We start from the raw sequence: 72,089 nt of genomic DNA on the forward strand, positions 1-72,089 counted from the left end.
AGATTCCTTCCAGCAGTGGTCACCAGCATGGTTGAACATAAGGATCCCTTTTCAATATTAAAAAAATTTCGTGGACTTTCCCCCAACCCCGAATGTTAGAAAGTGTACTTGAGTATCCTCTGATGCAGAAAATACAAAGTGATGGAATGTGACTATGAATATCAATTAGATTTTTAAATAATGATAATGATTAACATATGTCACAAGTACTTTAATGTTAGCAGACCACTTTATATATAGTAATTTATTTGAATCTCACCACAACCATGGGAAACATGTAATACAGGTAGTGTTCCTTATATATAAGGAAATTGAAGTTCAAGGAGAATACATGCTTTACTCTTGGTCAGGCAGCTAGTAAGAATTAGCAGTAGGTTGTGAACCCATGTATACATGTGTGTATATGAAGTATACACACATATACAGATATATACATGATTATATATGTTATAAATGAGTTTTAGTGTACTCAGAGTATTTATGGTAGTAAACAAATGAGTTAATAATATGTTGATTCACACTCTTTTCTCATCAGCTAGTAATAATAATAGTAATAGTAACAATAATACTTTAAAGTGCTAAGTTTGGATACTGAGGTCAAATATTAATTCTGACCCTTAGGGGCTGGCTCTTGGCCGGACACTTAAGTCCTATCTTGTATCTTGGGAAACTATAGGATTGATCTACTTGGTTGTTATTTACCAAAGTTGCATAATGGATAGAGAACACTGGGCGTAGAATGAGGAAGACCTGAATTCAAATATGCCTTCAGATAGTTTCTAGTTGTGTGATTCTGTGACAAAGAAATAGATATATAATTGAAACAATTAAACAACAACACTTTGTTGTAGTGTACTTGTAGTGAGAAGGGAGTTCTCACTAAAAATTTTCCACACTTAGGAAATCAAAATTATTCTTATACTCTTTGGAATTCATTATATTTACTTCAATAATATTATATTATTTAATGATAATTTATTTAATTTATATCTTTAATAATCTATATTATTAATAATATTTAATATTATTAATTATAATATTATTTTTATTTTAGCTGAACTGAAAAGAAAGACATTCTGAAATGACTCCTCCTGGACCATTTTGAAAATGCACTTGAATTTTTGGGAAACTCATGATCTTAATGTTTCTGGCTTTTAGGAAATGAGGAACACGTTTGTTGTGTATGCGCTTTTAATGTCCTCTGTCGATCAAGAGAATGGCAACAAAAAGCAGAAGCATCATAGCTTATTACTTTCAAAATGGAAATTTCCTAGCTAATGCAGCTTCCCCAAGTAACGGGACCTATATCTCCTCGTATCCTAAAGAGTAGGATGTTGTAGGGTCATATGCTAGGTCTTGATTTGATATGAAGAATAATTGGGAAGTTTTGCAGAGGTACAAGGAAAGAAGCACTAGATATTGTGGTGTCTAGGGGCAAGTAGTAAAATCCAGCTAGAGAAAGACAGCATTGGCTTAGGATTCTGAGGATCTGAGTTCTAATCCCAGCCTTGCCACAATCTAGCTGTGTCAACTAAGTTCAATTTGAATAACTGTTTGTTGAATTGCTTAATTAATTTGAATTCTGTATAATGTTGCCAAATTACTCTTTTTTGACCAAGAATTTATAACCTTTTCTTATATCATGGATTCTTTGGCAGATGGATGAAACTTATGGACACCCTCTCTGAATAATCTTTTTAAATGTCTAAAATAAAACACAGAATTATAAAGAATTATAAAAGTACCAATTGTACTGAAATGCAGTTATCAAAATATTTTGAAAAATAATTTCTCAAAACTTAAATTGAGCTTCTCTTTTAGAAGAATGCTTTTTTTATCATACCACTTCTTTTCTCAAGAACCTTTAATGATTCCATTTTTCCTCCAGCATCAAGTTTAAACTTTTTCCTTCCTTGACACTTAGAGTTCTATATAATCAAGCTCCATATCATCCATATCGCTTTTTTCCCCACTACTTACCATCTATAACTCTTGCTTCCTTTCAGAATCACATCCTTCTTGTCCCTTCCACTGCTACGTGCATTATTCCATTCTTGTTTCATGCTATTCCTTCGATCTGAGAAGTCTGGAGGGCAGAAAGTATGTTGCTACTGCTTCTATTTTCAGTTCTAATGCTTAACGCCACGCTTGCCATATAGTAAACACTTAATAAATGCTTGGTGGCTTGACTTGACTTGATCCTTTCCTCTATGATAAATTCTAAAGTTAGTCACATTCCTCCAAGGCTCCATCCTTTTTAATCTAAAAACCAGTTTCTTCCTTGTGATAAGAGTTAAGTCTAAGACAAGAAAGTCTACTAGTCAGTTCCTTTACCTTTTCAAAGATGGAATTTTCATGAAGATCAGCCAAAATATTATTAGAGACTGAAAGAGAGAAACAGAGATAGAGAGACATTGACCCAAAGAATGAACAGAGAGAGACACAGAGAAGTGTAAAGAGACAGAGAAAAAGGTAGAGATATACACAACAGAGAAACACAGAGAGAGACAGACAAAAAGAATCCAGAGCTCTTTGGAAGATGTCTAAATGGGTTAAATATTTCATCACTAATACATCAGGCTTCTGTGCTCGGTTTGTAATATATTCCCAAGATCTCTACCCATGTAGTCTATAGTAAATCCTAATGTTTATATTTTAGTGCTATTTCTGTTTATGTCTCCATTGATCTTAAAATAAATGTTCTCTACCATGCTCCTCACTCCAACACTTTCCCCCAGGCTGTTTCCTGGATTTCTTCATATGAATAGATCCTCTCTGTCTCTGTCTATCTGTCTGTCTGTATGTTTATTTGTCTTTGTGGGGAGAGTTTCTCTCTCTAACTCTGTCTCTCTGTCTGTCTGTCTCTCTTTCCCTTCCTCCCTTCCTCCCTTTCTATCTGTCTTTGTCTCTGTCTCTCTCTATCTCCCCCTTCTCCATATATGTGTGCACATATATATATGCATATACAAAAAATACTATACATACACATTTACATGTATATGAATATACAGTGTGCACACATGTTGATACATGTGTTTACACATAAAACACATGTGTACATACATGCAAAGAATCTGCAAGTATATACATATATACACATGTGTATATACATATACATATAGATGTATGTTTTTGTATAGGTATACACACACATACACACACACACACACACACTCCTACTTTTATCTAGTAAGGCAGCATAGTAGATATAGCATCAGGCTTAGAGTCAGGTAGATCTGAGTTCAAAAACAGCCTCATATACTTATTGTGTGACCGTGGAAAAGTCATTTAACTCTGTTTGCCTTAGTTCATCATCTGTAAAATTAGCTGGAGAAGGAAATTATAAATCACTTCATAATCCTTGCCAAGAAAACCTTGAACAGGGTCACAAAGAGTCAGACCCAAATGAATAACACAACCTTTTAAACCTATCCTGTTTCTTTGGAATAAGGTATAGCTTTCCAGAACCATACTTCAATCATATACCAAGTCTCAGTGATATCTTCGAAACCAAAATCTTCTCCTGAAATAATGATCTCTAATTCACCTTGCTTATTATCAGTATTTTGTAATTTTCTGTATAAACACCTGAGTATATGAGCTTTATCAGTGGTTACTTTCTTCAGTTTTATCCCCAGGGATATTTGGAATATCTCCACTTCTGTCCTCCTTCCTAAATTGTAGCTATTGTCAATGGTATTTACCATGGTGGATACACAAAAGCAGTTTTCTATTGTTCCCATTTTTTTTTTTTTGGTGCAAAGACTAATTTTGATAAGTTTTAAAAGATTCCACATAATTCCATTCTTACCGGTCCCTGTCGGGTATATTCCATCTTTAGCCAAAGCCTGTCATTACTGTATTTTATTCTGTGGTCTACAAGTCCAGATCCTGTTCTCAGACTTTTATCTTATTTACCATCATATGTAAAAGCAAAAACTTTAGGCCTTTAGTTTCTTCATCTATAAAATAATGTTATTAAACTCGATGACCTCTAAGGCCTCCTCCAGGTCAAAAGACCTATGGGATCCCCTAGGAGAGATGCTAGGGACAAGAAGAAAGAATCGATCTCGGAATACAATAGTTAATAAATATGGAATAAAAAAATGAAAAAGACTAGATGAATGCCAGAAAGTTCCACTGAGAATTAAGCCTTGGAAACTGATACCAGAGATCATTATATTGAAAAAAACAGTCAACGTTGACAGATTCAACAGGCAGGATAAGTTCAATGAGGAGAGAATTGGCTTGTGGATTTGGCCAGAAATGTCTTTAGCAATCTTGGAGAGATCAGTTCCTGTGGCATGTTGAAAACCAAAGGAGCTAGCCAGAGTAACAACAGGAAAATTATTCTAAGAGTCTTGATCTGAAGGAAAGAAATAACATAGAGGGAAAAAAATCCTCCATGATCAAAGTTAGATCTTGGGGTAAGTGTTGTTTTGGGTGGAAACAAATCAAAAAAGAGATCAATAAAACAAAACTGCAAGGTTTATAAGTAAGTGTAGAGCAAATATTCAGTTATGCAATGGCTATGTTTGGTGATTAAGCTGTTTACCAAAAGCTGTGGTTCCCTGATTGGATGATAGGAAAAAAAGCCTTTTTGGCTTATGTGCAACTTTATTATAAAAAATAGAATTACTACTGTAGGCTAGTAAGAGTTGAAAGAACTTTGAGTGTCTAAGCTTCTCTCTATAAAGAGATTATTACCTAAACAAAGAAGATTGATAATTTTCATCTGCTTTTCCTGGATATTTCTAGGAATGGAAGTCTACAACTTCTCTCAGCAGCACATCCTAGTGTTTTATCTCTATGAACAAAAAAATCTTTTTTTAAAGTCCTGCCAAAATCTCCCTTGCTGATAGAAATTCATTTTCCTTCATAGAGAGCAACTGATCAAAATCTCCCTCAAAAACTCCTTCACATACTTGGCAAATCAAGTCACCAATTAGTCATCTCATCCATTTAATTAATTCAGTCAACATTTGTTGAGTGTCTATGACATGCAAGACACCAAGAGAGGCACTCAGGGAAACACAAAGATCAATGAGACAGTCCGTTCATTCAAGGGGCTTATCATCTAGTAGGAAAGATGACACAAATTCAAATAATTATAATAAAAATAGATCTGAAGTTCATTAGCAAGAGGCAAAGAGTACTGTACTATGGGGGTTCTTAGGAAGGAGAAATTATGTCTCCTTAGGGGTAAGGGGATTGGAGGATAATGTGTGGATCAGGGAAGCTTCATGGGGAGACAGTATTTGTTTTATGGTAGGCAGAATTTCAATAGGCAGGTTCACTTACCTTACCTTCACAACCTGGGGATTAGGGCATAGTCCAGGACATGATTAAGGGAGATGGAATACAAAGCATACAAAGGGTAATAAAGTGGAATATGAGGCAGCTAAGTGACACAGTAGTGCTAGACAGAGCATTTGATTTAGAATCAGAAAGATCTAAATTCAAATTCAGTCTTGTTAGCTTTGAGACCATGGGCAAGCCACTTAACCTCTGTCAGCCTCAAGTTCCTCATCTATAAAATAAAGATAATAATAGTAGCCTAACTTCCAGGAATGTTGTTAGGATAAAATAAGATATTATTTTGTGTGTGTTTTGCAAACCTCAAAGAACTGTATCCGTGCTAGCTATACTTCTCATTTTCTTTATCATCATCATCATCAAATGATATGTAGCTTAGAAAAAAGGTTTTTAGCAAGCCTTGGAAGCCAAACTAAAGGTAAAGTTTATTATATTGTGAAGATATGTTGTTATTGAAAGATTTTTGTGTCAACTGCCTAAAAAAATCTTCTTTTATGCATTCTCTTTATTTGAACAATAAATAAAATATAATAGCAAGAGATTTAAAGTAGAAAAGACCAATGACAGCCACTGACTGACACAATTAACAAGCATTTATGAAGCATCTATGAAATGCTATATCAGGTATACAAAGAAAGGCAAACCCAGGTGCTATTGTTGCATGTTATGAAGTGTACAAGTTAGCCTTCCTTTCAAACTCCCTGAATCCTCAAGTCTATCTTCTAAGTTGGGTACTTTGAAAGCAGATCAGATCCTCAAGTGTGATAAGATACTACATGTAAAATAGTTGTTTACTCCCAATTTTACATTTTCTGTTCTATAATATTCAAAAGCAATCATTTTCTCTTCATTCTAATGAAGGTGAGCTTGTGTTTCATTTTTTTTTCATTTTTCATTCATAGAATGGCCCATATACCATGTTCACACAAAATGGAACCTTTTTATTATGTTCTATCCAATTTGTTTGAAAATCTACATAGGAAAATGAATAAAAGTCCAAGGTATTCAGTACCAAATCACAAAGTTTACGAGTGAACCAAAATCATGTCATTTCTAAAATCTAAATCATTGTATTCCTTTTAGATAAGAAAGTCTTTGGAAATAGTATTATAGAAAATAAAAGAGATTGAATACAAATCAACATATGCTATATTTACTTCTTTTTTATTGTTTTCTCTCTCTTATGGTTTTTCCCTTTTGTTCTGATTTTTCTTCTTCAACATGACCATCAAGAAATGTGTATTTTCATAAAAGAAAATAAAAATTAAAACAAAACAAAACAACAACGCAAAAGAAAATAAAGGAGAATAACTTCAATAATCAGTTTAAGTGAAGGGCTCATATTTTCATCCATGCAAGTACTCCTTTCATCAATGTAGATAGCAACTCCTTCATATAATCTCATTTTGATTGATTCTCATCTATCTTTTCCCATAAATCTTTCACAGACAATCTATCCAACACACTAGAGGCCTTTCATTCATTCTTTCACTATCCTGTGGATATCAGTCTGACACCTGGTTTTTTCTCATTCTCATGGCATGACTAGCCCATCCTTGGTTCCCAAATACACATGCTCCATAATATCATTTATGCTTGTTATCCTTAGTGAACAGCTAAAAGAGGTACCTTTCCATTGTTCTTTAGGTTATTAATATTTTTAGTGCTTCTGAGATCATAGTTTTGGAGACTATGGCAGAAGTCATGAACTTTATTACCAGCTGAGCTCAATTAAAGAGACCTTAGTGAAGGAATCTGGGGAGAAAGGACAGCACTGAACTTCATAGTCTTTGAGAGACTCTTTTCGAACACATTTTGTGTCAGTCACCTGTTTCTTAATAGAAATCTCCTGTCTCCAAAGTTGTGCTCAAATTGTGGAGTTTGTATTTATTTGTTTGTTTGTTTGTTTATTTATTTATTTATTCGGTTTTTAACTTCTGATCCATGTTTGAAACATTGTGTTTAAAGTTTATTTCCTAGAAATATACTTTATAATTATTCATTTGCATTAATTAAATGCATGATGCATTTACATTAATTTGCAAATGTGTAATTGAGCCTCATCTGTAGAGATGGGTCTCACACCTTGTCCTTCATGCACTGTAATTGCAGCCTTCATCTGATTTTATTTAATCTGATCTAAATTAAACATTTTACTCATCGTTGAAAAAAAGGGTTACCATGTAGTCCTTAGAACATTAGTATGAAAGAAAGGCTACTATAGCGGAAACTTGAATCAACATGTACAGTTTCCCGATGCTCTACAGTCCAGATTTTTCCTTTTGCTCCATTCTGGACCCAGCTCATCGGCTTTCCTAACAGCTCTTGTCCAGGTAACATATGTAAGTGAAATAATGGGATGTACACACTTATTGGTTGTATGGCCATGGATCCAACTTTTCATTGATTACATTAGGGATAGTAGCATCAGACAAGCCATTTTAACCTTTCTTATTTTTCTCACCTGTAAAACACAGGAACTGCAGTCCATTACTTTCCTTCCAATTCTACACCTGGATCTTTTGAGTCTACCTGGATTATAGTGATCATTCATATCATATCAATCAAGTATCATATCAAATATTTAAAGTGTTATCAAATATGATAGCATGATAATATAATCAGGACACTTTAAATCACAGCCCATGTATCAACTAATATTATTTATTGTTTTCTAGAGTGGATGGTCCAAGCAATCTTTTTCATAATATTGTGGATTTCTCTGAGGAAGTTTTAGAGTCTCAGTGCAATTAGTCCTGAAGTATCTGGGAATGGAGCATTTGGAACTAGGACTTCATTAATCAAAATCTTCCTTCTGCATCTTACTGGGGACATCTTCCATGAAACTGACAAATAACTTTGGGGAGCCTCTTCTTGCATTTCCAGAGTTTGGCACACAGTGCTTGCACATAGTAGGCAGTTTATAAATGTTTATCGACTGATTTCATAAAGATGAGAAAATATGCAGATGATTTCTTGTTGGAATCCTTACAAACTGCTAACTAATTAGAGTTGATCTAATCTTACAAGAAGATGTTTTGGCCAGAACCTGAAACAAGGTACTAAGTAGAACTAATCAATACAAGACTTGTGTTCACACCTTTACTCATTGGAGTTCAATGAGTTCATACCTCCCTTGAAGCTCTTTGGGCCAGAGAGCACTATGGGAGAAAACCCATAATCCCTCTCTCTGGAAGGAGCATAAATAGGCCAATGGGCCAGTCGAGGAAGTTCTTCAGAGGAAGAAGCTACAAGTCGAGATTTCACCGGAATGACATGAAGAGCGGTGCTGGCTCTGGAGGCTGAAGAAAGCAGAAGCAGAAGCAAAGGACAAAGTGGCAAGAGCTCTTGGAACCAAGCAGAGAGATAGGCCTCTAAGCTAACCGGGCTATATTGGAGATAATAAAAGATCTGAACTTTTATCACCTGGCTGCGTTTTGAGAAGAAAAAGCTCACCACAATTTCTGTTTCTATAGATGAAGCAGGAAGAGGCAAATAGAAGAGATCTGTAGGCATTATTATAGTGATCTATTTCTCAATTTCAACAAGCACTTTTACACTTACTACATTAATATCTACCCCACCCCTCATGAATCCTAGAAAGATACAGGGAAAAGGCTCTTAAGATATGGAACCAAGGAAATCAACTGGTCTTGAACATAGAAGGAATCCATGCTGGAGCTGACAAGAGATAAATTGAGTGTCACAAAGATTGGAAGTGCCATTTGAACTTTGGTTCAAATCTTGCTTTTGACCCACTTGGGCTATATAACTCCTGGATAAGTCACTTGTTCTCAGAGTTCTAGGCAATTCTTTAATTGAAGGAGGATACAGCCAAGGTTTTAAACAACAACAGCAACACACAACACCTATTGGGCACCCTCAATAAAGGAGAAATGCCCACTGAAATGTTCTCTCTGCCATCCATTATCAACAACTTGAGTTCACCTAACTCTTTGCTATAATTTCCTTCCATGAGCTCTTTCTACTGCTTCCCTTTTCTAAAAACTGGGATACTGGATGAATTTTTTTCCTCATCAAACACCAATATGATTCACTAGTCTATTATTAAAATAACTTTCTCTGGCCTTGTCAAAACCAAATAAAAGATCTACAAACACAAAAAACACCCGATTTTGGTAGCAACTAAACTAAATTTTGAGGGCAAAGTTAAAACATAATTTTTTTTACTGGTGGGGGAGGAGGGTATGGACCTGTGATTTCATTGCTACAGGAAATTTTCTTGGCAAGGGAAACTGCCTTTACTCATGCAGATAATAATGAGAGCTAGCATTATATAAACTATTTTATTTTTTCCACTTTCTTTCATTCCTTTTTATTTTGAAAATACAAGCAAAGATAGTTTTCAACATTAACCCTTGCAAAACCTTAGGTTCCAAATTTTTCTCCCCACCCTCCTGCCCTAGACAGCAAGTAATCCAATACTATATATATATAAAAACCTAATGTTTGCAAAGTTCTTTATATATGTCATTTCATTTGATCCTCATTATAACCCTGCAAGGCAAGTTACCCTATTTTTCAGATTAAAAAAATCAACCAGAGGCTGACAAAACTTAGAATTTGAACTTAGGTCTTCTTGATTCCAAATCTAGTACATTATCCACTTCACCACCTAGCTGCCTTTGAGACCTTCAGCTTCTATGTTAGAGAATTGCAAGAGATCCACAGCTCTGTATTACAGAGATCCTTAGCTTGCTTTGTTAAAGAATTGCCTGGAATACTGAGAACAAGTGACTTATCCAGGAATTACATAGCCCATGTGTTAAAAGCAAAATTTGGACTAAAGTTCAAATGACACTCTTTCTGACACTCATTCTCAAGCCATTACTGCTATACCACCTTTAACAAATAAAGCAGAAAATGGAATTGTACCAAGTGGAGTCATTCTCCTTGCTTGATATGAAAAATGGATGGTCATCCAGCTAAGAAAACCCTGTTGGCCCAAAACCTAGGTATCATTCTTCCTAAAGTTAATACCATTATAAAGTAAAACCTTAAGATGTGCCATTTCCTTTTTAAAAATCAACTTTTTTTGAGAAGTGTAAGACTTTAGAACACTTTTTTCCTAAACAGAAGGATCAGGAAGAAGCTTGGAGAAGTCCTGCCTGGGGTAGAACACAAACAGAGGTCTTAACAGAAGTAGAAAAATCAGATTTTAGCTCCTTTCTCCATACTTTTGCCTAGGGTCAGCTCTAGAATGGCTTCATTTTTTTTTTCTTAAGTGTCCATCTTCTAGTTAATGGTTTATTTTGATTGATGTTCTTCTTACAAGATCCAATCTGTTTGGGACCTAATGTACCTCTATTTTTGATGGCACCAGATCACTAACTCTCCCTCTCAGACATTTTAATCCACAAGGTTATCTCTGCCTGTTAAAAGAAGACTCACCAATAGCAGAATACATTTGCAGATTAGTAACTCTGGCCATTAGCAAATTGGAAATTCCACTTCTCATCCCCTTCAGAGTGGGATTTCTCTTCCCTTAATATATGTGTTAGGATTGTCATTTCTGCCCATTCCTTATGATTATTTTTTTTAAAAAGCATTTCAATCTTTCCTGCTTCAGCCTTCTGGTTGGTTTCATGGATTTTAAATGGAATGGCTTATCTGAGGGACCAGAGCAAAGACTTTAAATTCAACTAATGGGAAGAGCTGATCCTTGACACAGAAACCAAATATTGATAGGGAAACAATGGTTCAGCTCAGTTTTGTTAGATGCCAGTAAATCAGAGAGTTCATAGGAGGTCACACAGTGGATACTACTGCCATCTGCAATTTGGCAACCATGAGGAGTGAAGAGATAAAGTGAGGGTTTCTAGGCATGAAAAGGGAAATAATGCATTTTGGATAGGGACCGTTTCTTTTGTCTTGCTTTGTATGCTCAGTGATTAGGAAAGTGTCTGGAACGTAAGAAATGCTTTTTGCTTCATTGGCTGAATGGTTGATACACAAATTGGTTAAATGAGCTGTTGTCCTTCATTCTTGAAGAGCACCTAAACGTTAAGTTGCAGTGTATCCAAACGTGGCTAATCAGACTGTGATCTCGGATGTTCTGCCACAAGTTGCTCACAAATAGTTCATGTGAACATTTGGGGGAGATCCTCTAAATCTGCGAATATTGCATTTCTTTTGAGGTCCTTTGCTCATAGAGCAGAGCATCTTTGATGAAGGCAAGCCATGTTGGGTAGTCTTGTGACTGTGTCTTCTAGGTTACCCAACCAATCCCAAAGTTCTAAATGAGGATAGATAGATGTCAATGACCTTGATGCTTCTCTAGTCCTTGTACGTAGGATCTGGATTACGTTTTGGAGGAAGCTGACATGTTTTCTAACCCTAAAATCTGGTGAAAGCCACTGGGCCGGTCTTAATTCATTTAATTGTTAATTCATAACAATTCAATTCATTTTAACACTAAGTGCCTGCTAAGGATGTAGAAGGGACTTTGTTGGGTCCTGGGCAGAGCTGTAACTAGAAGCTACCTGAGCCTTTGACCAAGTGTTGATATCCCAGGGGTCCACTCCCTCCCTGGAGGGGTTGGGGAACTCTATCCTCTTAGCAGAATAAAGACTATCTCTATGCTTTGTAGTGCTCTAGTAAGAAGTTTGAGGATGAAGAAAACCCTTGATTGAAGTCAGGGGGATGTGGGAAAAGAAACAGGCTACCTTTCCCTTACTACAATTATACCTATAGTTGCATTATATCTTCTGGGGCTATCCTGTCTTACCAAGCCCTGATCTGCCTGGCCCTGGCCTGAATTTGCTCCAAATAATGAGATTTCTAGCTCTAGATTTTATAGCTCTAATGCTGGGGATAAAAACCAAAACTAAATCAATTTCTCTGCCCAGAGACTATACTGAATGGACATGGCCACAGATAAATATGAAACAGGGTTGGGTGTGAAGGAAGCAAAGAAAAACTCAGTACCAAGATTATTCAGGTAGGTAGGGAGGAAACAAGGAAGGCTTCATTGACAAGGTGGGCTCTGAAACAGAACTTGAATGAAGACATGGATTTTTAGCCAAGAAGAAGATAATGAATTTTAGAAAAAGGAGAGAAAGAGATGGAGTTGATGAGAAGGCACAGAAGTGGAAAATGATATATCAAGTTTAGGAAGCCATCTAGTTTGGTGGAACATGGAACTTGAATGGGAGTAATATATAAATATAAGTGAGGAGATAGGCAGGAGCCAGATCATACAGGGCCTTAAATGCAAAGCCAATAAGTTTATGTTTTATTATAGAGATAGTAGTAAGTTTCCAGTTGCTTTTAATCATGTGAGTGAGATGGTCAGACCTTTACAACAGGATAATTCGTTTTGGCAGCGGAATTAAGGAGGTATAGAAAAGGAAGGTACTGGCAGGGGGACAACTTATGAGGCTACCACAGTAAAGCAGGTTTAGAGGCACCAATCTGGAGACTTCATTGGGATGAGAGATAAGAGAAGATCCTGAATTATGGTAGCCATGCTCCACAAAGCAAATGGAGACAAGAATTGTAGAGTAATAATCAATAGAATGTAGTAGAATCCAGATAGACTCTGAGATTTTACTAAAATAAGAGGAAAAATTAACATACTTCATGTATTTGGCAACATGTAATTTATGAGGGAAGTAGAGAACAGAATATTTGCTTTGGGATCCAGAAGACCTAGGAACAATTCCTGCTTAAAGTCTCCCATATGATTATGAGTGAGTCCCATTCAACCTTTTGAGTTACCCCAGGAACCCTTCTAAGGACAGACTTGACAAATAAGTTGCTGCTGACCTGTATCTGTGGAAAGTGTTTCTACTCTGAGAATTTCCTATACCAATAAAATCAAAGTTTTTGCACCATCCCATCCCATTCCCGTGAAGGAATATAGGAACTTCTAAGGTTAAAAATACTACCAATGTCACTGTTCAATCCCCACTCAGTTTTCTTGTCTCAATGAATCTCCTCCAGGAGCTTTGTCACACCATTCTCCCATTGGTCTCATTCTCTGCTGGTTTGACACAGTCAGTTTGATTCTCTTTCTTTAGTGCATGACTCATTGCCTCTACTTTCAAACTTATTTTCACATCCAGGATGGCAAGAGCCATGGTGAATGTCATCAAAGTCAGAAGTTTTACTATAGGAGGAGGGAGGAAGCAGATGTCTCTAATAGACTAAGGTCATTAACCTTTCTCCCATTTAGCCAGAACATAAAGATAGGGGGAGAGCCCAGGATTTTTGGCTAGCATCTGTAAATTTGTCTTTATATTATGGCTATAAATGTGAATATACTGGAAAGATAACAACCGGATAGCAAGGAGAGAACTCTGTTTTATGGGAATATAGTTCTGAAGGAATCTATCTAGTTACTTTGGTGGCTTTTTCTCTGTGTTTTTTGAGTTGTCAATGTTCCTGGGAAAATTTTATACATTAGGCTTTTCTATAAGTTGTTTGAGAGATCAGATGTAAGAAAACCAAAGAGCTGACCAATAAAAACCAAAGAGCTGACCAATGATGCATTTGTTATAAGACTAGTGACTGATCCTTTGTTAAAACCCAAGTCCTGTCCAATTTTCTTGAATGTGCAAAACAAAACAATAAAACAAAAACAGGATGAGGAAGGACTGTGAGTTCATTGCACATAAGGATTCATGGAAGGAAATGGGTGTGTTGAGCCTTGAGAAAGGAATAAGGAAAAGAAGATACCTGGGTTTAAATATTTGAAAGCTTGTCAGTTGGAGGAGGACTTGTTCTGTTTGGTCTTAACAATTGGATGAAAGTTGCAAAGAAACCAATTTAGGCATGAAGTCAGGAAAAATTCCTATTTATTAGAGCTGTCCAAAAACAGAAGGTGATACCTAGAAAGGTGATGGATTTCCTTCTCTATGGAAGTCTTCAAAAAGAGCCTAGATAATCACTTGTTGATTATATCACAGTGGAGATCCCTTTGTGTTTGGAAAATCAAAACTTCTTAAACTGTGGGTTATAACCCCCATATCAGGGTATGTATTTGAATGTGGGGAATAACACAATTGTGATTTATTATCAGTAAAAGTTTGATTTGTATACCTATTTTATATGCTTACATATCTAGAGTCACGTAAAAATTTCTCAGATGAAAAAGGATTATGAGTGGGAAAAGTTTAAGAAGCCCTGGACTAGATGACTATGGAAGTTCCTTTCTTCTCTCAAAATCTGTGATTCCATGATTTTGAAACACTCAAAAGTACTGGGATCTTAACCGAGAACAAAATTTTATCTTGTAAATACTCACCCTTTAAGAAAATGTATATGCTCATTTTCTTAAGAAGAGGAATTCCCTATTAGTCCTTCTGTCCTAATTCTAAGTGAATGGATATGATAAAGAAAGAGAGTAGGAGTGGATTAGGGATGAAGAAGAAGAAAAGGAGGAAAGGAAAAGATGAAGAGAAGAGGGAAAAGGAAGGAAGAACGAAAAAGAGACAATGCAAAAAGAAATAGAAGAGAAAGAGGGAGGAGAGGAAAATATTGACTCTAGCCTTAGTTAGAATGATCCATGTCTCCTTCCCAATCTAGTTGTCTTTCTAAGCTTTCTTAGGGAAGTGAGTTTTCCTTCCCTCAAGGACTCTATTCCAGGCTCCCAGAGGCTCGGTTAGTTCTCAGTTCTCTCCTATGAAGAATAGGGGCATTTTATGCAAATCAAAGACATACACATGAAGTACAACTACAGGGGATTATACATCAAAGAGTTTTCTGGGTGATTTACATAATCTTGTACCTAACTGGAATCTGTGGCTTCCCCTGTGTCCGGTGCCTAATGGTATCTAGTCACTGGATTAAAGATCTTGCTAATAGCAAGCAATGTACCTGTTCCTAATTATGAAATGAATACATAAGGGCATTCTTATTCAGGGAATCATAGGTGGCTTTGCCACTAATGAACAATTAGCAAGGTTGACAGGATGAGCTTGGACTTACGTTTTCAGCAGATTCCTTCCCTCCCTACCCACCAACCAATGGTTTTTACCTTCATGCTGGTTGTTGGTTATGAATGCATAATTTCTCCCATCAAAAACTACCCTGCTTAAACATTTCAACTTTTCAGTATGTCAGGAACACAAAGAAATCTACATTTCTAGAATCATTTCTTCTTCCTATTTGCCATGTCCTAAAGCTTGGTCATCTAGATTATATATGGCAAGAAAAGTTGACCATGAGAGCTGGTACTTTCAGATGAAGTACTCAATACAGTTGTGCCCTTTTCTAGAATTAAGAGACATTTTAGGGTCTTGTTCCTATGCCCTTTCATCTCTTAAGGTCCGTAGTTAAGAACTATAAAGTAGAATGGAAGCTAATTAGCTCCTAAGTTCCTACAAATCAAGACACTAGAGAATTCCACTCTCCTCAAGCTAGCAAAAGAATGGATTTGATTCTAGTTGGTGTCTTTGTTTTTTGTTTTGTTTTGTTTTGTTTTGGTTAATATGGAAACTGAGAATAGCTTTGCTTCCTATGGAAGGAAACGAATTCATGTGGCCCTCATAATTTCACCGACTGACCCAACCAAAAACTGTGTCATCTTGATATTCATAATGGATAAACTAAAACTGTTAGTCTCTATGATCAGGAAAAAAGGGAAACAAGAAGCAGCTATCCTATACTTTAATAAAAAATTACATGAGTAAATAGTTCAGAAATGACCAAAACACAAAAACAAGTGTAAGGAATTTCCTTTCTTTTCCATACTAGTTTATCCTAGTCTTGGCTTTAAATGCAGACTGTCCATTAACCCTTCCTTTACCAAGGGCATTCTCAGATAAGAGATAAGGGATTAAGGGATCAAGATGATGGAGGGTATCAACTCCCTCCGTTGATCACATAATTCAGACTGGGCAAAGACCCAGAAAACACATTAGGGGAGTGCCCTGTGCTGCCGTTTGCCCCAAAGGAGGGCTGAGTAAGATAAGACAGGAGGCCCTCTCCATTTCTCATCTCCAATTTACACCCCCTCAAACTCTTCTCACAGTCCCAGTAGAGACTTCTCTCTGCTACTTGAAACAGCTCATTTACCCTATTCACCCTGAACCATGTTTTTCTGTTTGTTAGACAACTGAGTTAAAACCTTCTTGACTTAGTGTTTTAGAGACATAGGAAGTCTGACTGGTTCAAACTTCCATTACAATTTGCCATGGGGCAAAGGGAGTTTTGTGCAATTAAGAATCAACGGAGAAGGCGGGGGATGCATATAAATGGCTCATACTGTACTTCTGAATTTTTAAAACACACTAAGTGGAAAGAGCTCAATACCACACAAAGAGTTCAGAGATGCCTGGGATAAACACCCGAGACTTAGCGCTGGCAAGAAAGGTAGAAAATGGAGACTTGAAGATTACAAAATTCAGTCACATTTTAAAATTTTCTGCTACAATAATTCACTTTATGTGGAATTAATGTGGCTGATTGAACGTTTGTGCTGTAATTTACTTATAATTAACATTTTATGGTGAACAGATTTCACCATCTCCTTCATGCTGTGAACTCCAAGCCATAGGTCAAAAATAGAGATGAAACAGATAAGCACAAAATATTCACACTGAAATATTAATGAGATTTTAATTTACTACTTTAAAAACACATCTTTCATCAATGTCTGTATATCAAATCATTATTTTATTTTAATTTTTAAAATCATATTAAAAATATAATGAACTTTTCTAGGTAGTTGAAAGACACTGAAAAGTCTAATGTACAGGAATTAAAAAGATTTCCCCAACTCATTCAAGTACCAGAAATCTTGCCTCATAACAGAGTTGAGGTTTGACATAAAAATAGCAATAAATCTCTCCCCAATTAGCTCATGCATGTTGGCTTGGGATGGTATATTCTGCTGGCTTCCTAAATGTAGACTTCAGAAAAAGAAATTCCAACTCCTGCACTAGATGGGAAGACCAATTAAGAAGACTAAAAGCTGGTCAGGTACTTTGATTTATTTCCCTCAGTGAGTGGCAGATACCTACCTCAAGTCTCACCTTAGCTCAAAGGAAGAGGGCATTTGGGGTTATAAATGGGAAGGACTGAGAGCTCTTTTCCTACATCAAGGTTACATGGAAGCTCTGCCTTCCAACCACTGGCTACTCTTTTACATTTCCACATGGCTGGAGAACAAAGCCATTATTAGCCGCTGGGATGGTCTGGCATTTTTTGGTCACTGAATTCTAGGAGGCAGAAACCTGCTGCTACTATCATTTTGGCTATAATATGATTTTAGGAGGGTAGCGAGGTGGTATGTATAGTAGATAGAGTGCCAGGCCTGGAGTCAGGGAAAATCATCTTCCTGAATTCAAATCTGACTTCAGAGCCTCACTAGCTGTGATCCTGCTTGCCTCGTGTGCCTCAGTTTCCTCATTTGTTAAATGAGCCAAAGAAGAAATTAGCAAACCAAGAAAATCCCAAATGGAGTCACGAAGAGTCAAACATTACCAAAAAACAACGGGATTTTAGGCATCTAAATGACAAGAGGATTGAAATGAGGAAGACCTGAATTTAAATCATATTTGGGGGAACCTCACCAAATCACTTAGTCTCAGTTGCAATTTCCTCATCTATAAAATGGGAAGAATAAAAGCACCCAATTCTCCAGGCTGTTTTGAGTAACAAATGGCATGTTTTGCTTTGCAATATGCTTTGCAGATCTTAAAAGTTTTGCATAAAAGTGAACTATTACAACATCAAAACTTGTAGGAAAGATGATAAGGGATGGCAGATAAGAGGGTCAGGCTCAGAATTAGGAACTGCCAACATACTGAGTATGTGACTCAAGACAAGTCAACTTCTGAGTCCCCCAGACAACTCTGTAATACAGAACATTGACTAATGTGCAAAGTAGACAGGATTTCTCACTGAAACTTTGCTACACCAAATGGCATCCCTTTTTCTTTATCTCCTGAACCATCCTTCCTTCTCCCATATTAAGGCAACAAAAATAATTTTAGGAAATTAATTTAAGGAGAAAATTAGATCCTTCATTTTTCTTTATCAGACTCTAGACTTTTTATTTTGCTCCATACAAAGCATTCAAATGGAGTTTACTTCATTAAGTTGCAAGCATATTTTCCCACCCCACCATGATACTTATTTGCTGTTATAATACTTGTATTTTCTTGCAGAAATATGACTGACATCAGAGTCTACAATTGGTCGACAGAGACAAAAGCTCTATCAGCTCTTAGCTAAGAATAATGCTCTGCCTTTGGGACAGAGGTATTAATAATTCTACTTTGTTTAAATGAGAAAATATCCATAAGGTACTTTAGAAGCACCACAGAACAATAACTGACATCACTACCTCTACTACTACTATTATAACCAAAACACTGACACTCTACAGCAACATTATCGTATAAGCCCTTTCCATAAATTTGCCATTCACTACTATCCTTATCATTTGTCCTTTGTTTTTGAAGATGATCAATGACATTATGAATGATGTCTTGATTTTGCATGAATTACATTAAGTTGTCAGCTTCACTTTTTCTTCCTGAGTCACTGAAGTCCAGTGGCAAGACAGAAAAGTAAATATGATTGGGAATGGCCTGGGATGTGCAGATGCTTTGGGCGTCTAAGCTCTCTACAGCATCTCCTTCAGCTGCCTTCATGGCCGTTGGAACAAATAGTTCTTATCCACCCATTGTCTTTTCATGCTCGTAGTGGACATCCCCCCAGCTCATTAATAAGCCTGAGGTCTGTCCGTTACCCTCAACATTTGCTGAGAGGGTTTACCGTAGTGTGACTGTTGAGAATGCTACATCTTTTTTTGAGCCATAAGTGAGAACTGAGTGGATCAGGTGGACACCAAAGTTAGATGAGCAGCCCTGAAATGGGCTTGATATTCTAGTCTTCCTCCATATTCCATATACCCCACTAAGAGGAGAATGTGGGAAAAAGGGGAATCTATGAGGAGATGGGAATAAGATTTCAACCACTATCTCTAAGTCTCTGAGTCTGATGTCCTACAAAGATCACCCCCAAACTTGCATTCTTATCTTGATTCTGCCACTTAATGAGCCTGAAGGTTCAGTGTCTAATTGATCAGATCTCAACTTCCCTTTTTAATTTTTTGAAAGGGATAATAATAGGTACTCCGCTTATGTCCTAGAATTGTGAGGATTAAATAAGCTAATGGACATTGAAAATTCTAGAGTGATCAAGATTCCATCGTCACTGTCATCAACATATTAGAAAGAAGGAAGTACAGAATTAAAGAACTATGGAACTGCAAAAGTCACACACATTCAGGTTGGACATGATGATCTGCCGAGGCATTCTTCCCACCACCTGCTTCTACCCAATAGCAATATCAAATCAGTATATTCCAAGGATGGAAAAGGGACACTGAGGGGAGATTGAGGATTTAGGGAAGAAGTCGGTAAAAAAGATAACAATTCAATGGAGACATTTCATTCCTTCCACTTTCTGGCAAGCGCCAACCCATTCAAAGGACTTATTAGAATTTCAAATGAAAAGCTGAATAATATAAGCATTGTAAATCAGCTACAAACAGCCTTTAAAACTGTGTCAGGAGAAAATACACATGTAATTTTCTTTTTTATATTACATTTTTTTTGCACCCCCCCCCTCCCATGTTTGTTTGCTAAGAAGCAGTACCTGTTTGTTTATCAAGAAGGCATTTCGGTGACTTTGGGAAGAATAAGGAGACCAAGATTGAAAAATTGTATTGCTTGGATTGGAAATGGCCTTCAGACTTTCAGTCTAGGGTTTACCACCCTCAGCCACTGGCATTTTTCTCCTGACCTCTAGGTTTTTCAGATTCAGGACAGCAAAGGAGGTGAGGTATCACTTACCAGAGAGGCAAAGAAGTCCAGACTTTTCTGAGGGCAACGATCAAAACTGCTGTTCTCTGAAGAGCTCCGGAGAAGGAGAGGAATTGTGGTCCGGCAGCTCTCCGATGGCCAAAGTCTCTTCTCACGGGTCCAGATCCTTTTCACTTCTCTCCCTGAGAAGGGTGAAACATCCCTCTGCCTTCTCCCTCGGGAAACAGTCCGGAAGGGCCCGGATAAGGGCAAACCCTATACCAGATCTCGATCTTTCTTTTTGAAATCCTAAGGGGGGAGAAAGAAAATTCTCAATTGGGGAAAAAAAGCCACAGAAAGTTAATTTCCCAAAACAAATCCTTTATTAGTTATTGCGATATCTTCTTGTATGGAATGGCAGGACCCCATGGGAGCCCTAAGCACCATCTTCCATATGACACAAAGAAGGAAAACTAAAACAAGCTAACATCCCAGAGAGAGTCTATCCAACAGAAAATGTCTTTAATAATGCGTCTCCTTGGCAAATCATACTTTCCCTCACACAGGACACTTACTGCTTTGCCCTAGAGATTGTTGAATGAATTGGCTTGGCAAATAGCCATACACTTATAAAAAGGGCTACCGTCAGATATGGTGAAAGCAGTAGTATTCATGAAGCAATTTGGTTGTGTTGTTGTTGTTTTGATATCTATCCCCCATTCAGTTTCCTATAGGTTGATGCTGAAAGCACAAAATCTCTTATAAAATCAAAACTAATGGAGAGTTGATTTGAGGATCATTGCATCATTCCATTATCTATCTAGAAGGAGAATCTCACTCAAGTAGTAATTTGGATTTTCATTTAGCCTTCCTTCCTTCCTTCTTTTTTTCCTTCTTTCCTTCCTTCCTTCCTTTCTTCCTTCCTTCCTTTCCTCCTTCCTTTCTTCCTTCCTTCCTTTCTTCCTTCCTTCTTTCCTTTCTTCCTTTCCTCCTTCCTTCCTTCCTTCCTTCTTTTCTTTCTTCCTTCCTTCTTTCCTTCCTCCCTTCCTTCCTTCACTCCCTTCCCTCCCTTCCTCTCTTTCTCCCTTCCTTCCTCTCTTTTTCCCTTCCTTCCTTCCTTCCTTCCTTCCTTCCTTCCTTCCTTCCTTCCTTCCTTCCTTCCTTCTTTCCTTCATTCTTTCCTTCCTTCCCTCTTTCCTATCTTACTTCTTTCATTCACTCAACAAATATTTTTGACTGCCAGTATGCCAAGCACTGGAAATGCATACAATTTGAAGGATAATAATTTTCACCTACTTTTTTTTTTATTAATAATACCTAACATTTACAGATACTTACTAGTTGTGTGACTCTGGATAAGTCACTTAAACCAATTCTTCTAATTTCCTCATCTGCAAAATGAGCTGGAGAAGGAAATGGCAAAATACTTCAGAATCTCTGCCAGGAATACCTTAAACCATGAAGAGTCAGACTGAATAAAACAACTGAAGAACAAGAAACATTTATGTATCACTCTAAATTTTGCAAAACGTTTATGTGTTACCTCATTCTAGATTCATGATAACCCTCTGACCTAGATGCCATTATTATACTCATTTTATGGATAAGGAAATAAAATCTCAGAGACCTGAAGTAGATGTTAAGTTACTTGCCTAGGACTGTGCAGCTACTAAGAGACTGGTGAGAAGTTTGAATTCTGGTTGTCCTGACTCCAAGCCCCCTCACCGGCAGACAAGCAAGTACTCCCATTCTCAGACCTCAAAAGTTGAAAGACAAAGACGCATGTTGCATAGTAGCCATTGTGGTTCCCTGCTCCCAAATCATGTAATCTTTAGAATGGGGCTTCAGGTTCTGGAGCCAAGTAATTCACAGGGACAGATATTTCCTGAATTCATAGTTTAGGTAGCTCAAAAATTGTTGCTACCCATCAACTCTAGTCATTAGAATTCTCGCCCTCTTTCTGATGACCCAATGCCTTTTCCTAATTCTGGTCACTGAATCTTTCATTCATTTCCAAAGAAGCTTAATTTTCAGTGGAATTCTCTTTTCTCTGCTTCCTGCCTCCCCCACCAAAGTGTGAACTACGTAACCTGGCATTCAAAGTCCTTGACAGTTTATTCAACTTTTTCTCTTATTATTCTCTTCTATGCTCTGTGACCAACTGACCCTGCTTGAAGTATCGATATACATCCTATGTTTTTCCTTTCTTAAGCCTTTGTTTCTAGTTTCCAATGCTTGGAGTGCTCTATTCCCAGCCTGGGTAGAATTCCCACCCATTTATTAATATCTGACTCAAATGCCACCTTGTCCAGGAAGTCTTCCCTCCATCTTTCTAGTTGATGAATGACCTTTCCCTCCATGAACTCCTATGTTACTTTGTATCTTCCCATATACATTGCTCACAGGTAACAAAATCTCAGATTTGGAAAATATTTTTAAGGAAAGGAGTCATATTTATGACATTCTTTACCTCTGATTGAAGGATGCTGACAACGAGGAACTCATTAACTCCTGAAGAAATCTGTTCAGTGTTTGGATAGTTCTAATTGTCAGTTCAGTTTTCCCTACTTGAAATCTAAAACTGTCTCTCTGCAATTTCTGCTAATTGCTTTTGTTTATAAAAATGAAAAGAAATGTATTTTTTCTTCCTTTTACTTCCTACCACATTGAGTAAAAAGAAAAGCAAAATAAATTTCTTATAAGTATTTATAATAAATAAAAACAAATTTCCTCAGTAGTTGTAGCTAGATGGATAAGAGAGAGAGAGAGAGAGAGAGAGAGAGAGAGAGAGAGAGAGAGAGAGAGAGAGATGAGAAGAGATGTAGGTATAGATATAGATATAGATCTTTGTAAATGTGTGTGTGTCTGAGATTTTGCACCCTAAATTAATCACTTTTATATTATGGATAGTATGCTTCATCAATAGTCCTTTGGAATTATGAATGACAATACTTTTTACAGCATGCAAAGTTCCCCCCCCCCCAAAGGCAATTAGGGTTAAATGACTTGCCCAGCCTCACAGCCAGGAAGTTTTAAATGTCTGAGGCTAGATTTGAACTCAGGTCCTCCGACTTCAGGACTGGTGCTCTATCCACCGCAAAGTTGTTTTTAAAAGTGTTGTTGCTATTATAAAAATTAATCTCCTGCTTCTATTTACTTCACTCTGAATTAGTTCATAAAAGTCTTTCCAGGACTTTTACCTATTTGCTTATAAGTATTTTAATTTGTTGTGGAAGACAATGCATGAATTCCCAGTTGTTATATGGAGGAGCCCACTTCTACTTAAACTGCTTCAGTAAGATAAAACAGGAAAGTAACAGAATCAGAAAGAACAGGAAAATATTCAATAAGACAGAATAACAGAGAGACTGCCCTTAATGCTAGTTTTTAACATCTGGACTGGGAATTAAAAATGTCTGTCCTTTTTCTGTGTGGAAGATTGTAGGGTGGAAGGGTGGGCTCTATGCTCTGGAATTTCAGATATTCATTGCTTAGAAAGTGGTGGTTTTGGGAAATGAGGGTAAGAGTGTTTGCTGCTTGGTTTAAGGATTTTAATTCTATTGTATTTACTTTGCATTTTATTTGGAGGGAATGTCTTTTGATTCAGTGTATTTCATTTTGTCCTGGGGAGACTCAGTGATCATGGCGCGCTTATGAGGTGAGAAATGAGAGAAACAAGTACCCCTTGAATGCTTCTACCCTGGGAATAGGAATGAGCAATGGGAGATGAGAAGGAGGTTCATTGGAGAGGCTCTGGGTGTTACTTTTAAGTTTGTCCAAAGAAAGAACTGGGCCATTTGCTTTTTTTGTAGTATCTTACTTTTTGGTGTCTCACCTATTTACACTATTTGAAAATGAAAACCGAATTTGTGAGACATTTTCAGTACTCTGAGTAATAACAATGAAAAGAAGGGAAAAGTTAGTTTAATATTTTATGTTTAAATGGTTATATAGTTGCAGGTGTAGGGAAGACGACAAATCTACTTTTTAAAAAAAGTCTTAACCATCAATTTTTATACAATGAGATTCTTGAATTCTCAGGCTACTTGGAGGTGAAAACAGTTCCCAATAGTGGTATAGGGGACACCATAACTGGCCAGCTGCACTTTCAGAACTGCCTCTCTGGTTTCTGTCACTGTCTATGGGAAGATGGTGTCTCAATCTTAAGAGCCTTGTTCATAGAATCATGGGAAGCAACATCAGACCGCCTTCCCCTGTGACGTAGGATTCAAACAATTTGCTATTAAAGTGTCTTCTCCTAAAATTTGTCAATCTTCTCAGAACAACCTGCCACCCTTTCCTAAAATAAACATTTTCTCTATTATAATACATAGGTTCCCCCAATAACTCCCACATTTGTTTTCAATGAATTTAATACAAAAATGAGATAAAGTTTAAAAAAAATTTTTTTTAGCACTTTCAAGAGTTTCGTCCAATTTTGTTATTTCTGGGAAACAGATCCTAGGTTCAGTGAAATACATTCCACAAAATAATATTACACACTAGTAAGTCTTCTCGAATTAAATACACACACATGCACATAGATACAGTGAAATTTAAGCTTTAGTAATATACCTATATGTATGTAATATATATGTAATATAACATATATAATAGGGGCAGCTAGGTGGCGCAGTGGATAGAGCACCAGCCCTGAAGTCAGGAGGACCTGAGTTCAAATCTGATCTCAGACACTGTCTAGCTGTGTGACCCTGGGCAAGTCACTTAACCCCAATTGCCTCAAAAAAAAAATTAACATATATAATAGATGTATACACAGGTATACATGTAATATAACATTACATTTAATTCCATTGTATTTACTTTACATTTTATTTGGAGGGAATGTCCTTTGATTGAGTGTATTTCATTTTGTTTCCCTGGGGAGACTCAGTGATAAGGGGGGCGTATGAGGTGAGGAATGAGAGAAACAAGTACCCTTTGAATACTTATACCCTGGGAGTAGGAATGAGTAGTGGGAGATGAGAAGGAGGTATAATAATAGTATAATAATATAGATGTATACACACATACACAGGTGTATACATAATTACGTATACACCTGTGTATGTGTATATAATAATATAGATGTATACACACATACACAGGTGTATACATAATTACGTATACACCTGTGTATGTGTATATACATCTATATTATTTTATATCTATTATATATGTTATGTTATATCTATAATACATATATAATAAGGATGTTATGTTACATATATAATAGATATATAATAAGGATGTTATGTTACACATATAATAGATATATAATAAGGATGTTATATTACATATATAATAGATATATAATATGGATGTTATATTTCATATGTAATAGATGTACAATAAAGATGTTAAATTACATATATAATAGATATATAATAAAGATATTATATTACATATATAATAGATGTATAATATAGATGTTATATTACATGTATAATAGATGAATAATAATATAGATATATAAAATAGATGTTATATATATAATAAATGTATAATGTGTGCTATATTACATATATAATAGATGTATAATAATATAGATGTATACACATATATACAGGTATGTATATATATGTATAGGTAAATACATTTACATGTGTGTATGTCTGTGTGTGTGTGTTTATACATGGGCAGCTAGGTGGCTCAGTATACAAAATGCTGGGCTTGGAGTCAGGAAAATTCATTTTCCTGAGTTCAAATCTCACCTCAGACACTTACTAGCTGTGTGACTTGGACAAATCACTTAACCCAGCTTGCCTCAGTTTCCTCATCTGTAAAAGGAGCTAGAGAGGGAAATGGCCAACCTCTCCAGTATCTCTGCCAAGAAAACCTCAAATGGGGATATACGTAGGCATATTTAATGACAACCACCAAATAGCATGGGCCAACTTGAATTGTTTTGTTTGTGGCAAATAAGTCCTACCCACATGAAGGCAACTGAATCTCCATGAGAACTTGTATAGCTTACCCCTTTGCATGTTATTATTCTTCTGCTTAGGATCCCTCCCATTGCTCTGAACCTATTCATTCATTTTTGGCTTAAATATTCTTTTCTTTTTAGTGAAGTCTAATTTTTCAATCTCAAGGTCTAGGTCTTCTGGTAACAGACACCACAGACATGAAGAGATTGTATTCTGATTAAGATTGTAAACTATCTCATGCTTTTAGTTCTTTTTCTTCTTCTTTATACGTATACCTGTTGTATACATGTTCTCTTTTAATTTTCCACTGAGGAATTTCCCTTCTGATTCTCTCCACATTCCAAAGTTCCACCCCAACCAAAATTTAGGAAAATAGGCAAAAACTATATGAACTAAACCTTTCTTCTGCTACTTGACTCATAACTTTTGCATAAATAATCTTTAGATTCCTAAAATAAGAGAGAGAACCAAGCTGAGGAGAATGAGGTCAGGGGAGGGGGAAAGTTGTTAGAATAAGTCTAATAGGAGGAGGAAGGGATCTTTACAAGGAAGATAAATGGAGAGGTAGTGTGAACTAGCAAATAGATACACACTCAATGAGGAAAAGAAAACAACTCTCAGTTGTTCCAGGAAATGATCTCTCCCCACCAGGCACAAAAGCAACTTCTCTCTTGGCTCACTATGTGGTTAGTCCACTTATTTATTAAAATACCCTTAGTATCTCGAGAAAAAATATTAACACATTAAAATAAATAATACTTCAAAGACCAAAGAGAACATTTAAATAGATGCAGCCCATATCTATTCAATCTCCCTTTATTTTTTTCCTCTTTAAATGCCTTTGCTTAGTAAAAAACCATCAAATATCATTGGGAATTATTACAATTTCAAAAAAAAAAATACCAACAACCCAGCACTGAAGAATTAAAGGGAGAGAGAAAGAGAGAACGAATGAGAGGAAGAGAGAGAAAGGGAAAGAGAGAGAGAGAGAGAGAGAGAGAGAGAGAGAGAGAGAGAGAGAGAGAGAGAGAGAGAGGTTAAGCTCAAAGGCAGAGAGAGCGAAATGGACCAGATTATACAAAATTAAAAAGCAAATACAAGGAGACAATTTGTGCCGAGTGATTGCAAGCAATTACAGTCCGGCTTTTCTGGAGGGAAGATGGGGGGGAGGGGGGTTATTTCAGCTTAAAAGGAGACTTTATTCATTCCTGATCAGCTTCTCCCACTATTCTCTCTTTTATTCTTGGATATCAATTTAAAAAAAAATCAGCCTTCAGATGTTACATGTCTAACCCTGCGAATCCCACCCCTGGGCAGACAGGGAGGATTTAAGCTTCCAATCGGCTCTTTCTATAGCCCTGAAAAACCAATTTGCTCATAAAGAATAAAATAAAGGGGGGAAAAGAGGGAAAAAAAATCCACAACAAGGGCATGTGTTTCTCTTGGAGGAGAGCTTCAATTTTACTATAATTGTCTGAAGAAGGGGCTGCTTTTATCTGCAGAATTATGATGATGCTTCCAATGTCTGTCTGCTAATGTCACAGCTGCGCTTTGGCAGAGTCACGCCAAGGGGGGCTCGGGGACTCACTTAGGACCCGACCTGCTCCTGGGTTCCTCTCCCCTTGCCATCTTCCCTTTGTCTAAATGGAAAACTTCCTTTTTCAAGTACCTTCCCCGAGCACCCAAAGCTATATCTCAGTCAGTTTCCATCAAGTTTTCTGCAAGATGAGTTCAGGGGTGGCTGCCAAATCTGGGTACTTGAGTGTAGGCTCCCTCCTTGACCAAGAAAAGACATTAAAGGTCATTAAATCGACAGAAATAGAGGCCAAAAGACCATTAGGAAAAAATCTAAATAAACATACACACAGAATTTGAGCTAGATAACCACCACTGCACAGGCAGGAGTAGAGTGGAGATGGTTGCAGCATTTATGAAATATATTAATCATGTTTCCCTGATTTCAATTCTCCAAGTTAGTAATTATTTCTCATCACTGCCTCCTATGATGGGGTGGACAAAGGACAATTTTAGAGGCAGAACTGGACAATGTGTACTCCATTAAATTTGGAGACAAAAAAACTGGGTTCAAATCTCAGTTGGGATTTTGTGATTTATATGACTTCGGGCAAATCACTTTATCCCTGTGGGGTTCAGTTTCCCCATCTGTAAAATGAAGGAGTTGGACTAGATAGTCCCTTTTTGCACTAAATCTATGATTCTATGAAAAACAACAAAACAAGAGAAATCTATGAGATAAAAAAAAAAATTCAGAGATGATCATTTCTGAATCCTGAATATCCTACTCTCTTATGGTTGAGGAATTGTCAAGGAGCCAAAATTCTCTCTCACGACTCACTTGAATCATTAGCATGGGCTGGATAGATACAAAATCCCTGTTGTTTTTGCACAATACATTTCAGACTGCTAGAGAATGACCCACAAGTTTGTCTCTCTTCAAGCCTACGAGTTTATTCTGGGATCTGTCTCCATCCTTCTTCCTCTCCACTTCCTTGCAGGTCCTTCCTGAGTCTCGGCCACAAGCAGAGCGAACAACAGAATCAACACTTGAAGTCCACTCTGATGCCTCATTTCAATGATAACATTTCCCAAAGTGGTACTTCTACAATTCAGTCGTGACTTCTGGGGATTCTATTCCATGTAAAAAGGTGAGGGAACATCCTCAATAGGCAAAAGATGGGAAAGAAGGAAGATTGGAAAACAGCAGATGGAATGAACAAGATCAAAGACTAATCTAATCCACACGTTGCCCTCCGGAGTGCTGTCTGAACTAGATTAAAATCTAATTGGGAAATATTTAAAAATAAATAAAAATACCAAATACAAAAATAAGGCAATATGTGCCCACAGAAATCTATACATATTTACAATTAGTGACCCCCGTGTCTATATCTAATCTATAAATGTGCATTTGTGATCACAAAATAGCAACAAAAAAAAAAAAATCTTTTGGCCCTTTACTGACTTGGCCTATTGAGTGAATTCGAAAATTCTTGATCTTTTAGCCAAGGCCCTTTGTAATCCAGCCCCTACCTCCATCTCAATTATTTTCTGTGTTGGTCCATGTGTGTGTGTGTTTGCTTTAAGACATGATGTCTTGTAACCTGGAAGTGTAGCAGTCTCTCCTAGGCCTGATTCCACTATTAATGTCACAGAAGCTTTGACTTGTCTCATTTCTGGCTTGGACTCTGTCAACTAGTGATTCACTGGATACTAGATCGTGAGTGCGGGTATTCAGCAGGCTAATCCCACAGCAGCTCAGGACTCCTGAGCTCAAGCAATCCATTAGCCTTAGCCATGCAGTTATCTCAGACACAGCCTCCTGGATCCTTTTTTTTTTTTTTGACCATCAAAATGGTCTAGACCAGGGGTCCTCAAACTTTTTAAATAGGGGGCCAGTTCACTGTCCCTCAGACTGTTGGAGGGCCGGACTATAGTAAAAACAAAAAAAATTTTTTTTGTGGCCTTTAAATAGAGAACTTCATAGCCCTGGGTGAGGGGGATAAACGTCCTCAGCTGCTGCATCTGGCCCGTGGGCTATAGTTTGAGGACCCCTGACCTAGACCCTCTCTTCCTAGAAATACGATCCAAATGCCGGCCTCCATATTTTTACTCACACCCCAATCTGGAAGGCCACTGTCCCCTCTCTGTTTCTTACAAGAATCATCTGAAACTCCAACCTAGACAAAGTAAACAGCAGAAATCCAGAAGCATATATTCAGAAACACAGCCTCTGAAACTGGGCTTTCAGAAGAACCTTTTCAGTACTCAGACATGATTTCTAAAGATTGCATCACATCCCAGGTCAGTGAGTCACCAAGCACTTATTAAGCACTTACTGTATGCAAGGTATTGATCTAAGTCCTTGGGATACAAAGAAAGGTAAAAAACATAGCCCTTGAACTCAACAACAGTAGCGACAAACACACATTTATTAAATGCTTACTATGTGTCAGTCAGCAGAAGGACAGTTCTTGGACTCAAAGAGCTCACAGTAGAATCCAAATCAGCATCCAAATCATGGACATACAAGATGTACATAGAGTAGATTGAAAGTAATCCTCAAGGGGCAGCTAGGTGGCCCAGTGGATAGAATACCAGACCTGAAGTCAGGAAGATCTGAGTTCAAATCAGACACTTAACATTTCCTAGCTGTGTGACCATGGGCAAGTCACTTAACCCCAAATGCCTCAACAAAAAGAGCAAACAAACGAATGAATGAATAGATAGACAGATAAACAGATAAATGAATTAATAAAGGAAGGAAGGAAGCAAAGAAGGAAGGAAGGAAGGAAGGAACAAAGGAACGAAGGAAGGAATCCTCAATCCCCTTCCCCTTGGAAGAGATTAGGAGAAGACTCCTGCAGAAGATCACCTGTGAGCAGAAGGATGTCAGTAGCAAAGGTGAGGAGGGAACACATCTAGAAATGGAGTGGTGGAGGAATAACCATATGGTTTAATAAATAAGATTTACATTGGAGCTTTATATTGGAATCTTCTCTGCCTATTGTAACTTCATATTTCAAGCTATCACTATCCCCATTTTACAGATGAGGAAACTGAGTCTGATAAATATATGATTTTCCCCAGAGATACATCACTAGTAAGTGTCTGGGGTAGGATTTGAATTCTGGTCTTCCTGACTCCAAACCTACCAGTGAATGCTGCCAAGGATAAGATAGTGAGGTGCTTATGAATCCTTCTACTCCATGCTAAAAGGGGATATGCAGGAGAATGAGGCCTGATTATCATGGCCCCGAAGAGGCTCATGGTCTATCTGCTGGGGTACCACTAGCCAACGGCGAGCTGGACTACGTGGTGTTAATCATGTCATCCATCATTTTTTTTTGTCTGTCCGTAGGTCTGTGCTTTAAGGATGCACTGGCTCCCATGCAGAGACTCCCAGGTAATTAGGGCAGCATGAGGAGTCGGACATGACTGAAGGACTGAACAATAACAACTACACACACTAGGTCCTTAATAAGTGTCCCAGTCTAACCATCTTGAATGACGCCAGTTATGTTGGTGCAGCCAATTGACAGCATCCCAGAGGCTTTCAATGCATTCTGGTCTACTTCATTTCATCAGGAGGCTGACCCTGGTCTCCCCTGTTGGCCTGCCATAGCATTGACCTCGGGAGGCACATTATCTCTGGAAGGCCACTGTTAAAATGTACATATATTAGCCAAGAGCAGGAGGAGGTCCTCAACCCTCTCCCATTAGCACAAAAGCCGAAAATAGTTGATCAGATTAGCTAACTGACACCTTGTCAACCATGGGCACTCCGGTCCTGAGTGGATGACATGCAGTGCAGGTAATTTCAGCCGCAGTAGAGAGGAAAGATGGCAGCTACGAGTAAATGGAATTGGCAATCTTGAGAGTATGGGGCCTGAAAGCCAGCTGAAGCCTGGAGAATTCCACAATGAGATGCTCACTATCAACCTAGAAAGCCATTTTCTCCTCTGCATCGAAGCCCTGACCTTCTAGGTAGGGGAATCCCAAAAGGGAGGAGAGGGTCCCCATCCAAGATCAGGAAAGGAACATTGGAAGTATGAAATTAAACTTATTTAAAGCACTGTCCATTTTGTTGTTATTGTTCTGTCATTTCTGGTTCTTTATGACCTTGTTTGAGATTTTCTTGGCACAAAGAGTAGAGTAGTTTCCCATTTCCTTCTCCAGCTCATTTTACAGATGAAGAAACTGGGATAAACACAGGGTTAAGTGATTTGCCCAAGATCACACAGTTAGTAAGCATCTGAGACTGGATTTAAACTCATGAAGGAGTGTTTTTGATATCAGTCCCAGCCCTCTATTCACTATACTATCTAGCTTTCCCAAAATATTAATTAGACTTCTATCAAATTCACTAAAAGTATTATTAATATTAACTTTATTTTGCTTAAAATATCTGAAGTTTACCTATTTCCACGTGACAGACCCATCTTGGAGATAGAATGTGTTATTTCACACATAGGCAGGTAAGTGGTGTGGAACTTGGAATCAAGAGAACCTGAGTTCAAATTCTACCCTAGTCATAGTAAGGGGAGTGAATCACTTAATTTGTCTCTGTTTCCTCATCTGTAAAATGGGGATAATAATAGTACCTCTTTCACAGAGGTGTGGAGGAATAAAGAATTAACATATGTAAAATGCTTTGTAAAGTTTACATTCCAACATAAATTATTATATGTAAGAATTATTTATTTTTATTATTATTTTATATTTTATTATAATTATAATTGTTATTATTATTATTGGTGTTTTCATAAGGCATCAAGTCTTAAGACCAGAAGACCTGTCCAGAGACCAGCAGGGATTTCTCTTTAGCAGCATCATCTTCCTTTGAGTGGATTTCATTTCCCTTGTAGGTACCTGTCTATCTTTCAATTTAACTTGTCAATCCCCTAAGCACTGGGCATAATCTCAACTTGAGTTGACTTTAGCAGATAATATACCACACTGTCAGTGCTTAATAAATCCTCTTTATTAATAATTAATACTCAATGTTAATGAGTAACCAATTACTAATGACAATTATGATGACACTGAGCAAATGGTTATGGGCTGGCACAGAGCAGTACTCTTTGCTCCCCTCCAAATTATCGTCCTAAATGAGTTTACAGAATTTTGTTGTGACAGGTACAACCTCAATGTCTTCACTTAACGAGACAGTTGGATGGAGTGAAATTCTGCTTTTAACAGATACATTTTCAATGTGGCACACAGGAAATTAAATGTGAAAATATCATTAACATAGAAGACGTGTGTCTAATTCCCTACACGGGGTGCTGACAAACCGAAATTGTTTATCTATTGCTCATCATGGATAGATATTCTATGGGATCTAATCTATTCCCTGAAACCAATCTTTTTCTTATTTTTTTTTGGTGGGGGAGAGGAGGGAAAATAGGGGTCCAAACCACAGTCAGTGAATCTCACAGCCTATGGGACTTTGGAGATCATCTCCAAGAGTCTTCATGTGAACTTGGGTGAGTAACTTTACCTTTCTCAGTTTACTCATCTGTAAAATAAAGAGATTAGACAAGATGGCCTGAAAGGTTCCTTCTAGCTCCATCTATCTGTGGGAAGATAATGTCAGAAGGAAGAAATTAGCAATTAGGGGAAGGGAGTTGGAACGGCCTCTGATAGAAGGTGAGATTTGAGCTGAGTGCCAGAAAATGGAGGTAAGAAGGTATATCTTGCATTAGAATTTAAGCTTTTTTTCCTTTCTTTACATCTCTAGCATTTGGCACAACGTCTGGCACATAGTAAGTACTTAATGAATGTTTATTGATTGACTAATAATGATAAAAGGGCAACTAGATAGTGCCATAGTGGAAAGAGCATTGGGCTTAGAATCAGGAAATCCCAGCTTCCTGAAATCAAATCTGGTCTCAGACACTTACTAGTTGCATGGCCTGGGACAAGTCACTTAACCCTATTTGCCTCAGTTTCCTCATCTGTAAAATGAGTTGGAGAAGGAACAGGAAAATCACTCTAGTATCTTTCCCAAGAAAACCTCAAATGGGGTCACAGAGAATCGGACACAAGTAAAAAGACAGAATAATAACAACATTAATAGAAGTTTCTATTTGTGTGGATCTTACTAATAACATCATCTCAATCTCCCTGGAAGGCAAATAATGAAAAGTTTGCTCTATTTTACATAATAAAACAGTATTTACTAAGAGCCTATATTGGGCTACATACTCTGCTGCAAAAGAAAAAAATGAAATGACCCCTGATCTCATGGAGTTTCTGTTCGAATAGAGGTAATAAGATATATACAAAAAGAATACAAGATAGTTTGGGATGGAAGAGGGAGCTGGTGGGAATAGAAGCCAAGGATCAGGGAAGGATTCATGGAGCAAGGGTATCTTGAGAAAAGTTTTTAAGGAAATCAGGGATTCTAAGAGATGCAAGTAGAGAAAGAAAGCTTTGTCGGCATGAGGAACAGCCTGTACAAAGGTGAAGAGATGGGAGATAACATCATGTATGCAATTATAATCAACTAGGGTTGGCTTACTGCAGATAATATAGCACAGCTTGTGCTTAATAAATCCTCCTTCTTAATAATTAGCATTTATTGTTAATGAGTAACCAATTATAAAAGAAATTGGTACAAAGTAAGCCTGGATTGAAGAATTATAGAGATCATTGACAGGAGTACTTTGTAAGAAGATTAAAGAAATAGGAAGGAGCCAGGTTTTGAAGGCCTTTAATTGGGCAGCTAAGTGGCACCATAGTGTACAAAGCAATGGTTTTGGAATCAGGAGGACTCAACTCTTTTAGTTCAAATACAGCCTTAGACACTTCCTAGTTCTGTAACCCTGGGCAAGTCACTAAACCCTGTTTGCCTCAGTTTCCCCATCTAAACTGGAAAAGAAAATGGAAAACCACTCCAATATTTTTACCAAAAAATTCCCATATGGGGTCATAAAGGGCCAGATACAATTTTAAAAATGACTGAAAAAGAGTAACAAAAAATGTCAGATAGAAGAGTTTATATTTGATTCTAGAAGCAATAGGAGCTGTTGCCATTTATTAAGGAAGTGATGTGATCAGATTTCTCATTTAAGAAAACCACTTTTATGATTGTATGGACCATGGATGGAAGTAGGGAGATTTGAGGAAAGGAGACCAAATAGGAGTCCATTGCAATAAGCTGGGGAGAAGTGATGAGAGTCTGAACTAGGATGGTAGCCATGAAAGTTGAAAGGAAGGGTCATATGTAGAGAATGTCATTGAGATGGAAAACACAAGCTGTGGCATTTGATTGGATGATGGGAGGAGGGAGAGTGATGTTGCTAAACAAGTTACTTGGGAAAATAGGGGCACCATCTACAAGTAATGGGTTTGGAGAAAAAGATAAATTCTAGTTGGTGAGATTGAGATGCCTTTAAGATATCTGGAAGGACATATGTTAGATCTATAGATATGGGGGTCATCTCCATAGAGATGATCATTGAATCTATAAGATATGATAAGGAAGTGTCTAAGATAGATTATATATCTATAAAATATATAAGATAAGATATGAGATCACCAAATGAAAAAGTAAAAAATGAAAAGAGGGCTCCAGAAAGAGTACCACAGAATAATTCAACATGTAAGCAATCTGAGGCTGAAATGCATGGAGCGGTTTGCCCAAGGTCATACCACTAAGGGAGTAACATCAAGATTTGGACTCAAACCCAAATCTCCTGACTTCCAATAATCCAGAATCCTCGCCACTATATCACAGCTGTCATTTGCAGGTTTGTGTGTGTCTATGTGTGTGGTTTTCTACAATTTTTAAAAACCAACACAGACTAATTTATTATGTAGCACTTAGCTACTAATCACATTTACTTAAGAATTCATCAAAGGAAAACTGATAACGAGATGTGTTATCACAACTTACAATTTTCAGTCTCATTTAGGAATCTTGGTTGCCCTTGGGGATTTAGAACAAGGAAAAACAGTAACTATGTCACTACCACATTCCCCTTCAATTTTTAAGGTTGATTTCATTTTTTTTAATGAAACACCAGATAAGACACAGTTGTCTATTTCACATTAGTTGAATTTGGCTACACAGTTTTAAAACAGTGAAAAATAGGATTAGCCATAGTTCTATAATAATAATAATAATATCACTTGCTATGTGCCAAACATTGTGCTAAATGATCTCATTTCATGCTCACAATAATCTTGTGAAGTAAATACTATTATCATAGCAATATAATAATTATTATAAAATGCAGGTGCATTTTATAGTTGAGGAAACTAAGACCAAAAGAACTTAAGTGACAACCTAATTTTACACAATGAAGTGTCTGACACCAGATTTGAACTCAGGAAAATGATTCTTCCTGACTCCAGACCCAGTCCTCTGTGCCTCATGGCACCATCTAGCTGCCCCAACAAGGGTGCTTTTCCTTGGAGTAGGTTATTCAAGCCCTGTAGCCTGGTATGAATGGACACTGAGAAATCCTTTCCCTGTCCCCTCTGCCACTTCAGATAACATGGAATTCTAAGGCTTGTGATTAAATTGGGATCAATAGAGAATCTACTCTGATGTACTTGCTTGTGGAGGCAGTGGAGACCTGCTCAGGTCCCCAGAGATGATAGTCTTGTAAAACAGTTGGTTTCCACTTGTATTTGGAATATAGGGATAGAGATATCTTGGACAATCCAATTAAGTCTAATAGAAACAGCAATGGTTTGGAAGTTACACAACCTGGATATCATTGCTGGCCCTTATAATTTGCTACCAGTGTAATTTTGGGGACAAGGGGACATTTCCCCTCTATGGGATTCAATATCCCAAATGTAAAGTTGAGATAAATGGATAATGATCCATTCTATTCTACATTCTGTCATCTTGCCATTAATAAAACTATAAATTTAACAATTCACTATATATGGTTTAAGGTTTAATTCTAATATTTTGTGGGTAAAGCCAGTCTACTGTTATCTCTGAAAAGTAAATGAACCTTTATGAGCTTTTTGTGCAAAGAGAAGACCAACTACACTCTCCTAAAGTCTCAAGGATTAAACTCTGATCTTTTTCAGGAGAGAATCTAACATAGGGCTAACTTCTCACTATCATATATCATATCATAATCCTTCCTGATTGGAATCCTCTCTTCCTGGAATACCAGAGTCTATTCAGAATATGGCGAAGTTTCCAGGAAAAGGAAACTAAGCAGCTCAAGATTATGTTAGCTTTTTGGGTTGCCCCATCATAATAATGACTAATATTGAATTGTGGACTTCTAAACTCCCTAGATCCTTTAAAAAAAATTGCTGACTGTCCATACCTTCCCCAACTTATACTTGTAAAATTGATTTTTTTGTATCCAAGTGTAAGACTTTACATTTATCTCTAGTGATTTCATCTTATTACATGTTTCCATTGTAGCACAGAAACTTTTACAAGCTGGAAGCTTATCCTAGCTCTGGACAAATCACATTAGAAGTACTCTTGGGGAGGAAATAAGCATTTCTACAGTGCTTACTATGTGCCAGACAAGGTATTATCTCATTTTTTCCTTAGAATATTCCTCCTATCATTATCTCTATTTTCTAGTTGAGAAAAATGGGGCAAACAGCTTAAGTAACTCAATCACTTAAGTCACACCACAAGTGTCTAAGGCTGTGAGTCTAGGGCTTCTTGACTCCAGGTACAGTTTTCTGTGCACTAGGACATCACCTGAACTGCCTCAAGCTTCTACCTCTGATGGTCTGATGCCTCCCAGAATTCCATTTTGAAGATGTCAAGATCAACCATGTCTTCATTTCCCCCGGATCTACATTCATGACTATTCACAGCACTTTCTACCATCTCCCTCCTCACAGGGCACTTTCATCTTTGGTTTCCTTCATTTCATTTCAGTTTCCTTTTATCGGTTGTCTTCCCTAGTAGAATGTAAGCTTCTTAAGGACAAGGACAATTTTTCTGCTTATATTTGTATTCCCAGGGCTTGGTATGGTGCTTGGAACAAAATAAATGCTTCATAAAGATTTAACTTCTGCTTCAAAGGAAGAAGGAATTCCAAGAGGTTCAGGACCTTTTAAAAAATGCAAAGAAAAGGAAGATCTGGTGGGAGGGATGGGAAGAGCTGATGAGTTAAACCCTGAGTCATGATGTTGCCAGAAAAGTGAGAACATGAGGATAAAGAGATGAAAGGTACCATGAAAACCCTTGACCTTCTAGAGGGAAATCCTTTATACTTTGCTACTACTTCAATTAAGCAGGAATCTTGTTGACATAGATATCTTTTCCATTAATGAAGACTGTAGAATCATATAGATTTAAAGCCAGAGGGGAGCCTGAAGTCATAATTTAAGATAACCGATAAGAAAACCGATTTGCAGAAAGAGTGCTACAATGTGAAGTCAGAGCCTCTACCTTTAAATCCAGTGTTCATACTTATACATGCTCCAAAGAACCTCTATTTAAAGTACTTGAAAACTTTCTTCTGGGTCAATAGATCCCAAACTTTTTTGAATATGAGGATTCAATTTGGACAACAAAAAATGTCTCAGATAGAATAGTAGTTGTACTGTTGGTTGGTTTAAAACAAAAGCTACATGATGGCAAAGAAAAAGAAAAGAAAAATGCTTCTAGGAATTCATTAGCACCATTAATTTGTATTTTACTAAGCACAATGGTGTCTCTATATATCATATATTTAAAAAATAGTGATACATATATATGCAAGACATTATTTATTCATTTTTCAGAAGAAATGTTTGCTTGCTTATTATGCTGTCAAGTTACAAATTTTGCTGGAACTAAATAAAGATTAAAATGACATTTGGTGGGCAGATGCATCCCAAGCTTCCTGGCCTATGTCTGCTCTCACTCTAGTTACATAACCGGCCAGTCTCCTTCTCCCAGCAGAAATTTACTTCATGATTTTTGCCATACCATTTCTTGCACACAAGTTATCATTAGAAATATGCTACGGCCTACTCCTGCTGGCCCTGAATCTCTTCATCATACATAATCCGCAATTTTCACTTCTTTGGAGATTGTTGGTGTTCCATGCTTTGCAACCAAGCTTTATGGCCCCACCAGGAGAATACTGGTGTTAAAGAGAGGGGTTTTTGTGTATCAGAAAAAAGTCTGAGATCTCCCCTTCAATTTCCCAGTCACAAACCAGGCAATTTTCTCCCTCCTATTTAGTTCTGGGCTCAGCTCATTGTTCATCTGCAGTGCTTGACTCAGATGGATAGAGTCAAGTCAAAGAAACCTCTTCACCCTGGAAGCTCACTTCACCCCTTGGGCTGCTTCTCACATTAGAAGTACCCTCCAGACTGAGGGCTTCTCTCTCTGATTATCTGACTCCTCCCAGAATCTACATTTTATGGAAGCTGCCCAGACCAGCTATGTCTACTTTCCTCTCTCGGTTGCACTCCTGACCTTCTATAGATTTTTTTTTAGATTCAGATTAATGTTCTAAACTGTCAAGATCATTTTAGATCAGATGTTACTGGATTGGCTCTCCCAGCTCTGGGTCATCTGCAAAGCTAATGAGCGCACCCATCATAGAATTACATCACGTGAGATTTGAAAAGAACCTCAGCCTGGAATAGGTCATTATTTTTATTTGTTTGTTTGTTTTAATCCCGGGATAGCCAGGAGGGCATGGATTTGGAAAGAGGGATCCATAGCCTCACCTTATCATTCTGTATTTAAATCGGTCAAGTGGCACTCTACTTGCTTCATCCCATAATGTTCCAGCACCAACTTCCTCACCAACGCATGTAGATTGCACAGTTCAGTCAACCATACACCGAACACAAAATTGATTGCCCGTGCTCGAAAACTTCAGGTCCTGAATTTTAGGCATAGGAAAGGCCTTAAAAATCATCTTCTCAACATGGTCATGTTTGAGATAAGGCAAATGAGACCCAAAGAAATGAAATAACTTGCCCAAGAGACACAATCAACTCAGGTAGGACCAAGACTTCATCTTACATTTCCTATTTCTCAGTCCCCTGTTTTCTATGACAGAATAAAATGTGTAGAAAACAGCAAATATACATACAAACAAATACATAAGTCATTTTCCTTGCACGAAAACTGGAGCCAAAAGACATGTCAAAATATGGTGTCATAGACTGGATACAGACTAAGACCTGGGATGGTTTTACCTACTACCCTGCTGTTATTCCCTCATCCCATGGCATTTTGAAGCTGTCCCAAAATCTCTGTCTGAGGTCAGAAGATCCACTGCAATGAAAGTATCCCTACCACTAGTTCAAAAGGGAATGTTTTTTTTTTTTTAACAAAATCAAAGTCTCTCAGATTTTAGATGTCATCTACTTCCATTTCATTGCCATAGAGCAGCTAAGTGGTGCAATGGATAGATTTGTTGGGCCTCAAGTCAGAAAGACTCAGCTTCTGAGTTCAAATCTGGTCTCAGATACCTACCAGCTACGTGATCCTGGGAAAATCATTTAAGCCTGTTTGCCAGGTGATGCTCACAAATGCTCCAAATAGCCTCTACATAACATTTGTGAAGACCTTCTTCTGGGTCACTGGATCCCAAACTTTTTTGAATATAAAGATATTCAGTTTCCTCATCTACAAAATGAATTAGGGAAGGAAATATCAAACCACTCCAGTATCTTTGCCAAGAAAATCCCAAATGGGGTCACATAGAGACTGAGCAGCCACAAAACTTCCATTCTTACTCTACAGAGAGCCATCTTCTTTGAGAGAAATGAATGAATGTTTGGGGATACAGAGAAAAAAGAGAGAGGAGTAAAAAGTCAGAGTGAGGGATGGAACTCAGTGTAAAGTGAAAGGATTGGGATATTCATTTTACTCTTTGATTGGGGCCCACAGAGAATAACTAAGAGTAGCTAAATTTAAGAGTCTTTTAGGGGAGAACTGAACATGAAGAGAAGGGCCAAAAAGGCAAAGAGAAAAATGAGAGATAATGATGACTTATGCTATTTACAAAGCTAATTTCTTATAGCCTAGTGAGATAGTTAGTGGAAGTTAATTATACCCATTTTAAAGATGAGGAAGCGGAGGATCAAAGTATAGTAACAATATGTAAGCTCTGACTAGTAGTTCAGAATTATGAAGATTTTCTCATCTGGGTCCTCTTATTTTGACATCAATAAATGAGAACATACCAGAGGTCAACTTGAATCAAATGACTCCATTTCTGACTTTACCCACTGATGCATTGTATAATCTTAGTCAAGTCATTTAAACATCTTGATGTCTCTTTTATACCTTTAAAGTAGGAATTTTATTGCTCACTGCATTCCTCAAATATACAATCTAACAGATACTGAATGTCCCATAAATAGCATATACTATAATGCAATTTGGTAAAACTGGAGTTCTAAGCCTTTGTTGTCTTAAATGCTAAAACAAAACAAAATCTGACTGGTTTGTTTTTCTCACGGGTCTCTCCTGAAAAGAGACAGTGGATAAGGTGCCATGGTTGATGAAGAGCCAGATACAATATCTGGTTTGATTGTGGACTCAATTGCTGCCTCTAATTCATATTGACTATGTTTGGTAATTTACTGAACCTTTCAATACCCTAGGCAATATTCTATATTTGCAGAGGTGTTGACTTGTCTTAGTAAAGTTTCTTGTGTGGGAATTTCCTATCCCATGAAATCACAGGTCTAACTCCTATTCCTATCTTTATTTTCATGAAAGGCAGCTTATGATGAGAAAACGACCTCCTTCAAAATTCAATTTGGGTTTTTTTTTTTTTTTGAGTTAAAGATGAAGTTTAAGCAGGATAATGCAGTAAGGATTTCTTATAACCCAAGACTGCTTTGGTAGTTGCTCCTAGGCAGGCAATGGAATGGAAGTAGATGGCACCTAAAATCTAGGAGTCTTTGATTTTGGTAGAAACCCTCAAAAACTGGCCAAGTGGCTTCAAGTTATCAGACTGATTGGATTAACATCCTTATCCCTGGGAAACAGCTATTTCCAAGCTTCAAAAAGTAGACGAGGTGATAAAGGTTGCAGGTCAGACCTATTCAAAATTGTCACAATGATCAGCTTGATCCAGAGAAAAGTAGAATTGTGTTCTTTAGTACAATGGTATCCCAAGAAGGTATAATGTGCTAGAACAAATCAGAAATACAATTATTTAGTCTGCAGGAAATCATCAATGCTGATGGAATTGACTACTAAAATGGACAATTCATGAGTTGCCCAAGGAATAATCTGAAGACATGCATATTTACTTTACATGGCAGAGTTATATCTTAACAAGATTGGAAACAAATCTGCCCATAATAGATAAGGGATTTATACTAATTTTTGTTCAATAGTAGTCTCAACTCCAAGTCATATAACAACATTTTGTTGACCAGCACAAATCAATCATAAAAACAAAATTGGGAACCTGAAGTTATTGAAAATTTTTATTTAACATCAAGTCCAGAATGAAAATGGATAATAAACACAAGCCTAACATTTCAAATGATTTGGAAAGGAGATGAATATTGTCATACTGGAATTCTGAAAGTTCTGTTTGAATTTGATGGCTTGGATATAAATAATAGGTAAACTATATAAACACCGCCTTCTCTCATGATCTTATTCTTTATCTCATGATATCAAAAGTTCATTTGTACACCACATATATAAAATTCTTAAAATATAAAAAAAGACAAAGATTAAATATGTTAAGTTTAGTTAAATGGAACTAAGAGATGAAGACAATAATTACAAACACCTTGGCATCCTCTAAGCAAGACATGTCAAGAAGAATGGTATGGCTAAATGTGTTGAAAGACTTAGTGGTCTCCAGAAATCAATGATTCACCAGAAAAACACATTTAAAGCAATTAACACCTATTCAATATCAGTATTGATGTGCATTTTGGCCATATAAATAGATAACAATATATTCAGACAGTATCCTAACAAAAATCCCATACAATATTAAAGAAACACAGAGCCCATCACTCTAAGGCAGCCATCAAAAGATGAATACTTTTTCTCCAAAACTGAGGAAAAAGATTGATAGCTGTTCTCAGAACCGATGATAAACAGATCAAAATCATACAGAAATACTTTGGGAACAAGCAGACATCGCTTCACTGAGAAATCACATAGGTTGATAACAGGGACACTTTATTTGATTTGCTGAATTTAACTGAAAGTGGTTTACCTTCAGATGGGGATTATAATATCCAAGAATAGAATCACAACTCCCTTCTTGGGTGACATCTACATGATCAAAGTAAAACAGAAATATTGGCTACATTGTAGAAACAGAGAGATATATAGTGGCAATTCAGAATCATATTATTGCTATCAGAAATTATGGAAGAATCATCCTTAAGGAGCCCAGACTTAGGTATCAATGTAAATTGTTCAAGGAAATGTTATATGATATTATTGTAGGCTTTAAAACACCTATTGAATATCTCGGAAGACATGAACTGGTGGCTAGAATTGTCCATAGAAACTTGTTTCATTCATGGACTGACAACAATAATTGTCTTCTACCCCCCATACTATAAAATCACAGACTTTAAACCATCCTGAAGAAAAAGAATCAAACAATAAACTCCAACAAGTTGAATATTATCACAGACTGAAATGTTTTACATAATCACAAACATCATGCTGATCCATAAAAATGCAAAAAAAGTTTTAAATACATCACCCTACCAAATACTCATGATTCCCAAATTCTATGCTCTGAAAAGCTATCGAAATGTAGAGATCTAAGAGAAAAGCTCAAAATCATGTGACTGCTGGATGAAAGGGAAGGAGAGTGATGTAGTGGATAGAATGCCAGCACTAGAGTCAAGAGGATCTGAATTTAAATTTTTCATTTGCTTCAGTTTCCTCATCTGTAAAATGAGCTGGAGAAGGAAATGGCAAATCAGTCCAGTATCTCTGCCACAACAACCCCAAATGTGATCACAGAGTCATATATGAGTGAAATGAATGAATAACCAATATTGGATGAGATACACATCATCCTTGTATGACTCCTATGGGAGCTTTATCAGAGGAGACTTTCCATGAGCCTGTGGAGGATGCCCTACCTCTGAATACTTTTATTCGATTACAAAAAGCAATTTCATCCATTGGGTACTATCCCAAAGAATATTAAATAGAGAAGAATAATGGAAGAATAGCAACTTCTTTGAATGTGAATGTAGATGTGAATAAGGTAATAACAACAGCAGTATCATTAAATATTAAAAAATTAAATATAAAGGATTTGTCGCAGATCTGTTTTTAATCTAAATTCTATCAAACAAGAAGAGAATATTTTCTAAACAATGACAAGTACTATAATATTATATCATTATATGATAATGTATTATATATATGTATATAATATGAATATTAATTTTAAAACACCAATCATCATGTGCTTATCTGGGATCTCCTGGTTCTCTATGAGACATTGGTGAGACAACAACAGCATCAACACCAAAATAAAAAACAATTCCCCTTTCTGCAGTACTGAGCTTGGCAAAATGCTTCCTTCTCAACTACTCCATCAAGGTGTCAATAATTTAGAATAAAACAAGAAAAGACCATTTAACCCTTAGAGTTAGAAAGGAATTTAATGGTTTCATTTTACAGCTGAGGAAACTGAGACACTGAGAAGGGAAGTGTCCTCCTGAAGTTCTCAGGATATCTCAGAATGAAGCAGATTCACCACCAGACTCATTGCCCCACATTCCTTCCAAACTTCTACTCCAGCTTGCCTGCCCGATACCCAAATGACGGAGTGTCTTGCTCGCTTTGTATTTGGGTGTTTGTGCAGAAGCATCTTGGGAGGTCAGCACATGCAATGGCTAAGCACTCCTGAAGGCTCTTTCCACTCCATCGTCTACAATGAGACTAAAGAGACAGCAGCTTAAAACTCCACCTTCGTAGCATAATGAATCTCTCTTCAGGAACCCTGTTATTGTCTTTAGAATGCAATTAAAAACCAACCACAGCAAAACCAGGTGTCTTGCTTTAGCAGTATTTTTCCCTCAGAGGACTTCAAAGCACCATAATGGCATACGGCCACATGCCCCTGGTGAAAGGAGTGGACGATTCAGTCTTAAATGCTGAGCTAACTCCTTATTTTAATAAATGACCTCATTTAGATAGAGTAGGGCAATGTCCTTAAAACGTGCAGTGCAAAATCCCAGGGTGTTAGGCCATTTGATAGAGTTTGGGGGACGTGTCCTTTAAGGCAATAAGGAGCAAGAAAGGGGGCTGTGAGGTCTTATAATTCAACTTCCCATTTTACAATGAGGGAAACTGAGGTCCAAGGAGGCTGAGATCCATGCAGAGTCACACAGAGAGTGACAAGCAAAAGTGTAACCTGGTCCTCGACTCCAAGCCCAGCCCTCCTTCTACTGCACCATTCTGTGGCTTCCAAATGGGGATTTCATCTTTTGTAATGGGAAAGAGAAACCACAGGGTTCAAAAGTTGTTTTCTCCTTCTCGAATCTTTACTCCTGTCTGATCTTTTCTCTCACTTTTTAAGCCTCTCTTCCTTCTCTGTGTCTGGTCTACTTGAGCTTCAGTCCCCAGGGACCTGGAGATGTGCCTCTTTCTCTCTAAGACAAGCCTCCCTCTGTGGCACTGTTCTTGGACTTCTTGCTGTACTTGTCTGCTTTCTCTGCCTAGATAATTTCCATTCTTGCCATGCTTCTCTCCCTTCTCCTCTCCTCCCCTCCCCTTTCTTCCCATCCTCTCTCTTTTCCTCTCTCTTACTTTTTCTCTCCATCTTCTCTCCTTTCTCCCCTTCCTTCTTTTCTCTCTCTACTCTCTACTCTACTCCCTTCTCTCCCTTCTCTCCCCCTCCCTGTGTCTATGTCTCTGTATGTCATTCTCATTTTCTCTTTCTGTCTTCCTCTCTTCTCTGTTCTCTCATCTCTGTTCCTCTTCTCTTCTCCTGCCCCCCTCTGCCCCTCTCCATCTCTTTGTCTCTCTCTCTCTCTCTGTCTCTTCCCTCTCTGCCTTCCCTCCTCCCCTCAGTCTCTCCTTCCCCTTCTCTCTCTCTCCCTCTTTTTCTCTGTTCCTCTCTATCTGTCTCTCTCTTCTCTTTTCTTTCTTCTTCTTCTCTCTTTATCTGTCTCTGTCTTTCTCTCCTCTTTTTGTCTCCTTCTTTCTCTATTTGTCTCTGTTTCTTTCTGTCTCTCTTTACCTCCCTCCTTCTCTCTCTTCTCCCCTCTCTCCTTCTCTCTCTCTCCCTCTTTTTCTCTGTTCCTCTCTATCTGTCTCTCTCTTCTCTTTTCTTTCTTCTTCTTCTCTCTTTATCTGTCTCTGTCTTTCTCTCCTCTTTTTGTCTCCTTCTTTCTCTATTTGTCTCTGTTTCTTTCTGTCTCTCTTTACCTCCCTCCTTCTCTCTCTTCTCCCCTCTCTCCTTCTCTCTCTCTCTCTCTCTCTCTCTCTCTCTCTCTTCCACTACAATATAGCTCCCTCCTATCCATTCAAGCAAAGCCTTTCATTATAACACTCCCATGCATCCTTTTTTTAGCACTTTTGTGAACTCTTCAAGACATTTGGCAAGACAGGTGGCCAAAATGCGCCTAAAAGGATGAACACATATAGAAATGCCCTGATCCCAAAGGATAGGGTTCCTGCCAGGCCAGTAGACAAATTTTGATCAATCCTGGGTGTAGAGTGGCAGAGCATGGGGTTTTCAGATCTCAAGGTGGCACCCAGAAGATCTAAAAGAACTTACTCCAGTCCATTATTCCATTATCTCATTCCTCTCCCTGAGGGATGTGGGAGATGTGGGATGTAGGATATACATATTATATTAGTAACTTCAATTTCCAGCTGGGGAAATGGAGGCAGAAGGAGGTTAAAAGCCCAAGGTCACTCAGAGTCGATGGATCTAAGGAAAGAAGTTCAGGTCAGCAACAAATGGTTAACACCCCATCCTAGTTCTCAGTCCGCTAAGCCCTAGAGCCTCAGAGGACTCATTAGTTATTTTTTTAAAAGTTGAATAAAAAAGTCCTCTCTCTAGATTAAGTCATCCTGGCTTCAAATTTCTAAAGCTGCTTCTCTCTCTCTTTCTTTTTTTTTATTCAGCATTTGAAATGTTTTTAAGGGTTTATTTCAAACACCTTTCTTTTTGAACCGATTGTTCAAAACTTTCATTCCACTTTGTCAGTATTTTTTGTAGTCTAGTCTGATTTCTAAAAGGTTTTTATTTCTTCTCTATTAGCAGCCGCCACCTGCTTACTGTTTGGATGGGTTTTGCTTTATTTTCTTTGCTTTCATCTATTGAAATGGATGAGAAAAACCTTCGGTAATGAACCTTGTTTCCAGTTTTTCCCCTAACCTCCCCTATTTTTATCTCCTGGTGCAACCACTGAGATTGTAGGGAAGGGATGGAAATATGCCAATGTGTGGATAACTCTATGGGAGTTTCACAGCATTTCCAACCAGGTCGGGGAAAGGGTTGTAGTAAGAGGAAAATGGGATATCTCCTGGCATCCTTTAGAAACTAACTATTGACATCTTCTGCTGTGTCTCGGTGTAATGTACTGTTTGGTTGGGGCAAGTCTCAAACGTGGGCGAAGACTATGTCTCAGATCCTTTCTGAATGGCATGAGCTGTTGGCCAAGCAGGATTTCTTTTTCCTATTGTACTGAATATCACACAAGACTTCTTTAAAAAGACAAAGCTGGTGTGACCCTTAGGTTGTTCCTAAGGCTTACACTAGAATTTGCTGGTGTTTTATGACTGCCATTAAACTCATATCGTGACAGCCCTTTAGAAAAAACAAAAACAAAACAAAGAGTCGCTTTTAGGGCAAAAATATTATTACATCATCCTAACAGAGAGAGGTACCTGAGTGGACAGAGGCCCTGGGAATGGTGAGACCTTTGTTCAAGCCCTCACTCTGACATATGGTAACTGGATGACCCTAGCTAAGTCGTGTAACTTCTTTTATTTCCCCAGGTAACACTTAAATTTAAAAAGAGTTGCTGGTTTGTATTTTTGAAGAGTGTTTTCTACTAATGGAGTCCCCTATATCAATGAAATCAAACATCCAGACAGAGAGAGACAGATTAGGCAGGAAGACAGGACAGAAACACAGAATGACAGAGAGAGAGAGAGAGAGAGAGAGAGAGAGAGAGAGAGAGAGAGAGAGAGAGATAGAAAGAGAGAAAGAAAGAAAGAGGTGAAACAGGGACAGACAGGCAGATAGACAGAGACAGACAAAGAAAGACTGGGACAGACAAACAGACGCAGAGAAAATCAAAGAGATAGCAAAGCCAGACCAATGGGAGGCAGAGGGAGAGAGAAAGAAGAGGAGAGAGAGAGAGAGAGAGAGAGAGAGAGAGAGAGAGAGAGAGAGAGAGAGAGAGAGAGAGAGAGAGAGAGAGAATATAGGAATATAGGTTGACCCTTTAGATGAAAATATTTCTTCAAATAAATATAAGCATTTTATCAGCTCACTATGCCCTCAGGGTAGTTAGCTAAATGAACTCAATGTTCTACATTACCCATCTAGCAGAAATAGTTACTGACTCCAGATGAGTGGGCAAGTGGCCATTTGCAAGGGTGAGTTACATATTCTGAGGCTGCTCAATTATTCCAGGTTTTGACCTTGGCAAATTATTCCAGTTTTGAGACTGCCACTGGTTTCCCATGTAAAAACAATACCTGCTCTGTGTGTATGTGTCAGAGAGCATGTGGGCCCCAGATGAAGTAGCTGAGGGAATGTGTTAATGGGGGTGTGTGTGTGTGTATGTGTAATAGAACATAAGTAAGTGTGGGGGCCCTAGTCTTATTGGGGCTACTTGGGCAGTAGCCACGCCTACTGCTGAAACATTACAGATGTATAAACAAAAGGAAGAGACTGCAGATTGGTGATCTTATGGCTTAACATGGACATTGATGGACCTTCTCTGGTTCTTAAGCCCCAATATAACTAAAGCAGGAACTAAGAATCCTTCTTCCTGTTCCTACTCTTCCTCTTCTTCCTTCTTTCTCCTTCTGCTTCTTCCGTTTCTTCTTCTTCTTCTTCTTCTTCTTCTTCTTCTTCTTCTTCCTCTTCTTCTTCTTCTTCCTCTTCTTCTTCTTCTTCCTCTTCTTCTTCTTCTTACTCTTCTTCTTCTTCCTCTTCTTCTTCCTTCTGCTTCTGCTTCTTCTGCTTCTTCTTCTTTGCATTTTGGGATTTTAGGTCCCTCTTAGCCCTTTGTTTCCACTCTATGATAAGGCAAACTTCAGACTTATTTTGCTCCCTTCCCTTCCCCTCCCCACAGCAGGAGAGAAAGCCAAAGCCAAAGGTTCTCAGGTCCTCCATTTCAATCTTTGGTGCTTGGAGATCTACCTGCATCTGGCCAAGCAGGTCGATAGAGCCCCTCCCTGGCTCTCTCTACTCCTCTATCCCAACACTAATTAGTAATGCAATCCCACAAAGAGCGAAGCTGCCTGCCACCTCCCCTCACTCCCAGTGATTTATGTTCAATTTGTACAAATGGAGAAAATGAGATTTCAAATTTCAATGCCATTTCTGCAATGAGGTGATTAAAAGAGAGAGAGGTATCGCCTTCTACTGTATAGAATATTGATCCCACTGCTATTTTCCTTTGCAATAACCATTAGCTCAGTATTATTTGCAAACCTCTAATGTGAACCTGGAGATGTAATTTACATTTGTGCTTCACTTATTTGCTTTAACAAAACAACACAAAAGCTTTGGGTCTTTCAATCTATCTATATTGTCAATAAAATTAGCAGCTTGAAGGAAAAAAATTATATTCAAAACCATAACTTCCCATTAACTACCGCAAGACACAACACATTTTTCAAAAGAGAAAAAAGAGAGAGAAAGAGATAGGGAGGGAGGGGGGAGGGAGAGACAAGAAAATGGGCAGAGAAAAGAAAAAGAGAGAGAGAGAGATAAAAGAAAAAGAGAGAGAGAGCTAGGCAGGGAGACAGAGTGGGGAAGAAAAGAAAGGAGAAAGAAATGGAGAGAAAGAGGAAGAAGACAGAAAGAGAAAGGGAGAGAGATGAGACAGGAGGGAAAAAAGAGAAAGAGGAGAAAAGAAGACAGAGAAAGAAAGAGACAGAGACATGGAGATACAAAAAGAGACAGAGAAAGATAAGGTAGAGTGAGGTAGAAAGAAAGGGAGACCTAAGAAAAGAAACAGAGAAGATTCTCTTCTCTTTCAATCTCTCTTTTCCTCTTTTCTCTTCCTTCTTTCTGGCTCTCTCTCCTTTTTCTCCTCTAATGTGGAGGAGAGGAAAGGAAAGGAGAGGAGAGGAGAGGAAAGAGAAGAGAGGAGAGGAGAGGAGAGAGAGAGAGAGAGAGAGAGAGAGAGAGAGAGAGAGAGAGAGAGAGAGAGAGAGAGAGAGAGAGAGAGGAGGGGGGAAAGGGGGAAAGTATGAGAAAAGGGGAGAAAGAGAGAGACAGAGACAGAATGAGAGAATGAGAGAGGGGAGAGAGAGACACACACAGACACAGAGACAGAGAGAGAGAGAGAGAAGGAGGGAAGAAGGAGCAGAGAGAGGAGAGAGGTGGGAAAGGAGCAAAGTGAGACAAAAGGGGAGAAAGACAGAGATAGAGAAGTCACAGGCAGAGTGACAGAGACAGAAAGCAAGAGACAGAGAGACAGAGAGTGGGAGGGAGAAACAGAAAAAGACAGAGACCCTTTCTAACTTATCCCAGGGGCTCAAATTCAATTCCAAACGCCAAATAATAAAATAAAATAAAATGCTCCCCGTCCTTATTTGGCTTGGCTTGGGCCCTCAGGCCTTGCAGGGAAAGTTTGGAGTCCTGCTCTTTGAGGGTGTCTGGGGAGGAGGCCCGGCATCCACCGAGCTGAGTGAGCCAAGTGCCGGCACACGCCTCAGCCCCGAGCCCGAGGCTTCGCCCCCACCCTCCCACCCCCAGCTAGGCACGATTCCTGCCCGGATCCCCTTAGTAACCAGGACAAAGTACATCCACACACATCCATCCATCCGTCCGCACGTGCAGGGCCCGGTCACAAACGCTTCCCCCAGAGGCTTCCCAAAAGACAAGGGAGGGCAATGCAGGGGGAGGGGAGAGGGGGAGGAAGAGAGAAAGGAAAGGGGGAGGTAATCAAGAAATAAAAGAGCAGGGGGGGCTGTGCTAACCCTATTCAAGTGGTAGTTTGTCAGCCCCTGACTCTTAACAAATAGGACCCGGCAGCTCCCCTTTCTCATTGCTTCTGTCTCTGCAAACCCATCAGCTGCCTACCACTGCCTACTGCAGTCTGGAAGATGAGAACAAGAAAAAAAAGGGAGAAAGAAAGAAAGAAAAAAAAAAAAAAACTAATGACCCATAATTGCCATGATAGTGGAATAGGGGCCAGGCAGCTGTTTTACATTCCTGGTATGTATAGTATGCAAATATCTACAAAGGCCCGACACAGTTTCTCTATTGTGGATCCTGAGGGTAACCAAATTAGCCTTTGGCAGCCATGGTAATTGGGAGGTACTGTTCCCATTAGGAGTCCTGCAAATTATGAAGAAAAATGGACCGAGGGCTTTGTCACAAATAATAATACCAAGAAGAAAGGAGCAGGCGTCTGTCTTTTCTTTCCTTCCCTCCCCCCACCCTCCACCCCTCGCCTTTCTTTCTTTCTATTTTTTTTTTTTATTTCTACATTGTGCTGTTAATACCTTGCCATTTAGTAATAAGAAAACAGTCTCAATCCCCCCCAGCTAGGCTGATCCTGGACTTTTTTTTTTTTTTTTTTTGCATGTCAGGTTTGTGGGACAACATATGGACTGGCAGAGGAGACCCCGTTTTCCAACCTCTCTGATCTGGGTTTCAGTCAGTAGGGTTAGAATATCGGGGTGAACAGTGTTGGCCTTGAGTCATGGGCAGAAAAGGAACATCAGAGTTCTGTTTCCTAGAATCTTACTTTCCAACTGTATCTATCTATTACCTTATAATTTGCTTTTATCTTCCATCTCATTCTCCTCTTTCTGTCTCTCTTTATGTGTGTATCTGTCTCTGTCTTTCTTTCTCTCTCTCTTTGTCTCTGTCTCTGTCTCTGCATTTCTCTTTCTTTCCCTCTGTTTTTCTGTCTCTTTCTCTACCTCTGTGTTTCTTTATGTGTCTGTGTCTGTCTGTCTCTGTGTGTGTCTCACTCTGTATCTCTTTCTCTCTCTGTCTTTCTCTGTGTCTCTGTGTGTCTCTGCGTGTGTGTGTCTCTGTCTCTTTGTCTGTCTCTTGTCTATCTCTGTCTCTCTGTGTGTGTCTGTCTCCCCAGAATCTGAGGGTCTAGGGTTAGCTTGAATCCCTGAACAAGTTCCAAGACCATTCACTTCCAATCATGAGCATTATGTCACAAACTCAAGTTGAAAAGGTCTGGAGTCTTTAGCCCTGGGCCTTCCCTTGAGATGGTCTAATTCCATATCCCCAAGAGCTTGGCTACTGGTGACCAGATGGGTCATAGGAATATCAGATGACATTAGGATGAGATCAGGCTTTTGTGTGGTGCCATGGGGTGAGGAAAGATAAATGGTCAGCTTGGGGCTGACTTGCCATCCAAGTGGGTAACTTGGTTTGGGGGGCCGAAGGCAGGCTTTCATCCTTTTGGATTTCTTAATGCTTTTGTTTTTCACGTACTTTTATTTAAAAAAAAAAAAAAACAAGCAGTTAATCCTCAAATCCTTGTTTCAGTTTCTTATTTTGGTAGAATTATCTCCATTACAAAAATTTGAAATGCAAAATCTTTTGTTTACTTTCCTCCATCTAAATAGAAACGTGTCTAATTCTTACTGAAGTCACCATGCATTTAGTAAAATAGCACATTGTTAGAATACCAAGGTATGAGATATTTCCATATTTGGCCTTTTGTGTTCTGGTGAGAAAGATATTACTACCTACCAACATGGCCAAATCCAAACTGCTTTTCTTATAAGGAAAAACAAATGGCTTTTCATCTAGTCTGAAACCAGGTCACTAAAGGGCTTATCAACTTAGGGAGACAAGAGACTTGAAAACTACTTTTAGATACTCAGACTATTAACAAAGAAAAACTAAAACCAAAACTTACTAGGGTGGGTACATGCCAAATAGAGACCCCGTCTCTGTCCACACAGTTCATGTCCACTAAATGCAAGAAGAAATGAGAGGGATGTCTGTGAATATCACCGTCAGCCAATCTAGAGAATTCTGTCCAGAATGCAGTTTTTGAGATTTTTTGTAAATACATTTACTTATAATAATGTCTGATAAACCCTTTGTAAATAAGGAATAGATCACCCAGAGCGCTGACGTTTTCTACTAAAACTTATAATCTCTTACTGGAATGTTGGGGTCACACAAATGGGGTTTGATCTCAAATGTTCCTCAAGAATGAAGTTGCCCCCACTCAGTGGTGGGATTTTCTTGGAACATCTGAATTTAACTTATTTCCAGCCTCCTTCCCTACCAAGAACACTCTAATTCCAGGCACTTCCAAGTTTATTACATACAACAATAACTCCTCATAACTGAGCTTATGAAGATGCAAAAAAGACTTTCCACTCTAGTGGTTCCCACCTCTTTCAGAGTGCTATTGTAAGTGTCTCCCTAGTGTTGGAACTTGTTCCCCCAAATATGGGAAAACAACTTGGTTTTGTTAAGGAGCTAAGTAATCTGCCTCTCTGATGAACCCTACCTTTATTATGAATTTATACAATCACTTCAGACTTAAAAGTCCACTCTGGGATTAAACCTCCCTCTATCCCAGGTCCCTTTTGTCATCATTTACCACCTTCACCCTAAATCTGCCCAGTCTCTGTGAATCACCACTACAAAAGCAAGGTCTCGCTTTGCTCCTTTAGACTCATTTCTCCTTCCGTCTAGTCTCTCCTTTATACATTAGGACTGGATTTCTTTGTCACACTCATCTTTCTCCCAGCAACCTACTGGGTCACTGTCATCTGCAGGGCTAAATACCAATTCTCCTTTTCTTTTCCCTAGATCCATGGGAGATTTGGTATTGCCCAGGCTCCATCACCCACCATTGTTGCTATTTCTGCCCCTGTCACAACTTTGCCTTCTTCAAGAAAGTGTTACAATTTCTACAATGAAATGAGACAACTAGGACCATTTGCTACAGGGCTGGGGAATGTATTTCTAGCTTTTATTTTTTAGTTACGCTCAGAGCGGCAGATACAAAGAAGTCCTTTGGGCATCCGAGAAGACCCCTTGACTCACTTATCTCAAAAAATAGTCTCCAAGCTAGCCGAGTTTAGGTAAAACAATTCTAGTGTTCCTACATCTCACTTTCTGTAGTTGTGAGTTTAACAAAGAGTGGGAATTAGAGGATAAGAATATTTGCATAGAATTGTTGCAGGAAAAAATCTTAGCAAATATTAATATTCTACATAGAGGAGAGGAGGGGAGGGGGAACAGGGAGGCAAAGCCCTGGTTTGGAGAGCAGTGGTCTTGTAGGAGACATGATGCAAGCCCAAATGCTGAATCTTACCAAGTGACTTTGAATAAATCACTTATCTTTTTACTTCTCATCTGTAAAAGAATAGAAATATCTACCACAGGACTATTGTGATGAAAAAGTGGAAGAATTTAAAACATCTCAGAATGGAAGCAGTTATTATTATCTGTTGATTCTATTGTAATTATCTATTGTTAACTGCTATCCGTCTTTCAAGGCTCACTATACATTAATTTAGGACATTAATACTTTAAGCTTTCCCTACAACAATTCTAGAATATAGGCAGTGCATGTATTATTATTTCCATTTTACAGATGAGCAAACTGAAGATCAGATCGGTTATAGTATTTGTCGAGGGTCACATCACTTGAGTGGAGTTTCACATACACTTCTGCCAAACCTTCCTTTGAAACCCAATAAATCCAGTTGTTTCTCCTTATGTAACTATGAGATTAAGTCATTCTGACAAAAATCTCCAAAACTTTTTTGAGACTTCCAAGAATAAGTATCTAATTTTCTGGGCTGAACAAGTAAGATGTTTTCTAAGATGTATAATTTTTTTTTCCTGATTTAATGAAATTTACCAGTATGACAGAATGTTTTGATTTCATGATTCAATGTCTGTGGTTTTTTTTTAAGTTTGTCCTTGACTGTAAACTTTAACTCTGAGTGTATTCTCAGAGCAAAACAATAACTAGCACTTTTGACACCTGGGGCAGGCAGCATGGGAAAAAAAAAATTCAAAGACATTTATTTGATGGAATGAAGATAGAGCACATGGGACATACAATTGGGAATCCAAAAGACCACAGCTGGGGTTAGGGAAAGGGGACTGCAGAACACAAGCACACATTACTGTATCCTTCTTTTCTGAAACTTTGATTTCACTGATACAGGGAAGAAGCTCCCCTCTACCACGGCAAATCAGGAAGGAGGCAATATCTTCCAAGTCTTAAAACCTTGCTTGGACAAGGAAAGGTGTCACTCACACAGTCAATATGCATCTTACCCTGTAGTTCCACTCATCCTTGAGACTTCCCAAACCAAACTACCTCCTTATGGACCAGTCATTTCTGACTCTTAGAATGTAAGTTCCTTACTATGCTCAAAAAGTTACAAACTGTGCATACCCTTTGATCCAGCAGTGTTTCTACTGGGCTCATACCCCAAAGAAATACTAAGGAAGGGAAAGGGACCTGTATGTGCCAAAATGTTTGTGGCAGCCCTGTTTGTAGTGGCTAGAAACTGGAAATTGGATGGATGCCCATCCATTGGAGAATGGTTGAGTAAATTGTGGTATATGAATGTTATGGAATATTATTGTTCTGTAAGAAATGACCAGCGGGATGAATACAGAGAGGACAGGAGAGACTTACATGAACTGATGCTGAGTGAAATGAACAGAACCAGGAAATCATTATATACCTCAACAATGATACTGTATGAGAATGTATTCTGATGGAAGTGGATCTCTTTTGTTAAAGAACGCTAATTCAGTTTCAATTGATCAAGAATGGACAGAAGCAGCTACACCCAAAGAAAGAACACTGGGAAATGAATATAAACTGCTTGCATTTTTGTTTTTCTTCCCGGGTTATTTCTACCTTCTGAATCCAATTCTTCCTGTGCAATAAGAGAACTGTTCGGTCCTGCACACATATATTGTATCTAGGATATACTGTAACCCATTTAACATGTAAAAAGAACTGCTTGCCATCTGGGGGAGGGGGTGGAGGGAGGGAGGGGAAAAATCGGAACAGAACTGAGTGCAAGGGATAATGCTGTAAAAAATTATCCTGGCATGGGCGCTGTCAATAAAAAGTTATTAAAAAAAAAAAAAAGAATGTAAGTTCCTTGAGGACAGAGACTGTTTCTTTCCTCAGAACCTGGCCACGGAGTAAATACTTAACTAAATTACTTTTTCATTCATTCATTTATTTCAAGGTCTGCTCTCTAGTCATTACCCAACATTGATTTCCTATTTTAATTTGAATTAATTCTTTTTCTTGCTCACTAGGTGCTAAATGTGAATAACCGCAGCACCAGTTGCTGTACCCTGGGTTTAGCTCTGTCCCAATGACTCAATTCTATGGGCCAAATGCTGTTTTTAATACACTTGTTACTAATTTCAAGAGCATCCTCAGTCTCACAGTGAAAAGAGTGAAGTAACCAGACTTGCACAAGGCATCACTAATCAATCTAAGAGAAACTTCCATGGCCATAGACCCAAAAGTCAACCATGCAGACTCTACTTCTGTTCTCCTCCATTATGCAATGTTCAGAACAAGGTCTTAATGCTAGAAGCAATAAACAACCAAAGCTCTTTAGCCTTAATGTTGGCTAGAGGGAAAGAGAAATGCCTGATCCTAGGGAGACAGAAACAGTTAATGGAGTAATTGAATCCAGCCAGAAATAGGACCAACCACCAGTAGCATAGGAAGCCTGTCAGTAACTTAATCAGGAGTCTCCTGGCATTGGGAGGGAGCTTTCTGCAAGGCTTCCCAATGTCCTGAGGTCTGACCACGCCCCACATATTGGACTGGACCTGGAGAGACTCATTCTCATTCATCCCCAGCTTTTTCCACCCATTCTACTCAGGCAATTTTCAGGCTACCCAGAAGACAATTAACTCAGAAGGGATTGTTCCTGGATCCCTCTGCAGTTTGATGGGCAGATGCACACGCTGCTGACCCCTGACCAGAGGAGACTTTTCTGAGCAGAGAGTTCAGTCATCTTGCATATGATGCGACCCTGAGATTCCCATATCCCAGAACCTCTGAAAGGGAGGTTAAAAAAAAAAAAAAAAGGAGTCAAATTAATGAGTCTTATCAAATATATTCCAGCCAAGGAGGGTTGGAAGGTAACAAACCCTGTACAGTAATGAAGTCCTCCTTCAATAGTGAGACTATCTTACTTCAAATTTAGGCAGTTCTCCGTCTTGATATCACTGGAAGTAATCTTAACCCCAGATCTGTCTTTTCCCCCATTGGGCTTCCCTTCAGCATCTCCTTAGCTACCAGAAAAAGTCACTATTCTGAGAAGGAGAGGCTGGTACCAGCCACCCGTGAGTGTACTTAAACTTAGCGTCTGATCAAGTTATGTGTATTGGACCCGAGACTAGTTAGTCAATTCTTTCAGGTCCCTGAGTGGCGATTTGTGGTAATGTCTACATCAATACTAATGGAGCGGTTTGCTAGCTGGTTTACGTAAAGCAAATAGCACAGGATGAAGGGGCTGGCTGCCTCTGAGGGTTCTCTCACAGCTCATGAAGAAGTGACCAGAGGAAAAATCCAACAAGAACAGCACACAGCTGTGTCCTTCCATGTGTTTCCTGGGTTTACACAACCCTAGTCATTCTGCTAAGTTGAAACCTCATCCTCTCCCCTCTCCCTTCTCCCCATTTCTTTCCCCAAGCCTTAATCTCTTTCTTTCTGACAGGCCTTTTATTGTCAAGGTTTCAAAATAATTATGACTATTGTAATTCATCTCTCATGTATATTAATCCCAGAACTCCAGAAGGAGACATCCTATGTCTTCAGGAGACCGTCTGTGATGCTGGCACAAATTCTGTCTGCCGACCTACAGGAATGACTAAAGCCAGAAAAAATCTGTGGCGTTCTGGTCCACCTCTCATCATTTCTCTTTTGTATAAACAATTCCGGCATTTGCTGGGGAAGGAGAGGAAAAAGTCAGTCTGGGAGGGAATTTATTAAGCGTATGTGTCTGTATATTGGCTAAGTCTCTCTACTTCTTTGGAGGACATTGTTTCTGATAATTATGATGGATTGATACTTATGACTTCTTGGCAGGTTTTCTGTTTGCATGTGAAAATATCACCTTGTATTCCTTTGTCCGTTACGTAACCTGATGTTACGGTCTGTTTTCCAATGGAATGAACAGCTTGAAACACACACACACACACATGAAAAAGAAAGCCTGAAGTTAAGGGAAGGTTTTATGCTTGAGAGGATGAGGGGACATAGTCTGTCCCCCTTTAAAATCACTTTCCTCTAACAATAGCTGATTTGCCCTATACTGAAGGTATACTGCAGTCTCCTCCAAGCTTGCTGCCCTATAAAGCAAATTCTGTCTATGAACCATCCTAATATTCCTAAGATGAAAAAGCCCAGGCTGAACCTAAACAGCTGAGATACATCGACTTTAGTTTGTTCAACAAGGCAAGAAATACTTCAATTTCTGGATTAAAGGTCATGAGGTACCGGCTTGGAGTCCCAAGTCTACCTTTATCCCCTCCTTTATGCACTAGAAATCAGACTCCTGAGAATGGCAACACTTCTCTTATAGCTTCATTCACAAGACACGTCTCCAGAAATATCACACTGTTGTGTGCTTCTCCCTCACCTTCGTTTCATGAAATACTATGTTTCTTTTAAAATCTAGCTCAAGGGACACTTTTTGGTGAAGCTTTTCTTAGCCTTCTCCAATCTACTCTACCATTATTTTATCTATATTCTCCATATACTTATATTTGTGAACATTGTCTTCTCTGTCTCTGTTAGAATATAAACTTCCCGAGGGCAGGCAGGGACTCTCTCTGACTTTTGTCATTGAGTCACCAGCCTTTAGTATAGTATAGGAAATAAGTTCTAATTGTCTGATTTTTCTCCCAAAAGGTGCTAAGACTCAAAGATTCCCCATCATCACCGCTGACCCTATCCCATTCAGCAACTCCTGGTTGTTGGGTTTGGGGTTTTTTGACACTTCAAAGACAAAGAAATGGCATGGAAACTTGATGGCTGGAAGTGGGAATGCAAAACCAGGATGTTTTTATTGATGCCCGTTGCTGAAATAAGCAACGTTAAACACCACGTCACATGAATTTTTATTTCATTTCGTTTTCTTGCATTTTAATTTTTATTACTCTCTTATTGTTAGTTATGTCACTGTTCATCATGGCCCGACCATGTCTGTGCGGCAACAGCTTAGGGTACAATTTATGGAAGCTCAACATAAATATGATGCTACACGGAAAGGGAGCGACATATTAGTTTAGAATTTGCAGACTATCACACACTGAGCACACATCGCTGATTTATGAAACTGCGATAGCCTGTAAATTCTCAAATACAGCGCCGCATTCATAAACTCCCAATGAACAGAGACAGAGCCCTAGTATCATAGTCTTCAGCTCAATCACCACCTCCCCATTCTCCCCCTCCATCCCTAGCAAACAAAGACATTTTCAGTATTTTGCAATCGGGACCAGTTGTGTGTGTGTGTGTGTGTGTGTGTGTGTGTGTGTGTGTGCACTGTACATACAGTTTTGTTTTAAAGGACTTAGTTATGATATAAAAGGTTCTTGTATCTGCCTAGTGAAGGGTCAGGAGTGAACTACTATAATTATCAATGACTTTACCATTTTCTCTGGTTTATGAACTGAGTTGGTAAAAAGCAAGGCAGTCTTCAGCATTGCCAATCCCTTAGTCTCCTCTGAAAAGAGAAAGCCATTATAGCTAGTCTCTTACTTTTCTTTATCTCACCACTAAGGGAAAAGAAGCTGGGCTTGTCAATCCCAAGAAACAGAAATGGACATTTGGTAGAGAGAAGAAGACCATGTGGTTGCATGTTTTTACATACTTTTAAAAAAATTTTAATTTTTTAAATATTTAATTTAATTTATTATTGTATTTTATTATTAAACTTATTAATTTAATATATTTTTAAAAATTTAATTTAAAAAATTAGAAGCATTTCCTCTTTTTAAAGATATCTAAAAAATTTGCTACTTAACCAAACCAAGTTCCAATAGAATCTAACTGGTGTCTCTCTTTTTCCAGGGGCATTTAGTTGGCACAGTGGATAGAGTGCCAGGCATGGAGTCAGGAAGACTCATCTTCTTAAGTTTAAATCTGATCTCAGACACTTCCTAACTGTGTGATCCTGGGGAAGTCACTTTACTTTGCCTCAGTTTCTTCATCTGTAAAATGAGCTGGAGAAAGAAATCCAAACCTCTCTAGAATCTCTGCCAAAAAAAACCCAAAAACCCAAATAGGTTCACAAAGAGTCACACATGATTAAAATGAATGAACCACTCTATTCCTCAGTTCAATTCACTCTATCACTAAAATTTAAATTTGTTGAGCTCCTGGTTTATAGTGCCTTATGATTATCTCACTAGCAAAACATTTTCTGCTTTTCTAAATGATATATCTTTGTAATATTGATGACAGTTGATATTGAAATTATATCTGGACTCATATGAATGTCTTGCATTATTAGGGTCTGCAGGATTTCATTTCATTCCTTGGCTAATTTTAGGAGTCAAAAAGAGAAACTCTTCCTCCCATTTTGAAAACAGATTATTATTATTGGCAAAATACCCCCAATATTCATCAAGGCCTTCAACTCTCATCCTAAATACTGAAAAGGCTAATTGTTTTCCATGAAAGCTGATACTATACATAATGTAATGACATGTTCTTTGAAGGCAATGTGAAATAATAAAAGGCAAAAGCATCAGTCTGGGAGTCTGCCTTGGGCTGGGCTGCTTAGATCCCATTAGGGCTTCCTGTTGACTTACATGGCTTGAATGAGATGAGGATAACCAGCTTTATTCCTTCTGGAGAGATGGAAAAATCAGTAAACCTTATCATCATTTGCCCAGTTTCTATATCCTATCAACCCTAGGCACTATCACCAAGCCTACTATGAGCCTCCAGAACCTGGCAGCTTTACCTATCTGTTACCAATCAAGACTTCTGGGATTTTTTATATGTTCTTCATCTGAACTTTCTTTTCTGTTATCTACCCCAATCAGAGAGCAAATGCCTTGAGAAAAAGGCACTTTCTCAATTTGTATCCCAAACACTTAGCACAATGCTTGGCGTATTGTAGGTACTTGACAACTGTTTTTTCATTCATTCTAGATTTAACACTAACCAATTCAGTGGACTAAATCAGATCCCTTTACTTCTCTGGGCCTCAGTTTTCGTTAAATGAGATGATTTCTTGGATCCCCTTTGACTCTAACAATCTATTATTCTATAGCAGGGGTCTACTTAAGGGCCACAGATAAATTTCAAGAAGCCAGTGAACTCAAATGGGGCCCAATCCATCTTTGTTTAGTATCGTTGGTTACCTTTTATAATCCTATTCATTTTATTCTTTTAAAAATATTATTCTAAGAAGATGCCCATTGGTTTTTACCAGACTGCCAAAGGATTTGTAAAACAAACAAGCAAAAAAAAAAAAAAGAATCCTTGTTGTATAGTACGATTCTTAGGTATTAGTTGCATACATACTAACTCAACAGTTGGCTATTTAGTTGTCAGGTAATAGAGATAGGGTCATAAGCTAGTCTGATGAATGCCTTTCTTTGATATTTAGGTCTAGTTAAAATCACATCCCATTCTGATATCAATCCATTCTAATATAGTGCTCTGCGAATAGTGAGATCTGATGTCTTAATACTCTGCCTACTTTCAAAGTAATACTGCTTGGGGATCCCTAGAAGGTCCTAGATTACAGACTATAGAAGGGCTACCCACTTTTCCAGTGGCAAATGAAAATATTCAGTAATTAGGGCCTAAGTATTAGAAGGAGAGCTTAGAGAGCATAAGACTAACTGGTTGGCTCCTGCCTACTTATTTACAATCATGATCTCCTCTGTTGGATTGTTTCTAAAGGAGGAAGCTCCAATCCTTTTTTCATTCATCTAATGGGTGCTAGAGGGATGGCAACAGCAGCAAAATATGCTTCTCCATTCAGATTGCAAATAAATTTGTATGTTTTGCATGAGTTTTTGCATTTGCATGAGTTAATTAGTGAGCTATGGTTTGGAAAGTTGGTGACAAGCTGCCACTTTTTATTTGGCTCCTTCTTAACAGGTGGCTGCTGATTGACAGGAATGCTCAGAAGTGTGGGAGGCCATTTGTGTATTTCACACTGTGGAATACTGGTTCCCACACTTTAAAGAAAACAGTTAAAATTCTTTGTTTTGTCCTCATGTTGTGGTAAAAATATCCATATGGTCCACAAACACAGAGGGAGAAGAACCCACAGCTTGGCAAGACATTGCCTATTTCACATTAAATTTGTAAAGAAAGAAATTTCAAGAAATAAGAATTAGATTTTTATGGGGAAGGGGTGTGAAGTAAAAATAACTATAACAGGAAACCAAAAGAACACAACTCACCACAAAATCTAGTATAGGGCAAAAATTAGATGTGATTAGAAAAATTCATTCTATAAATCTATTTAATAATGTATTGTCTTATAAGAAACAATAGGATGATATTCAAGAATTAGCTTGAACCTAGAGGAATGGATGGAACTCAAAATTATTAGAATGAATTTTAGCAAATCTGAGTTCTCCCATTCTCAAGCACTTAACTAGAGAACTTCCTACCTTTTTTTTTTTTTTTTTTTTTTGAAACTGCATTCTGAGTGCCTGTGATTTATAGCCAGACGTCGATAATCAAAGCCATCTCTGGATTGAAACTGACAATCAGATCAAGCATCTAAATTAAACATGAATATGAGTCCCTTTCGAAGGATCCATTAAATGAAAAGAATTCCTCTAAAGACACCACAGCGTTTATTTGAGCACACCTCGGAACAGAACTCAAACTGTGAACAAAATGGAAAATGTCTCAAAGAGCTCTCAAAATTAATTAGAAAAATTAAAAGAAATTTGAAAGAAAACCACTGGGTGGAAGTGGCTGAAGTTCAGAGAACTGGTGTCTTTGCTGTGTTCTGGAGAAACATTTCTGGGCTTCTATTCCCCTGGACCTCATCTAATGGGTCCATTCAGCATCTTTCACCCTAAGGTGAGAAAGAACTATTGGGCAGAAAGTTCTCCTTTTTCTCTGGCGGAGATAGAACATACAATGGGACATTTTGAAGCTGCTGCTAAATTTTCTTTCATTTCACTTTATTTTAAACAAAAAACCTATTGTTTACTTTGATAAACTTTGACTCTCATAAGCAGCAGTTTATGCCTTTGTGTGGTTTCTTTTTACCAAGAATTAAACTTATTGAAAAGAAGTTGAGAATGTACTAAGAAAAATCTTTGCTTGAGAAAGAGAATAAGATAGAAGAGAGAAAAGGAAAGAGAGAGAGAGAGAGAGAGAGAGAGAGAGAGAGAGAGAGAGAGAGAGAGAGAGAGAGAGAAGGAAGGAAGAAAAAACAGGAAAGTGGGAATGAAAAAAAGAAGGGAAGGAGGGATGAGGAAGATAAAGAAAAGAGCAAAGGAAAAAGAAAGAAGGAAGAAATGAAGGAAAGGAAAAATGAAAAAAAAAAGAAACAAATGAAACAGATATACAGATATATTAGTGGACAATTTTAAATACAAATGGAGTTTTCTAGTAGACCATTAAGAAAAGCAACACAGTAAATGCATATAAGCCTTTGTCTTGATTTTTTTGATAAGTCTGATTCTCTTGCCAATAAGACACTCCAGGCACCTAGAGAAGTATTTCACTTGCTTGATGATTAAAGTCATTGGCCCATCAGTCTTGTGTCCCATGACAAATACTGTTCATAACCTGCTCGCCTGTCGTGTTATATTGCTCCATAGGAAGAGACTTTGTCGGCATAGACCTTCATATTACTTTCACCCAGATCTGTCCCCTCCCCAGATTTCTCTAGGGATATTATGACCATAGCTGTATTGTGGATTCCAAAAATGGGTGTAGTAGTACCCATATACTACAATGGAAGGGCTACTCTATACACAGCAAATGCTTACTAACTGTTTATTGAATAAATGAGTCTGTTAAGGCTTTGCTGTGTGATCCAGGCACATGTGCTCAATTTCATTTTGATCTTAGATATGTCTGGTCCTAGTGATAATTTATACCCCGCAAAGCCACCCATGTACGTCTCCTTTTCCAGATGACAATAGAGGACATATTGTGATACAGAGTTTAACTAAAGGATTTCAATGATAATGATCTGTGTATATCTATGTCTGGGGATCGGGGTGATGGGGGATAACAAATTCTCTTTTCCCCCTGGCTCAAAAGCATTTGCCAGCACAGGTTTTCATTTGTTTTAAATCAAAACTCCTCACATCTGGAGATTTTTCCATGAAATATCACATGGCTTTGTCCAGAATGTATCACAAAGACATGTCTTTGTCCACTGTCATCCATGTATCTAGGGGGCTGCAAAGTTTCAAATTGTTCCCTATTCTTTGAGATGGGAAATTTTACATTCACTATTCCACTTCAGGGAATGTTAGTGAAAAACTATGTTTTTTCTCCTATGAACTTAATGAAAAACATGGTCATAATTTGACTGGTTGCTGCATATTGATTGTTAAAAGGGTAAAAGGGGAAGAGAGAGAAATAATTATATGTGAGGAAAGAAGTGTATTCAAAGGAGTAGTAGAGAAAAAAACATTGCATCTGCAGCAAGGGACACTGGGAGATATTCCTCCATCTTGTGAAAGCTTCATGGACTCAAATGGTCCATTCTAGGCTACAACCGCCAATCCACCTGGAGACTTGAGTCAACTCTTTTTTAGTTTTGTTTTTTTTAATGGGTGAAAAAAAGATACAATAGATTCTTTCTATCCTACGAGAATAAGGGGAAAGGCTTATTCTTTTTCATAGGAAGAAATGAAAGAAGTATTTCTTCATTTCTTCATTTATTTAAACCATAAATACTGCTTTGCTCTGAAAACTGTCCTTTATTTAAGAAAAAAGAAAAAGAAAAAAAAGAGAAGAAGGGGGGTGGCAAATGAAAAACAAGCTGGTTTTTTATTCAATGACAGGATTAATAAAAAGCTGATTAATAAATAAACAGAATTGGAAACATTCTTGCACTGTTCTCTCATAGTCCACACTCTGAGTTTATTTTTTTCTCCTTTTCAAATTTCTTCCAGCTTTTTTTTTTGGGGGGGGGAGGAGGAATTATCATTTTTGTATTGGATAATATCTCCATTTTAGATGTTTTAGAATGAATGGTAGTTGATTAAAGGAATAAGTGAATTTAAATCAAGGAATTCACATTAATTTTTTTGAAAGTGGAAAAAATATACACAAATGTATGCAGACATATATATGTACATACATAAATATAGCATATATAGTACATATAATTAAACAAATGTATTGTGTTATATTGTGTGTATGCTTATGTGTATATATGTATGTATAAACATGTATATTTACATGAATACATAATCTTTTTTTCCTCTAGACCCACACCCTTTATCTCTTGGTTATATGCTTTCTTCTCATGCTCCTAGAAAAAAGTCTACCTGGGTTACAAAACCCAATTCCTCCATTTTTCTAGAACCAACCAAATATCGAGTGTGTGCAAAAAAACATGGTAGCTTCAGGAAGGGGGAAAAAAGATAATTATCAGAGGGAAAGAGAGGCAGGGAAAAGAAAGAAAATAGAGAGAGAACACAAGGGGTCTGGGCCAAATGAAGACAAAGCAATGTACTTAACCCACCTGGAGTGCAAAACAGGGCATCAAGTCACTCTCAGCCAATCGCCTGGAGTCTGCGACGGAGAGGAAAATCCGCATGGGTTCATTTGGCCGAAGAGTGTGTTTCATAAACCTTACAGTGCTGCTATGAAAGCTAGCAGGATCTTCCCACGTTTCCTGTCATTCCGTGGAGATTGGCTGCTGGAGTGTTGGTTGGTGGGGGGTGGGGATGGAGGGGGAGAGGACTGTTGGGTTGTGGGGGGGGATGTAGCTTGGGGGGGTCAAGCAGGAATTTATTTTAACTGCATCTACTGAATGGGGAAAACTGTTTATTCCTTTTGGGTCATGTGAGGGAGCCACTGGCAAAGATAATAATATATGAAGCAACAAAATCAGGGTGAGAGGCAGATACACAGAGAGAGGTAGAAAGAGATGTGGAGAGAGAAATGTGAGAGAGAGAGAGAGAGAGAGAGAGAGAGAGAGAGAGAGAGAGAGAGAGAGAGGCAAATGGCTTTCTATTATTCGGGACACCGGTGATACACACTGAGGCAGTTGGAAGATTAAATTAAGTATTATATCTGCTGACCCTATTGCCATGGTTACCGGACAGCGGAAAATATTAATCAACCCAAGCCTTTTCAGATGAACATACAGAAAAAAAAATGATAAATATAAATATATATGTATATCCTCGCTATTCTGTCCTGTTAATAATGCAAAATGCCAACCAGTGTACCACCTGATTATTTTTTTTGAAATAAACAATTAAAAAAAATGTCTTGCTTCTTGGAGAAGGCTTACGTCACTTGTCACTTATGGAAAGCAGAGCATGAACATCGCTGTGGACCACTTGCTCACTTTCTCTTTAGCTGATTTCTTCCTCCATCCTTTTAAATAATCGACTACAACATCTGGCTTGATTGCGAAGTCGAGGGACTATTTTATTTGTCTCCTTCTTCCTAGGAAACCTTCCCACTAACTACCTAGCCGGCCATTCCTACGCAATTACAATAGCGGAGCAGAGTACAAAAATAACAACGCCAAACAAAACCGAGAAGCCCATAAAACACATAAAAACATCAGCCTCCCAGCAAAGCAGAGTGTGATAAGACTGCAGGGATTGCCATCCACTCTACTAGAAGCCCCGAGGGCTCCGGGCGCAACCCTCGTGCTCGGCTTGGAAACCAAGCTGACTGCGCCCACTGGAAATCTCGCCTGGTGCACCTGGCAGGCTCAGAGCTTTAGACGTTGCCTCTGTGTCTCTCCCCGGCAGACCCGGCTGCTTCCTACTTGCCTCCCAATGCACTTTCATTCTTCCCAGAAATCCAAGTGCAGAAGACCTTCGGGTAAAACAGACTTATTTTAGCAACATCCTTGCTTGCTGAAACTAGGAGACTTGGCACTTTGCCTCTCAAAGATCTATTCTGAGATTCGATTAACTGAGTCGGAGCTGGCCACGGAAACTGGAACTCATTCAACCTGTCCTACCTTGAGGAGGAAACCGAGTCTCAGAGAAGGGACTGTTCTGCTCCCTTTTACAAAGGGGCGGTGTGGGAGATTGGAAAGGAACCCTCGCCTGGGAATCAGGAGAACCTGATTCGGGGGTCTGACCTTTTGGGGGAAAGCCTGGTCATTTTTGAGTCCCAGCCTGTAAAATGGGCGTGCTAATAATGATAATTTTTCTATCAACCTCATAGGGTTGTTACGGAGAAAGTGCTTTGCAAAGCGTAACACGCTGAAGAAATGAGAATGGTTGTTAAAAATTGTTAGCCAGGGTCACACGATAAGTCACTTTTAGTCTCGTGCTGGCAATACCTCTGCCCCAATTGTTCTTTCTCTGATTGGTGATTTTCCCCCTGAACCTTTGTTTGAAGAAATAATAATGACAAGCAAATGCTCTCTCTTAAAATCCAGAGCAGTCTGTGTGCTTGGCCTTGACCCCTTGACGTTACTTTCCCAGTTTTCCCTCACCTTCCTTTTCAACTCCTTTTTATACAGTGAAATGTAAGCTTCTTGAGGGCAGGAATTATCTTTCTTTTTGCTAATATTACCAATGATTAATTGTCAAATCTGATGATTTTTTCCTTGACTTAGTTATTGCATTTGACACCACTGATCACCTTTTCCTACTATAAAATTTCTCTTCTAGGTTTTCTTTACAACTCCTTATTGGTCATTACTCTTATCTGTCTGACCTCTATTTTTCAAGTCTTCTTCACTCCCCATCATCCACAGAATACGTCCAAACAGTGTATGTTTGTCAAGATTTTGTTCTGGATCTTCTTCTCCTCTACCTTTCTTTCCCTCCATCCCACTTTTTCTAACCTTATTAGCTCTCATGGACTTAATTATTTTATCTATAGATGGCCCCCAAATCTATGCTCTAGTTATTCCCCTAAGCCTTAATTCTTCACTATCAATTGCACTTTGGACATTTCAAACTATGTGTCCTGGAGATATCTCAAATTTAATATGTTCTCCCTCAAATACAACTCCTCCCACCCCCACAATTCCATATTCCTCCACCATTCAACCATTCTTTCAGTCTCTCAAGTTCATAATCTGAATGCTATGCTCAATTCACTTTCTTTCATTTCATATAACTAGTCAATTTGTGAATTTTATTCTTTCTACCTCCACAACATTTCTGATATTTGATCCTTTTCTTCTCTCACAGAGCCACAATCTTCCTCTAGGACCTTATGACTCATGCAACAGGACCAAAGCAAAGATACTCTTTATCACAACTACTATTTAACATAAGGCTAAAAATGCCCACTGATGCAATAAGACAAGAAAGCAAAATCAAGACAATAAACACAGGCAAAAAAGTAAACAATTATCACTTTTGCAGATGATATATATATAGCTAAAATATCTAATACTTTAAGATTGGTAATGTGCTTTACAAAAACTATCTCATTGGATTTCCACAATGCTTCAAGGATTTATCATCAACCCTATTTTACAGATAGGGAAACAGACACACAGATAAAGTGACTTGTGTATAATTACACATCTAATAAGCATCTAAGGCAGGATTTTAACTCAGCTATTTCTAAAACCAAATTCCATACTCTACTCACTATGCTACCTAGTTGCTTGATGAGAAAATAAAGACTCACTTAGAAAATAAAAAAATAAATTAATTTGAAATAAATTCAATAAAGATAAAAAATATAAGTGCACACAAATCACAATATATATGATCAACAAAAACCAACAGGAAGAGCTAGAAAGAGAAATGTTATTCAAATAACTATAAAAGCTATAAAATATTTGAAGATGTATTTACTATGATGCTCCTAGGAACTATATGAATTCAACCATAAAGCATTTTTTATAGAAATAAAGACAAAATTAAGTACCGAGTGAACACTAATTGTCCACAGATAGATAGAACCAATATAAAATATGACAATAGTATCAAAATAAATTTGTCTGATTCATTGCTATCTCAACTACCTAAGGAATATTTTAAGGAGCTAAAAATAATAATGTTATTTATATAGAGGAACAAAAGTTCAAAAAATCCAAAGATAATAATGAAAAGAATTGGGAAGGAGAGGTCTACCAATATAATTTCTCAAACCAAACTATAAAAATAAGGACTATTTAAATGATTGGGTACTACTTAAAAATAGAGAAACCAATTTGTAGAACAGATTAGATATAAAACTTACAGAAGTAAACAAACATAGAAATAGAGGGTTTGATAAATTTCTAAACCTTAACTATTCAACAACTATTGAGAAAACTGTAAAGCAATCTGCAGAAATTAGGTTTAGACAAGACTTCACACCACTTATCAAGATAAGCTCAAAATGGATTCATGACTTAGGTATAAAAGTTCATTTCATAAATAATTTAGAAGACTCAAGACATTACCTTTCAGATGTATGGATAGAAGAGTTTATGACTAAACACATGATAGAAGGATCACAGAAATCCAAATGAAATATTTTAATTATATATATTTTAAAAATTTTTGCACAAAAACCTAATATAATTATAATTATAAAGGAAATGACTACATTGGGGGAAATGTTCATGACAGGTATCTCTGATAAAGAGACAAATTAGACAAGACAAATAAGAAATTGATTTTAATTTATAAGATAAAGAACCATTTTCTCAGTAGATGGTCAAAGATATAAATAGGAAATTTTCCAAGGAAGAAATCTAAATTATCAATAAATACATAAAAAGCTCTTTCATTAATAATAGGAAAAAGCAAATTAATAGTAAACTTAAGAGTCTATGTTATACCCATGAGACTTGAAAAGACGACAAAAGAAGAAAATGACAAGTGTCAGAGAGGGCAAAAGAGACATGCTAATGTATTATTGGTGGAGCTATGCATTGATCCAGCTATTCGGGAAATTTGGGACAATGCCAAAATAGTTATTAAACTGTGCATAGCTTTTGATCTAGTTGTACCACTATTAGGCCTATACTCCAGAGATTAAAGAAAAAGGGAAAAAAAATCTATATGTACAAAAACATGTATATAGAGTAGGTCTTTTTGTAAGAGCCCAACATTGGGAACTAAGGGATTATTCTCCAATGGGAATGGCTAAACAAATTATGGCACATGAATGCAATTAAATAGTATTGTGACTTAAGAAATGAAAAAAAATAGACAATTTAAAAAGAAACTGAGAAGATTTATACAAAGCAGCACAGAGTGAAGTAAGCAGAATGAAAACCATTTATGCAATTATAACAACATTGCAGAGGGAAAATAAAAAAGCTTGGAAAGCGGCCTTAATTCTATTCTTTCTTTGCTCATGGGATCCCTTTAACTCATTGGTGATTTCTTTCCAGAATATTCATTTTGAGAAAGGGCCAAAACCAGTAATCCTTTATTCTCTAAACGTTGCCAACCATCCCATTCATTTTTACTTCCTTTTTATATGTTGTCTTTACCATTAGAATGTCACCTCCTTGAGAGTGAGACTTATTTTTCAATTGTATTGTATTTTTATCTTTCTGTGCATCATCAACCCCTTAGCACAATGCCTTGTTGATTTGGCTTGACTTAAAAGATTTTATTTAATCAGTGCAGCAATAAAGCATTAGTCCGAAGGAATGAAGATGAGATATGCTGTTCATCTCCTGCCCAAGAGGTGATAAACTTTAAATACACAGAGAAATACATATGTTTTCAGACAAGACCCAAAGTGGATATTTGCTTTGCTGGACTATGCATGTTATTTATGAATGATTTATTTATTTATTTTTAGTTGATGTTGTTAGGAGTAGCATTATAAATGCATGTAAAATAATTAAGATTTTTTAAAAAATAAAAATCTCATCACAGAATCCTGTTTTTCTATCAAGATGATGCTCAAGCATTACCTTCTACATGAAGATTTTTCTGATCCTCTCATTTACCAGTGTTTTCTCTTCTTCCTTTCCTAGCATATTTTTAATGACCATATTATTTATTTGGTATTTATTCTGTATATACTTATACATGTGCCTACTATATCACTTAATAGAATATAAATTCCTTGAAAATAGATTCTTCTTCTTTTCCTTCCTTCTTCTCCCTCCTTCTCCTCCTCCTTCTTTTCTTCTTTTTCTTCCTCCCCTCTTCTATTATCTCCTCCTCCTTCTGGATCTATATCTAACACCTAACATAATGCTCGGTGCTTAGTATATACAAAAGATATATGTGTATATTTGAGAGATCCTCCTCCAAAGCCACAAAGTTCCATGAGTGCAGAGGCCATATCTTACATAAACTTTGCATCTCTCCAAGCTTCTAAGTCTGAGCTCTGCATTGCTGTATATAGAATTATTTCATTTAATCAGTGCCTTGAACCTAATGCAAATATGAGGCAGCAAGAAAATCTGATCAGGAGGGGATGTTCCAGGTAACTGAATTTTCCATCAGAAGTTCTGCTTGATTTTAACTCTGCAAACATCATAACCTAAGGATGGTCACCCCAATAACTCCTGCCCCCCTCCTTCCCTTATCTGCTTCCTTTTGGGTATTGTCTTCTCTCTTTAGATTGTAAGCTTCTTAAGAGCAAGCACTCTTTTTATTTGTACATACAGCAGTCGCTGGCATATAACAGCTACTTAATCAGTGGTTATTGACTATTGGTGGTTGACTCAGGAAAAGAACTCAAAAACTCTTAATAGGAGGTTCTTGATTTAGTTTGAAGCAGGGCTCTGTGTAGCTGTGTGACTATGGACAGGTCATAATCTCCCTGTATCTCAGAGGGATTCTGAAGGAACTGGAGTGTATGATCTCAGAGGTCTCTCTGAGCTCCAAGGAGCTGTGATTATGATTTTGTAAGTTGGAATCAATTGGTCAGTCAATCAATGAGCATCTCTTATGCTCCTGGCCCTTGCCTGACATCCCCAGGAGGCCAGTAAATATCATACACAAAACAATCCCTATTCAAAATGAATTTACATTCCAACAGGAGACATAACAAAGAAATATAAAAACATAAAGAAAAGGAGGATAACAGAAAATATATACAAATTAATTAAATACAAGATAGATTGTGAGAGGGAGCACCACCTTATTGGGGAAGATCAAGAAAGACTTCATGGAGAAGATGAGTAACATCATAAAGGGAGAGAGGGTCTCTAGGAGGTGGGAAAGCACACCAGTCATGAGGGATTGATAACATGATAATACAGGTGGCCAATGCAAAGAATGAAGTAGGAGATGGGGCATTATAAGGAGCAGAAAGAAGGTAAATTCATCTGGATCATAGAGCGGGGAGGGAG

The sequence above is a fragment of the Antechinus flavipes genome, chromosome 2, assembly GCF_016432865.1.
Source record: "Antechinus flavipes isolate AdamAnt ecotype Samford, QLD, Australia chromosome 2, AdamAnt_v2, whole genome shotgun sequence".
Classification (NCBI taxonomy): Eukaryota; Metazoa; Chordata; class Mammalia; order Dasyuromorphia; family Dasyuridae; genus Antechinus; species Antechinus flavipes.